Source organism: Argentina silus, assembly GCF_951799395.1.
Source record: "Argentina silus genome assembly, chromosome: 14".
Taxonomy (NCBI): Eukaryota; Metazoa; Chordata; class Actinopteri; order Argentiniformes; family Argentinidae; genus Argentina; species Argentina silus.
Window position 1 is genome coordinate 2,053,164 of NC_139668.1, and position 72,089 is coordinate 2,125,252.

The 72,089-nt window shown below is 40.7% G+C and overlaps 1 protein-coding gene across 1 annotated transcript; it reads right to left on the reverse strand.

Annotated features, from left to right (window-relative positions):
• Positions 1-831: 831 nt before the first annotated feature.
• prkx (protein kinase X-linked) lies at positions 832-24,276 on the reverse strand. Its single transcript, XM_083685326.1, has 8 exons — positions 23,558-24,276; positions 12,773-12,941; positions 12,157-12,420; positions 9,825-9,944; positions 6,070-6,165; positions 4,432-4,489; positions 3,138-3,215; positions 832-3,059 (listed from the first exon to the last, which is right to left on the reverse strand). The coding sequence occupies exons 1-8, from the start codon at positions 23,724-23,726 to the stop codon at positions 2,934-2,936; spliced, it is 1,080 nt and encodes a 359-aa protein (XP_083541452.1). The 5' UTR covers positions 23,727-24,276; the 3' UTR covers positions 832-2,933.
• Between the last annotated feature and the right edge of the window lie 47,813 nt (positions 24,277-72,089).

A 72,089-nucleotide genomic window follows, 5' to 3' on the forward strand; every position in this document is an offset into this window, starting at 1 on the left:
TGATCTGGTGATATATGTGACACAATCCCCCGGTGTCCTTTATATTACTGTGATAGACCGGGTACCCCTCCTCACTTCCCACTTCTTACACACATCTGCTGTGGGACACAGAAACACACGTGTACAAACCATTTCACACATACAATCTAGGACGAGGGCGCAGGGGGTGGATGTGATATTCCCTGAGGAGGGGCTGTGTTCTGTACACCAACACATGAGCGCGGTCTCTCCTTCCCTGCGATGCCAGGGAAGCAGCCTCAGTCTCACAGGAGTACATCAGGTCATACGGGATTCATTAGCTCCACTATTAGCCCTGCACTGCTGTGGCCCAGTGGTCCTGGATGTTATCACCCAGCACGCACACAGGAAGGAGGCGCAGACACAGCGTGAGTCACTTTCCACTGTAAACATAACAGCGCTCTCCATTAACGCTGCCTTCATATGAAATTATACCTTCACATTTATTTTGAAGAGCGAGAATCTGAGAGGAAATTAAGCTCTGAAAAGCAGTGACTGCTGTTCCGTGGAAGCACTCAGCCTCAACCATGGACTCAGAAAACTCTGTATAATATAATGTTGGGCGGATCCAGAGGTTGCTGAAGAGAAATGACCAACAGCTGAAAACGCTCTGAAAGTTAATAAGTCTGATTACATAGAATTTGGTTAGCAGATACTTCTGAAGCATGGTAGGATTTATTGAATTAGATATCAGCCTCTTGTAGCAATTAGTATGCAGGCAAACTTCAATCATATCACCACCAGCATGGTGCCTACCAATGAGGCACAGAAAATCATAGCATAGCGCTCACATTGTTACTTTATATTCTTTGTAAAATACCAATAATTTCCGCTAACTATGCCACCAGCACTGTTGCCCACTATCGTCCCACTACAGGCCTACAGTGTGGTGGGGTGGACATACAGTCCTGATAATAAAGACAACTCTGAGGGGGAAGATATGAGGTGTTTTTAATCCTGCTTGTGTGCATTTTCCAAACAGTACCTCAAATAGTTAATATAGTGGTGCGCCTTTGATTATTTTAAACACAATTCCAGTAGGTTAGGCAATTAAATAAAAAATCAATTAAATTTAACAATAGAAGGCATTGGTATAATGGGTAAGAAATATCATACGCTTGTATCTGTAATGACTTTTGCTAATACATAAACAGAAATACATTATCTTAAAAAAAGGCCAAGTCTGAGGATTGTAAAACAAATTCCCTGGAGAATATCACACTTCACACTGAAAAAGGTAAAGATAAAAAAATTCAAAAAAAATAAAAATTCAAAAAAAGTAACAAACAATACATGCATTGTGCAAAGACATTATACTAATGGACATAATGAACACATACAGAGTTTTGACATAATGACAGAGCAGTTTTCTTTTAAGTCTATTCTACGTAAGCCATCAAAATGTAATGTTGATATAATTCAAGTTGACAAAAGAGACAAAAAATAATGTTAGTACATAGGTTGTCAAGTGAAGGTTTATGATTGTATTACATTATGTTTGATTATGTCAATAACAGCACGTGGTGGATTATCTCAATTTAATTGCTCTGTTTACCAGATTTGTTTTCCTCATTGAAAAAATCCTACAAATTCCACTCTGCCTTTGAACAACCTAATTCAAAACACTTAAGTGAATGAAGTCCTGTGTCATCAGCTATCTGCACACTCACCCTACTCCTGAGACATATTCATGTAAATGTGTCATGGTCTACATCAACCTATGATGGAGGAACCTGTGAGACATGCTACGGTAGTAGGTGGAGGGAGGAGTTCAGGGCCAGGCCTAGCTCTGACACTACTTCCTCCATCTTATCTATACATGAACCTACCTAGAGGTCTGTACTGTACTGTTCTATATGTGGCAGAGACCTGGAGATCATATCCATCTGTAGACATGGAACACTAGGCACTGTGACCAGTGAACTATGACAATGAGCAAGGGAGAAAAACACACAGTAGCTACACGTCTTCCAGACCACAATTTCACATATATTAACAGCCAATGTTTAAACAGCACAGCTCTAAAACTGTGTTCTTTGTATAAATTAGTGAAAAAGTACCATTTCAAGTCAAATTGGTTGTAAGGAGAAAAAGATTACACTATTGTCAACCTCCTGATGTAAGGCACCTCTTACAAGTGCTTCTGGTCTTGTTTTGTCACATACATGCACAAATGGCTGACTGATGAGTACTCACAGCTCGTGACAAGACAGCCCATCTGACTGGTGGCAAGTCAATAATTACAAAGCTTAACATGACAGTTCTACGTTCCAAGAACGTTCATAGACAAACATCCTGTACAATCCAGTACAAACTACCTACTAGTGGGATATGATCACATAGCTTAATGCCATCTATGTTGTATGTAGCTACAATTAAATATTCAATAACATAACTTTTGGATCATAAGCATTGCTCAGTTGAAGTTCCACTGAGGAAAATAAGAACCTTTTAAACCCCGCAAAATATAAAAAACATGATATAAAAACCTGATTATTGCATTTTAAACATATTTTCAGTAACGGTGTCCTTTGGTTTGAAGAGGACCATAATTTTTTGCATAATACGAGAAGGCTCAGAGAAACAAAGAAAACAAACAAACTCAGAATCGAGGTTTCAGTTCAGGAGAGAGAAATAAAAGAAACATTTAAAACTTGTCACGCGGAAGGAAATCAAGGAAGTCATTGGTGCCTGTGATGATATGGTATCAGAAATCACTGCATCAAATGTTTTGATTTATGTTTAAGTAAACGTTCTTGCTGTGCCCAACGTGAAACCTTTCCATCTCCATTGACCATTTTCTTCATGCAAGATAAGGTTCAGAGGCAACCGCTTCAAAATCCTCTTATCCTCTCTAATAGGTTACCGACATGTCAGCCTATTCTCTTTAGGTGTCTCTCTCTATTTCTGACAAATCAGAAGTTCTTAAAGATTTCTAAATCCTTCGGAGGTACAGGTGTGCCTTTCTTCCATTCGTCCTCAGGGTAGGCATCGAAGTTGGAGGTGTCGCCGTCGTGGGAAACCTTGGGAACGATGGGTGGCTGAGGGAGACAAAACTATGAGTTAGCAATCAACAACTTTAATTTAATAAATGAGTAGAAGTGAAAAGAAAGACTAACCTTCAGTTTCCTCAAAGGCACAGCCTCCCAGTCTATAGACTTGAACCATCTGTGCTTCTTCACATCATCTGCGCCGTTCTGAAAAAGGATGAACATGACAATAAGACGGAACAGAAAAACATTTCAGTCTCCTTCTGCTGATTGCGTTGACAAAGGAGTCATACTGTTCAGTGTATAGCTAGCTAGACCTTTGAATACTCTGAATGAGCTAACTAGACTGTTTTCCTCAGAAAATGTTTCACAGACAAAATCAATCAGCACATGGTGGATTGTGTAAGTTTAATCACTCTGCTTAACAACTTTTTCTCGTTGAAAAAGGCCTCCAAATTCCACTCTGCCTTTGAACAATCTAACTCAAAACACTCAAGACGTTCCTCAGATGAGGATCAGTGCCAAATGCAGATACTAATTCCCATTGATGAATAATACCATGCCAGACTATATGGCTAAAACAGATAAATACCATTTATTTCACTCTGTCCTTCCATCTTTAGTGGATCATGAGCATGCAACGTTCTTAGGGCATACCGCACACACTGGATGGAAATGTGTGAGCCATAGCATTTCAGATGTTGTGCCTCCTTTCGACCACTCATGCTAACATTAAGCCTGTTTCGTATAGGCGCCTGAACATGTGGAGCATGTACACGGGAGAACTTTTTTAAATCAACAGTTTTTAAATCCTCCTGTCACACTATGACAGCAAACTCTCCATGGGAGTGTGAAGGAAATTAATTTACTCAGGAGAAATAACAGATCATTCTACAGAGTGACCGCTGCCAACGAGGCCATGGACATTGTGTAGGAAGCCTTCAAGTGCTCATTGTGTGAACATAGCTGCATTGTCCTATTCACACACTGTCTCTACATGTGGCTTGTGAATATGGGTTTCACTCCTTCAGTAAAAACCTCAATGCCAAAGGAGACATCCTTTCATCTAGGTATTCATATTAGAAGAGTTAACAATCAAAAGTTGAAATTACAGAAACGTCCTAGAGAGTACGCTGATTCTGCTACATGATAAACTACTAGAATTAGCTCACTAAAGGGATATATATATATATATAAAGATTTTTACCCTGCACACCATACCCCCTTACCCAAAGGGCACAAACTACCTCTACAACAACATTCCTTATGTTTCCTGCTAATTGGAAACAAATGCAGACAGTCAGTCACTCCCGAGGCCCTTTCCTGTCTTAATTTCAGACTGTGACGTCAAACTGTAATGACCACTACACAACTGCTGTGTTCATAAAACATTTGATCCAATGACTTCTGTTCATCAACTCACCTTCATATTACCTAACCTCCTGGCCCTGTCGATGACCAGGAACTTCTTGACGAGGTCCCTGGAAAAAGGCACAAAGGGAAAGAGACGATGAGCAAATAAACACTGTATCTCTGGCTTATGTGGTCTCGACAGCCAAGAGGCCTGTCCAAAATGGCCAAGCAGACGGATGTGCCTGGCCATTGGAATCACAGCTAACCTGATGTGAGGAGGAGATGAGAGGTGCATCCTGACAAACTCCTCTCTCATTTTTAATTGATGAAAGCAGGAGGTCAAAAGTGGACAAGGTATTGACATAGCTATTAAGGTGTCAGCGTGGGAGCGTAGGGAGAACTGGGATGATTCACAATGTTTTCAGATAATATGCAACACCTTGAGCAACAAGACCTCATGTTTAATTCATATGAATTCATACATTCAAAGCAGAACACGTTCATCGGAAATCTGAAGAGCCAGTTCATATGAAAGCTATGAATGCGGCAGAGATACGTGAATTACTTTGAGTGGTTAAGGATAGGTTCATTTGTAAGGGGAAGGCATTAGCAAACATTAGCATAAGCAACAAAAATCAGCACCACCCAAAAAAAAAAGTGGCAATTTGAACCAGCGATGTTGAGGTTGCAAGTCGGGGTGCTAAAGCGGTCGTGTCATATCTGCAAGATTTTCTTATCTGTGAGTATCCTCAAGAGTTACTGCTGGACACAGAGCAGCAGTCTGCCTCAGGTTGTGGCTTTCATGCCTGATGGATGGGAAGATGTGACAGTGATGTCGGTGCTGGAAATATTTAAAAAGCTTCTGTCAAGTGGCCAAAAGATAGATGACTTAAGTGTTTGGGGCTGTATTTTCAGTGAGTTAGGCCTGTCTGGCCTCCCATGGGCCACTGTGTGGAGCTGATTGAGTGCACACAGGCACTCCAGTAAGTCTGTAATCTGCCACATTCCTCCAGCCTCCAGCTGTTCTAACGACCGGTGTGATGGTAGGAGAATGAGTACAAATCAGATGGGTGTGTCATTAGTGACCACACGTCCACCTCACCTGCCCTTTATCTCCAGGGAGCTAATAGACCCCACAGTATGACAGGACGCTGCATGACACACTGTACGCTAGCGCGCGCACACACGCACATGTACACAGAAGTGGGACACGCAGACAGACACACAAACATGCAGACAGACAGACACACACACAGACAGACACACACACAGACAGACAGACACACAGACAGACAGACACAGACAGACAGACAAACACAGATACACGCAGCTCTTCTGGGCTACATCTGATAAACATGGGAACTGATGGAATGACTGCATATTCCCAGATATCCACACACAACCAAAAGTATTCACACTGCAGCCAAGCCTAATTCTGACTGTCAGGTCGTAATCATGAGTATTAGTAATGGATTTATAAAACACACTGTGTTGGTTATGGGCAAAAGAGAGTAAGCTGGGAGAAAAGGAAGTGTGTGTTTCAAACTAACAATTGTGTTGAGAATCCAACAAATGAAGGGTACTTTGTTTCCTAAATGTCAAGACCCTATATGTTGACCTAAAAATAGACAAACCTACTTCCATTGTTTGTATGATATGAATGATGACATTGTCTATCTGCGTTTCACCCGGTTTCCCGTGAGCTTACTTCACATAGAAATCCAGATGCCGTGGGAATTCTAGCTTTCCGGCGAGGATCTTCTGATAGATGCCGAACGGATTGTCATCAAAAAAAGGTGGGTACCTAGAGGAAAAAATAAAGACGGGTCACTCACAAACTTCAAAATGTCTATTCCTTTCAGCAAAAACTAAGATAACAGAATCAAATCAAAGCCTAGAATCAATGGTATAAGAGAGTAGAGACAGAGGGGGGGAATTGAGAGTGCTTGGGTAAACAGTTTGTAAAGACCACACAGGTCTTTAGACACGCATGATAGATATAGGCCTGCTGTTTTGCTTGAACCTCTACAGCTGGACCCCTGTATTGTGTATGTCCTCTCACGAGTAACCGGTGTGTGGCTGTAGGGTGTACGGTGCTGCAGCGCGGGGCCCAGGGCTGCCGTCTAGTGACTCTCTGGGTTTCGCTGAGTGGTTTCCCAGCGTTGCTCGCTTAGGCCTGGACAAGCCATTAACCGCATGTTACATAATGGGCCAGCCTAAATGCATTACACATGGAGCAGACAGCCGGATAATCGCACCAGTTTGTCACAGCCTGCCTGGCCAGTCAAAATGGAGTCAGAACCTGGTTTTGTGGGATGGGGGGGGGGGGGGGGGGGATTAGGGGATTTTTCATAGGGAGATATGTCGTAGTTGGTTTCATTTGCGTAGCTGGGTGTTTTTTTAAGAACGTGCCAGATAGTCAGTGGTTGGTAGCACAAGTCAAAACAGTCAATAAGAGACTAACACGGAGAGGAAGGGGAGGGGAGAAATACACGGTAAATGTCAGAGAAAAGAAAGAGTTTGGGCGTTGGCAGAATAAGAGGGGAGCCAAATGATGAATCAGCTCCTGGTGGATGAGGAGAGTGAGGGAGGTGTTGGTGGGGCTGTGACCAGGGTCCTCCCCTCAGTGCTGCCGGTACAGTAGGCCTCCGGTGATGGACAGTGCAAGAGGCCCTCCTCAGGTTACGTAACAGCAACCTAAGGTTTATGCAATACCTGAGAGGTCGCCAAGATTCCACTAGGAGAAAGGAAGAAGGAAATGGGGTGTATGCATGTGTGTGTGTGTGTGGGAGGGGGGATACCCATTAGCCACCCATCTAGTTGAACTTAAAGGTTTAAAAAGGTAGACACAAAGACCTATGACTGTCAGGTTTGCATGTCGTAGAATGGGCTACATAGGCCAGAGCAGATGTTCTGAGTGGGAGTGGGAGTGTACCGTGGACCCTGGGACCAGGTCTCACACACACGCACACAAGTTTTCCATTACGGAGAGAGATCTCCCCCCAGGCAGGATCATCTACAGGCAAACCAAGTGTGGTGTGCTCCATGCACAGGTGGCCCTTGCCGTTATGACCCAGGGGTCAGGAACTTGGGCGGATGTTTTTCCACCTCTTACTTTACGGAGGGGGTGGCACCACTAACTTTCAGACGCCCCTGCTACATTCTTCCAGCACGGAAGCACGGGACCTTTGACAAAAACAGGCATGCGACAGTAAACCTTTTAGAGTGTGTTGTTCTGAAGAGAGCATTTGTCTGCAGCTTAAGGGCACCCCCTTCAGGAGTCCGCACTTCAAAGGCTGCCTGATGAATGCTTGAGAAGGTCACATTTTTCCCCACTTGAAGGCCACTAAACTATCTACTGGAGCATAAAGAAGACTGGGGTGAGGACGCAATGCAAGGCACATGTGCAGGAAGCCCTCTGATGACTAGAACTTTAGCAGAAGTTCAATATGATCAAAAACAAAGTTCTAAAACACTTAAAAAACTTAGGATCTTTTCCAAATACTGTTCAAATAGTAAAGTTTACCAACAACACACAACAAAAACTATTAATGAGCAAACAATATGTTTTAAGTAAGAATTTATGGCTCGTCAAAAGCTGCAAAAGACAGTAAAATGCTAAATAAGTTCCATAACTTCACCTTGGCACTAACAAGGTTTTCAAGCATACAGCTTTGATACTTCAAACAGCCTAATTCATACTCTAACGAGTATGTTTTCTCCCAAGACAGTGATTTACATTTAGCATAACAACATACATACAAAATATAGTTCCTTTTATTGCCACACGACCTAGGTTGGTGGAATTTGTTTTCAGTATAGCATGGTGGGAAACTCTACATTCACTGACATGCACTGCAAGGATGCAGAAGACAAACAGCTTTAATTGAATTTCGTTCATTGATTTCACCGTTTAGAAGTTACAACCCTTTTTATACATAGTCCCCCCCATTTTCAGAGCATCAAAAGTATTGGGAAAATTGGCTTGACAGGTGGTTCTGGTTAGTTAGGTGTGTTCTCTCACATAATTTGTGCAGGTACATGAGAGCTGTCCATGTTTAGTATTGATTCTAGGCTTTGGTTTGCTTATGGAGTTTGCTATTGGTGTCTGTCAACATGAAGACCAAAGAGTTGTCACTGCAAGTCAAGGAAGCCATTATTAGGCTGAGAAATCAGAAAAAAAAACTATCATGGACATATCCGAAACCTTAGGCGTGCCTAAAATCAGTTTGGAAGATCATCCAAAAGAAGAAAAAAAAAACACTGGTGAGCTCAGCAATCACAAAGGTAGGTCAACAAAGACTTCTACAATGGATGAGTGAAGAATGCTCACCATAATGAAGAAAAACCCCAAAACAACTGTCCCACAGATCAGGAACACTATCCACGAGGTAGGCGTCAGAGACTACCATCTGCAGAATACGTCACCAGCCAAACTACAGAGACTTCACTACAAGGTGCAAATCTCTAATTATCATGTTACAGTCTGCTTAAATGTAACTACAAAGTCTGCAGAGGTCTGGAAAAAGGTCTTGTGACAGAAAAGACAAATATTATTAGGAACCAGAGTGATTGCAAGAGGAAAGTTTGGAGAAAAAAGCATCTGCCCGAGATTTACAGCATACCACCTGTGGTATGATTTACAGCATCCCAGCTTCATCTGTGAAACATGCTGGAGGGGGGATGTTATGGTTTGGGCATGTATAGCTGCCACAAGAACTGGCAACTTAATTGATGATACAACTACTGACAACAGCAGCAGAATGTATTCTTAAGTGTACAGAAACATCTTGTCTCCTTGAGTACAAGCAAATGCCTCCAAAGCCATTGGATGGCGCTTCATCATACAGTAAGAGAATGACCCAAAACACACTGTCATAGCAACTTTTTCAGAGCCAAAAAGTATTAGACTGGCCAAGTCAATCTCCAGATTAAAATCCAATTGAACATGCAATTTGCTGAAGAGGGGATTTAAGGATTTAAAAATACCTCAAAACAAACAACAAAGAAAATACATTTTCTACCAAATACTAAATATTTATATGACTAATTTGGACATTATATGTTTTTTTCGGGGAAATATGTTTACAAAATTAGCCCTTTGGGATTCTGAGTCAAGAATATAACTTCAGAGTCACAGAGTTTATGATGAAACAGTCTCCACAGAAGAAACACAACCAGGATGCTTCAGAAGTTATCTGTAACCTTTCTTTCATCTTTCAGACTATCCTCATACTGTAGCAACACAAGCTTTGGGATTGAGCCCACTGCAGAGTGATGCAACCCATTAGATCAAATCAAACTGAATAGCAGCACTTTCTCCATAGACACTTCAAACAGTGACGCTGGTCATTCTCCTAGATACTACCCATCGTTTATGTACAATGTAACCAGTCACTCCTTTGGACTGGATGATAGGAGGATAGTGCCTCCTGGTGTTCGCCCCTGGTGATGGATACCTACCCGGCCAGCATCTCAAAGATGAGGATCCCCAGCGCCCACCAGTCCACTGCACGACCGTGACCTTTGCTCTGGATGACCTCTGGGGCAAGGTACTCTGGGGTGCCACACAGAGTCCAGGTCCTGTACAGAGGGAGAGAGAGGGGGGGGGGTGAGAGACAGAGAGAGAGAGAGAGAGAGAGAGAGACAGAGAGAGAGACGGAAAGAGAGAGAGACAAAGAGAGAGAGAGAGAGAGAGAGAGAGAGAGAGAGAGGGGTGGAATATCAGAATGCCTACATAGCTGATTGAGGTAGATCAAATCTGATGAATTATACAGCAGCAAGACACTGCTCAAAGCTCTAACAGCTTTCATAGAATATGGATTAAAGTATGCCAGTCCAGTATATAACATTCAAGCTTTCTAAAAGCTTCCTAATGGTTGTAATGACTACGTCTGATCGGTTGCAATCAGAGAATGAGATCCTTTGAAAGAAATATTTCATTTATCATTTATGAACACTGTTTTGGATTGGAAAAAGCGTTTTCTAGATGTGTCCTACCCGATACTCGGTTTGCATATAAACATGTTGTTACTGCCAGGGGTGTTCTAGGGGAGTGGACTGATTTCCGCCTGTCTCTGGTGGCTGCCTATTTGAATTGTGCAAGCATGCAGAAACACAACAGCTAATGTCCGACACTGCAAGTCCATTTCGGGGGGTTATATTATTTTTAGAGAATAATATAAAATTCAAACTGAATTTCGCCACGCTGGCCAGAGGTGGCAGATCTCCAACAGACTTACGCCCTGCTCTTTTAACAATAAATGTTTACATTCTCAATGTTTAAATGTGTTAACAACTGTCACAAGAGAGCACAGAAGTGACAGCAAAAATTGGAAGAAAAGAAAGTGACAGTTATACAGTGTCACCCTGTAAGAGATGGAACACCCCCCCCCCCCCCAACACACACACACACACACACACACACACACACACACACACACACACACACACACACATTTATTCTGTGGCCATTACTGTCTGACTGATGATCATTCCAAGCCTTGGCTTCAAAGCAACATATTAGGCTATCCACAATACATACAAATAAAAATATAAGTAAAGTTAAAGTTCGAATAAATATGAATAGCATTTAATGCAATGTATTCTCTGACATTCCTTTTTACTAGGATATATTCACTATCAGCTCTTTATGTACAAATTCCACACAGTTTACTCAAGAAGTAGGAAGTGGTTACAGGAGGAAAGACAACACCACTCAGTCCTCCTGACGCCCCTGCTGTCCCTGGACTGGTCAATGTGTAGTAGTACTGTAGTAATAATCTGTAGTAATAATACTGGCAGGTCTGTGGATAATAACACGCTTTTCTGTTGCCGTGGTGATGGCGATGTGTGTGCAAATGACTGGTTGTTGAAAGCGGAGGCTCGAGATCCCTGGGATTTACCTTCAGATTGTTATATTTGTTATCGTTAACAAGGATGGGGCAATGTGTCACAATGATGAAATGCCACCTGCATTGTAATTATATTGTGTCGCATGATGTGTATCTGATGGGCAGGTTTACCTCAAAGCCCGTTCTGGATCAAGTGGATCAGGATCTGTTCTGTCACTAGGTGGCACTGTGGAAGCATGGACAGGCTGTGGAGGTGTTTTACCATACGTCAACTGCACATGAGCGCTAGGGAATGGCAGTTGTCTCTCGACTGCATGCGAGGCTGCATTCTATTGCCTTCCATAAATATAAGTGGGTCACTTCACTTGTACATCAGAGAGATATCTACTCCAAATCTATTTTACTCCCCCAGCCCAGGGAAAATGTAATCTTAGTCCATTATGTTTACATGTCAAAAGGGTCAGCTTGTGTTCAGCGAGCTCCCTGAAAAAACACTGCACTGCAGATAGAAACCATCCTAACTTGAGTGCAGCTTTCCAATTCTACGAAGGTCATTGAAGATTTGCTTCATGTCATTCTAATTCAAGCTAAATAAAGGCAATGTGGTTTTCGCATTTTTGCCCATGAGACCTGTTCTTTTTTAAAGGAATCCCTCAATACGCCCTTGAGTAGAATATGACATTCTCAAGGACAGCTAGGCCTAAACCCCAATCAGTCAGATGTGTCAAAGGGGTCACAAGTGCCACACCATTTCACAGATTGGTAAATGAGAAAGAAGAACAGCCTTCACTCCCACATTGATAATGAAAAAAAAAAAAAAACTGTGATAATATTCTGGTAATCACTTGTCAGGGGAGGCATCCTGTGCAACTCAATCATCTCACAATCATCAAACCGCTGAACCAGGGTGAAGCGACGCAGACGGAAAAGGGAGTCCATACCTGTCTGAAAGTTTCTTTGCAAAACCAAAGTCGGTGAGTCGGATGTGACCCTCGCTGTCCAGCAGGATGTTCTCTGGCTTCAGGTCCCGGTACACAATCTCTTTGGAGTGAAGGTACTCAATGGCACACACGATCTCCGTGGAGTAGAAAAGCCCTGTGGTGTTACTGAAACGGCCCCGGCTCCGCAGGTAGCTGAACAGTTCGCCGCCTGGCACGTAGTCCATCAACATGTACAGCAGGCGCTCGTCATGGTGGGTCCAAAACCTGGGAGGCAGAAATAGGGCAGCACACCACTCAAAGCCCAATTTGAACAAGGTGACTCTACTCAATTCCCGTAACAACCCTGCAATGTCTAGATGCGGCAATGTGCACAATGTTTGCTCAGCTTACTGGATATAGCAGTGCATGTCAATACTGTTATAGAGGTAGGCGTAGACAGTAGTTGAATGATATTTGCTGTGGTGCTTAATTTGTTCATGTTTATGAATATGTCAAAGCAATTTCAAAAAATGGTTCTATTCATCCCCATCTAACGTTTATTCTACCAGGTTCATCCTACAAATTAAAATGTCTCCTGTGTGAGAGTGGATGGTTGCTGATGTAAGGGGACACTCACAGTCTGATGAGGAAAGGGTGGTTGACCTCCGTCAGGACCTCTTTCTCGTTGTGGACGTGCTGCTCCTGTTTCAGCCTGATCACATCAGGGATCTTCATGGCCTTGAGCGCATAGAACGCCCTGGTCTTCTTGTCTTTCACCAGGAACACTCGTCCAAAGGTACCAGTGCCTGAGGCAGGGAGGGAGAGGAGCAGCAGTCATTACATGATGGATATCAGACAGACCACTAACAATGCAAGACACAGATAACAGGATATATTGTATTCATTTGTATGATATTTCTGCAACATATTAGGCTACCCACAATAAATAAAAAGAAAGATATAAATAAAGTTAAATAAATAAATAAAAATAATACAACATAAATACATATGAATACCATTTCTGTTTTCTCTTTGACATTCCTTTTCACTAGGATATATTCGCTATCATCTCAAGATGAGTACTATCAGCCTACAATAACAAATAATCATTTCTATCATATTTTGGTAATTGTGGAGAGGGTGGTGTTCACAAACAGGGAGAATAGAACAGAGTAATGTAACGTTGGCTTTTAGCACATTTAAGCTTCCAACGACTGTTTGTCTTAGCCTGTCTCCATAGTAATGTACTGCCAGTAAACAAAGCCAATCCTGTTTGTCTTAGTCATTTTCATGACAAAAGAGTTGGACTGTCAGGTACTGTATGAGCACAACTCTACACCTGAACCATTGCTGGTGTAATATTTCAGTATCATTTCGTACTAGAATTTACAAACAAGCATAAGGCTATACACTTTTAAGTTGACATCATTATAAATAACATTATAATAATGTAATGCAATAATAATGTATAATGCAATTTTTAAATTGACAGCTCAAGAATCTGGGTTTATTAGTGGGTTTGCTTCAGCAAAATCTGCAACACCACTCCTCCTACAACTTTTAAGCTATTCACTTTAAAACATGCAGACAGGTTTGTACTATGACCTTTGTTTTTGTCACTAACATTGTAGAATGTTGATTTAGGCCAACATTCAGAGAGCTCCATTGTTACTGCAACTGCTATGGAAATTTTGGATGACTGAACGAACATTTCTTTACTCCAAGAGTTTGGATTTTATCAAACTATTACTATGAGGTTAAAGTAGAGATTATCAGCTTTAATGCAATGTTTTTTTTTTCAGATTGGTTTCACCATTTAGAAATTCCAATCCCTTTTATACATAGTCCCCTTATTTTTAGAAAAATTGGCTTAACAGGTGTTTCTGGTTAGTCAGGTGTGTTCCATCACATAATTTGTGCAGGCATAAGAGATCTGTCAATGTCTTACATTAATTCTACCCTTTTCTTTTTCCTTTAGAGTCTGCTGTTGGTGTCTGTCAACATGAAGACCAAATAGTTGTCACTGCAAGTCAAGCAAGCCATTATGGGTTGAGAAATCAAAGAAAGAAACTATCATAAACATATTTAAAACCTTAGGCTTGCCAACAACAACAGAACATCATCCAAAAAAATAAAAACACTGGCGAAATCAGCAATGTCAAACTCTTATGCAAGGAGGACTTCTACAGTGGATGACCAAAGAATACTCACTATAATTAAGAGAAACCCCAAAACATACAGCATTTAAATGCTATGAGCATTTAGAGAACATCTTTATCATTACTGTCATTGAGCTTTTCATTCCCGAAAGAAGCAACTAAATTGCACAGTAATGAGAGATGTGCGTTACGGTAATGAGAACCCCTTTGCTTAGTTAGCTAAAAATTATGGAAGCCATGCTGACTCAGCTAAACAATTGTCATTGTCTGTCACTGAATGGCCTTTCATGCCTTCAATACTAAAAACCATCTAAATCAATAACTTTGAAATTATATAAACGAATGCGCAATTATAGTAATGGTAACCTATAGGGGGGTAAGGGGGTTCTTGTTCAAAGACTAGAATAAACGTTTAAAGTAAAGTAAGGCTAGTGTGCCCTGTTTCCATAATGTACAGTGCCTTCGGAAAGTATTCAGACCCCTTCACTTTTTCCACATTTTGTTGCGTTATAGGCTTAATTGAAAGTGGATGAAATTAAAAGAATTTGCCATCAATCCACACACAATACCGCAGAATGACAAAGCGAAAAACACGTTTTTCTGAAATGTCAGTAAATGTATTAAAATTGAAATACAGAAATACCTCATGTACATAAGTATTCAGACCCTTTGCTATGACACTCTGTACAACAGGCCAATATTTTGTCATTCTGGTGTATTGTGTGTGGACTGATGACAAATTATTTTAATTTAATCCTTTAAATTTAATCTATAACAACAAAATGTGGAAAAAAGTGAAGGGGTCTGAATACTTTCCGAAGGCACTGTATGTCATCTTCTCCTCTTAATGATGCATCATGGGTCAATAAAACCTCATTTTAAAAATCACAGCGATTTTTACAGGAACAAACGTTAATGACATACATGCGACCGGACACAGTGTTTTTGCCTTAAATATGTTTTGTCTGTGTTGTAAAACATATATTACATATGTTAAATACTAAAACAAATATAAATCTATCAGTTTTAAAATGACATACATTTAAAGTAGTAAATGTATTTTGGGTGAAAAGTTTGTTTAAAAAAAACAAAAAACAAGATCTGAGCCCAAAACAATTGAATGGTCCAGAAACTAGACAAAGTGTGCTTAATAATGACATTTGGTTTTTGTAATTTTTGTGACTTTGCAGCTTAATTAATCAAGGAAATGGTTTCAGTTGGTTTCATGAGAATCATGAATAGATGAGAGGATAAGTATATATTGATAAATAACATTTGAAGCTTCAAATATTATTTATCTATCTATCTATACTTACCCTCTCTCACCTACCCATCCTCTCTAACTATCCTCTATCTATCCTACAGTATACCCCTCTCTCTTTTTCATACTTTTTTGCATAAAAAAACACATCTTAACTGTGTAGACTGACTCAACTTAAAGAACTTCCATTCAGATTATTGATCTTTACACTTTTTTTTACTTTACTCAAATTTGCATGGCATCCTGTTCATGCCTATACCGCCACCCGCACAGCCTAAACCGAATAACCTACAGTAGATGAGAGTTTACAGTTGGTTTGTAGTTGAGTGACTGCACAGCCACAGCAGTAGCAAGTCAACATGACTTTTTCCCCCATGTTTATTTGAGGTATTTCACATCGGCAAAACAACCACCAGGAGGCAACATTTTGTTATTTTAATTATTGTATTTTTTTCTACAATGGCATTGTCACAGTAAGCTACTGCCTTTCATTCTTTGTTGTGTTATTTGACAGTATTATTTGAAAGCAGTCTCTAGTATTGAGGGTTAGCTTGGGAACTACAGTGCATTCGGAAAGTATTCAGCCTTATTCTAAAATTGATTCAAAAAAAATTTTCCTCATCAATCTACACACAATACCCCATAATGACAAAGCGAAAACAGGTTTAGAAATGTTTGCTAATTTAATAAAAGTAAAAAACTGAAATATCACATTTACATAAGTATTCAGACCCTTTGCTATGACACTCGAAATTGAGCTCAGGTGCATCCTGTTTCCAGTGATCATCTTTGAGATTTCTACGACTTGATTGGAGTCCACCTGTGGTAAATTCAATTGATTGGACATGATTTGGAACTGCCCACACCTGTCTATATAAGGTCCCACAGTTGAGAGTGCATGTCAGAGCAAAAACCAGGCCATGAGGTTGAAGGAATTGTCCGTAGACCTCCGAGACAGGATTGTGTCGAGGGACAGATCTGGGGAAGGGTACAAAAACATTTCTGCAGTATTGAAGGTCCCCAAGAACACAGTCGACTCCATCATTCTTAAATGGAAGAAGTTTGGAACCACCAAGACTCTTCCTAGAGCTGGCCAAACTGAGCAATAGAAGGAGAAGGGCCATCGTCAGGGAGGTGACCAAGACCCCAATGGTCACTCTAACAGAGCTCAAGAGTTCCTCTGTGGAGATGGGAGAACCTTCCAGAAGGACAACCATCTCTGTAGCACTCCACAAATCAGGCCTTTATGGAGTGACTAGACGGAACCCACTCCTCAGTAAAAAGCACATGACAGCCCATTTGGAGTTCGCCAAAAGGCACCTAAAGGACTCTCAGACCATGAGAAACAAGATTCTCTGGTCTGGTGAAACCAAGATTGAACTCTTTGACCTGAATGCCAAGCGTCACGTTTGGAGGAAACCAGGCACCGCTCATCACCTGGCCAATACCATCCCTACGGTGAAGCATGGTGGTGGCAGCATCATGTTGTGGGGATGTTTTTCAGCAGCAAGGACTGGGAGACTAGTCAGGATAGAGGGAAAGATGAACGGAACAAAGTACAGAGAGATCCTTGATGAAAGCCTGCTCCAGAGCGCTCAGGACCTCAGACTGGGGCGAAGGTTCACCTTCCAACAGGAGAACGACCCTAAGCACTCAGCCAAGAAAATGCACGAGTGGCTTTGGGACAAGTCTCTGAATGTCCTTGAGTGGCCCAGCCAGAGCCCGGTCTTGAACCATCTCTGGAGCTACCTGAAAATAGCTGTGCAGCGACGCTCCCCTTCCAACCTGACAGAGCTTGAGAGGATCTGCAGAGAAGAATGGGAGAAACTCCCCAAATACAAGTGTGCCAAGCTTGTAGTGTCATACCCAAGAAGACTTGAGCCTGTAATCGCTGCCAAAGGTGCTTCAACAAAGTACTGAATAAAGGGTCTGAAGTTATGTAAATGTGATATCAGTTTTTTTATTTTGAATAAATTATCAAATGTTTTTGCCTAATCACAATTAAGAGCATAGTTATGCCATTGTTTACTTATGTAAAACTGTGCTAAAAAGGAATTCAGAAAGAAAAATATATCGGCAGATATATTGGTTATCAGGAATGTTGCCCCCCCATAAATCGGTATCGGACCCACAAATCTAGTATGGGCTCTACTCATCTAGAGACTAGGAGTAACCAACTAGTGTGATATCTACCAGAGCGCAAGTTTCTATCACTTTAGTAAGGAGTGAGCTAAGACAGAGGGACTTGTAAATAAATTGCTACTTACATTCATGGCCAAAAATATTGGCACCCCTGCACTTCTTTCAGGTGCACCACTTCTCCCAGAAAATTGTTGCAATTACAAATGTTTTGATATTCACATGTTTATTTAGTTTGCATAAGAACAACACAAAAAAAGCTGAGAAAAAAAGCCAAATCTGATATCATTCCACATAGAACTCCAAAAATGGACTGGACAAAATTATTGACACCCTCAACTTAATATTTAGTAGCACACCCTTTGGAAAAAAAGAACTGAAATCAATCGCTTCCTGTAACCATGAATGAGTTTCTTACACCTCTCTACTGGAATTTTGGACCACTCTTCTTTTGCCAACTGCTCCAGGTCACTCAGTTTTGAAGGGCGTGTTCTCCCAACTGCTGTTTTGAGATCTCTCCACAGGTTTTCAATGGGATTTAGATCTGGACTCATTGCTGGCCACTTCAGAACTCTCCAGCGCTTTATCCTAAACCATTTCTGGGTGCTTTTTGAAGTATGCTTTGGGTCATTGTCCTGCTGGAAGACCCATGACCTCTGATGGAGCCCCAGCTTTCTGACACTGGACCCTACATTGCGCTCCAAAATTCTTTGGTAGTCTTCAGATTTCATGATGCCATGTACACAGTCAAAGGATCTGCTGCCAGAAGCAGCAAAGCAACCCCAAAGCATCTGTGAACCTCCACCATGTTTGACGTAGGGACCGTGTTCTTTTCTTTGAAGGCCTCATTTCATTTTCTGTAAATGGTACAATGATGTGCTTTACAAAAAAGCTCTATTTTGGTCTCATCTGTCCACAGGACATTCTCCCAGAAGGATTTTGGGAGGTAAGTTTCCTCAGGTAAGTTTTTAGCAAACTCCAGTCTGGCTTTTTTATGTCTCTGTGTCAGCAGTGGGGTCCTCCTGGGTCTCCTACCATAGCGTCCCATTACATTCAGATGGCGATGGATAGTGTGAGCTGACACTGTTGTACCCTGTGTCTGCAGGTCAGCTTGAATTTGTTTGGAAGTTGATCGAGGTTCTTTATCCACCATTCGAACAATCCTTCGTTGCAATCTTTCTTACATTTTTCACACACAGACACACAACACAAAGGTTGAGTCAACTTTTCTACACAGGTGAGTTTAACAAAGTAAAGGAGCTTGAAATCCAATTATTTCTTACAATTTTGTGTTGTTCTAATGCAAACAAAATAAATAAACATGTGAATACCAAAGCATTTGTAATTGCAACAATTTTCTAGAAGTGGTGCATTATCTGAAAGAAGTGCAGCGGTGCCAATATTTTTGGCCATGACTATGTTCTCTAAGACAACTGTTGCATAACATGGCAACATACGTAACATAGCATAGTGAGGCTTTATTAACAAGTTCAGTTTAATAAACCCCCTAGCCTCATTAAACCGCTCACAGAACCGTGACGAAGATCTCTGCTGCGATAAGTGAGGCGATCAGGATGATGAGGAGAAATGGCAAGACAACAATGCAAAGTCATTGCCGTCAGAGCCAGGTATTGAACTCCCAGACCGTTGTTATTATGATTCTAAATGTTAGGGCTAATGACTCAGATTTAGCTGAAACGTCACCACTGAGTGTATAGGGGGCATGCTCTTATAGTAACGATAAAATAATAATTTTGGGGGAGCACACTGGCACTAAAAAAAATATTTATTATTTTCAGCGAGGCTCTGCAATCACAAACCATTCTCTCTCCATTTTCATTGTTCTGCACGTCCCTTAATTCGCACCCTTGCCATTGTTAAATCAATGGGCAATTCTCCTTGCTGTCCATATCAGAGTGCTTAAGTAGAGAGAATACGTGTTGACTACAACAAATGGTATGAGAGTAGATAATGATGTTTGAAACACACCAGTTGGTCCCTGTTAAGATAACTTAATATTTAAAGAATGTCCTTCCTGTAATTCATGAGCTGATCTGCTATCTAATCAGCTTGATTTTGCCAAATATAGTAGATATCTTAACATCATTCACAGCTTGTCACCACCTTGTGGCGGCTTTCGGCAGCACTTAACATGTGTTCAGAACTCATGTCTTGAGGCATTGAGGTAGCCCACCGTTGCGATGGTAGTCTGAACCTTTTAAACGCTGACATACTGTATTTACTTCAAATACACTTTTAGGTTGGGTTTCTATGATACATTTTGAAATGCATCTACTCTTTCATCTTTTAAGCTTGACTTCAAATCAACTTCAACTGTATCCACTGCCATATTAAGACTTTGCAAGTTCACAAGGTTTCTTCAGGAACTTCCTTTTCTAGTTTTTATTTTTACATTGATAATGCACTGTTGAGAGGTAGCTTGTAAGTAAGCATTTCATTGAACCTTTAACACCCCACTGCATCATGCACATATGATGAATAAACTTTGATTTGATTTGAAACAGATTACCACCAGAAATGGCCAACTGATTTCATTTGGACATGTGACACAGGTTCACTCAGTATATGGGTCATTCCATGTTTGTTCACTGCTCTACATGAATGCACACCATCTAACCTATACACAATATTACACTGCAATTGGAATGCATGCTATTTTGTTCCTGTTCTGGGATTGCCGGATTTCTTTGAATAGGCTTCAATCAAAATCTTTCTAATTCTCTCCAAATTGAAGGTAAAACGTAAGGCTGAGGTAACATTTTTTATTTAGTTTTTGGACTTACACTAAAAATTTGATCGAAGGCCAGGAGTGATGTGACAGGAGCATAACTTCTTGATGCTACTCAATGCACTTTGGCATAGCCTTGAATGTAGCATATTTTTTTTACCTATACCAAAACACAATTGAAAGAGAGACAGATGTATGTCAGATTAAAAAGAGTTGCCTCATTAAATAAATTACTCTTAAACAAAGATAATGGCTAAAAGACAGGAGCTTTAACTGATGTCACCCCCTAGTAAATCCCTCTCATCAGAAAAAAGATGACTTATATATATATTGTACACTAGTTTTATATTATTCTCCCCTCCCAATATTACCATGGATTGAAGAAGTGGAATTTGCCAACTTTCAGGACGATTCTAACAACCATCTTTTTAGTTTGTGCGTAAAGGCTATCCAAACATATTTTTCTATAATCTACAATGTAATGACATTCTCCTATTTGATTTTATAGTCTATGCATGCTTGCATGGTTTAATTATTCAGAGGTAGTAATTGGCACAGTGAGCGGAGGCGATCGATGCAACATTGGTCATTCAATGTTTTAGGGAATATAGCTAATTAGGCAAATGCAAGAATAAACAACTGTACAGTAAACATGTTGTCTCCCATGAATGCTGTAGCACTCCTCTACAAAAGTGTGATGGAATGAAGCAAGATGTTTATTCATAAACTTTTTACTAAGACACTCTGGTTGTCTCTGTTTTACAGTGCTCTGTCTCCGTTGCGCACAGGGAGGGCTTTTCTCTTGGTGTGATCACATTCTGTGACCAAAGAGAAACAAATATTTCCCTAACCCTATTGATATAAGACGCTTTCACTTCAAACACAAATTTCACCAATAGGCAAAGACTAATTATTTGCACAGCCAAATTATTTGGTTACAAATGTGACTGGCTATAACCTAGGTTACACAACTCTGGTTTTCGTATAGATATAGGCCAAGCATCGGTATTAAATTATGCTGCATAGCAGACTTCACTCAAATATACAATATTATTCCCAAATTCATTAGGCTATACGCCTACTGCGTTAGGGTACACTCCTCCAGCTGCATTCGTAGCCAGAAAAGTCACCGGAACCCATAGTGCTTATTTGATCAGTTTGTCAGGTCATGCTTCTTACAGCTTTGCGTTGATTTCTCTAAATATAATTCCAAAATTCTTAAGGCTATATGCCTACTCCATTAGGCTACACTCCTAGCTCTCCACTTTGCACCCTATTATGACGTGTTTAATGACACCACTTTGAAACACCTAAACAATCTCTATGGCAAGATGCATCTTTCACTGTAGTTTCGACAAAATTGGCCAATCAGTGCAATTTCGTACATATCATATGTACGGCAAGACCCATCATTCACCCAAGTTAAAAATTGTCCCAGTGGTGTTGGAGAAAAAGCTTGTGACATAGAAATGGACAGAGACTGAATCATAGTCCCCTCTCCGATGTCATCGGTAGGGGACAACTAGGCCTACTTCCACATATTATCTGACCACTGCTCTGCCCATTATGATGAAGTGTCTATTTTCACCAATGGTTAATTATTAAACATGGAATGGCAAATTTGTCCACTCCCCTTGACACGTCCTCCAAACACTCTCATTTACTGCTCTATATTAGTGCAAAGTTTGTGTTGGCCACGATTTAGCGGAAGCAAAACTTTTTATGGGTGAAAGGGGGTCTTTGTGATCAGTCAAAACCAGCTTGACTTTCCAAACATATGATCAAAGGCATATATTAGGCCTAACCAAAGTGTTCGAAAATTCGGATGTTCGTAGTGACCGCATTCTGGCTAGCCCAACACAATGTCTGTGGTACTACTGTGTCATGTACGTGGTTAGCCTATGCTAATTTATTTTAAAGTTGTTTTGACATTCTTTTGTAAACACACTAAGTCACTCACCACAGAGTGGACTCCACCCTTGATGTCACATCCACCCTCCCTGAGACTTAAATCTGTTATACATGCCCATACAAGTGTGGGCACAACTACATATAAATACATTCCTTTGAATGTACTCATTCATTACAGAACACTGGTCACAGCACTTCACTGTAGCGCATGGTAACTGACAATTCAGGACCAGTAGCTTAGCCTATTATGGGTCTAAAATAGCCTACTGATTTGTATAAGTAGTAATGAACCTAACGATATACTAATGGTCTAGGCTGTTCTTTCTTTCTCCCTTCTCCAATCATGTGTACCTGTCATCTCCATTCCATACTATAGGCATGTCCTTTCAGCATGTAAGACAAAGTGTCAACACACCATTGGGGGAGTCAGACTCAAATGTAAAGATATAGACAGATGTAAACACAGCCTTACCATTTGGATGAGGACATCTGTGTACATGCATGCATTCAAAAAATGGTAGCTACAGTGCCTTTGTAAGGGATACATGTGCATAAAGAGTAAGCCTGCCTACATTTAACACAGGTAAATTGGCCAGTCCCCTCTTAACAACACTGGTACAAAAAGAGAACCTATAGGTCTCACATTGCCAGTATTGTAATGCATCATAGTTCATTCTACCTAGTTTACAGAGACTGGGAAGGAGACGCCATCAATGAGTCAAAAGTCTGATATAAGCAAGTTGAATATACCATCAGATGTTCCTGGATGGAATGGACAACAGATTTTCTTCTAAATTATTTCTAGTTTTGACAACACCACACATGCGGATGTGGACTGTTATTATTATTTTTTTTTTCATGAACACTCCCCAGACTAACGACCATCCCAGCAAATGTGCTTAAGATAATTGGATACTGAAATGTCAATGCTAGGGTGGGCCAATATGGGGAGGTCCCCACCGCCACTTTTGGCAGATGAAGATCATGAGATCTTCTGACCAGCTAACTACATTATGTTTTAGTTCTAGCATACCAAGGCAGGCATCATACAACAGTAGTTCTATAAAGCCATCACCACGACCTATGATACACAATTCTATGTGCATTATTCCTGATGTGACAGTAATTGTGTTGTTTGAATTGAAATACGAGTTGACAGTGTGTGGAGTATCCTAACCTGACCTTGCTAGCTACCAATCTTACCGACTGTGGCAATGGTGTCCAGGTCATCCAGCGAGTATGCCCTGTTGTTCAGTGATAGCGATGCTGCTCCGGCTAACAACATTGGACTGCTAGCGCTGGTCTTGGCACTTTCTCGAATGGAGTTGTTGCTTTCATTGTTTAGTCCAACCTTTGCCTTTGTCGATGCCATTTTCCGTATGCATTAAAATGTATCTAGCAATAGCAATCACTTGTCAAAACAGCTTTTTCCTGGGAAATAGCTAGCCAGCGATGGCTAACGGTAGATAGCCAGCTGTTTCAGGAACAGTGTCCCCCTAACACCGATCACAGATATGGGTTTATTAAAGCAAATAAATTTCCCTGGATAAGCAGCTGGTATCATCTTCTTTGTTCGGATGAATCCGAGTCATAAGAAACGCTGCTGCCCGGCATACTGGCTCGGTCACCGTGTGCTAGTTAGATAGTTAGCTGGCAAGTGGATGAATGGATATAGACGTTATAGCTACTTCACTTGCTTCAATGCGGAGTAACAAAAGAACCCGTCTGGACAGTCGGAAATTAATGAATGAATTTACTAACGTACTCAAAGACTACATTAACTATCTAAGCCCTTTTCCACGTCCCAGTAGAGTCATTGGAGGTCGAATGTGAGCTATATTAGCTTCCGCCGTGGTAACAAGCAAGTTGGCTTGTGGATATTTGAGACATTTGAATTATTTACTTCTCCCCTTTACCCCAAGCCGAACCTCACCCAGTCCTCATCACTAGCTAAACAAGGAAGAGAGAAATGTGTTGACAAAAAACTCGCCAATCATAAAGCCATTTTAGAAAGCCAACCAATGGTATGATTAAAGGGGCGGAGAAGTGTTTAACAGGCAGCTCCTCCCCCCTCCCATGTTCTCCAGACACAACCGAGGCCTACTAGGGAGCAGGAACCCAAGCCTCGCCCCCTCACTGGCAAGCAAAATGAGATGTCCGTATCTATGCCATGTTTGTTTCTGCTTTTCACTTACTGACAGGCCTATAGCAAACTGATTAAAACACAATAACAGCCATGTTTTAGAACTATGTTTGTCCCCTTGGGGTGCTTTCTATTAGGGCTACAGCAGTACTTCAGACACATAAAACAGACAGGCATAGAGACAATAAATACAACAACATGAGAGACATGATTTAAAATAGCAGTGCAATAATGACACAGAGTGACCTATTCAGAGGGCAAATGTAAAATTGTAACTAATGGACGGGGGCGTTGGCTGGGCTGAAGATGGTGAGCCCTCTCAGCTGTAGTGCAAATCCAAGACACGACACAGTTACTAATACACTCAAAACTCCCACATTGGGTGACACACTAGGGGCCTGATTCATGCACTCTCCAGGGAGAATCAAAGGGATCCACCCACTGTATACTCACCAGAGATGAGTGGCACACTCCATGTGACCATGGATTGGAGGTGTATAATCCTGTGCACCTTTTGAGATTGGAATGTGCATACATCGTGAAATGATCCAATACCAGCTCTTTCTGTACAATTGTATAGGAAGTTTTTGACGTTCTAACATGCATTAACATCTGTCTGATGTTTTCTGAATCACCACAGAACTGTCATCATCTAATAACAATGTGGCAAAAAGTTGTTGTGCCTAAAGTGTGAATTAACCCTACCATATGCTGGATATGCTCTGGTGATGCTCTGCCAGGCCTGTACGGCAGCCATCTTCAGTTGTTTGTTTTGAGGTGTTTTTGACTAGAATCTTATCATCAGGAAAGGAAATGCATGTTCAATTGGATTTAAATCTGAAGAATTATTTGGTCAGTCAAGAACTTTATACTTTTTGCCCCTGAAAAACAGTTGCTATGGCAGTATGTTTTGGGTCATTTGGAATATGGAGGCATTTGCTTGTACTCAAGCAGACAAGATGTTTCTGTACACTTCAGAATACATTCTGCTGCTGCCGTCAGCAGTTACATCATCAACTAAGACAAGTTAGGAAGTTCTAGTGGCAGCTTTACATGCACAAACCTAACACCCCTTACACCATGTTTCACGGATGAGGTGGTTTGGTTTTGGGCAGAACCTTTTTTCTCAAAACTTTCCTCTTGCAATCACTCTGGTCCATGACAATATTAATCTTATCTGTCAACAATGCTTTTTTCCAGGCTTTTTAGATACTTTTTTAGGAAACTGTAACCTGACCATCCTTTTTGAGGATAACTAGTGGTTTGCACCTTGCAGTCTGTAGTTTGTGTTACGTGATAACGTCTGAAGAATGACGGCACACAGAGAGGGTAGTAGAGTTTAGCCCGAAGGCGTATTTAATAATAAAGAATAGGGAGAGGGGTAGGGGAGAGAAGGATAATCCAAGGGGGTTGTCGGGGTCCGGTCCAGGGGTCTTTAGCGGGAGGTCCAGTGGCTGAGAGGGGTTGGGGGGCCGAAGTACAGGTAGGGGCTAGGTCCGTGGAATGGGTAGACGAGGAAGACGAGAGTTCTGGAGGGGCACAGGAGAACAAGGTAAGTCACAAGGGGAAAACAAGACACAAGGAATTCGCAAGGATACTCTGGAGGGCTGAAGCGTCTGCGGGTCACGTGGAAAGAGTTACCATAAGACACAGTACATTCTGGCCCTGGAGTGGAGTTCAGGCAGGGTTTATGTAGGCAGGTGCGCTGATTCACCATAGGGAACAGGTGCACTGCCGACTGGGGACTGGACGCTCCAGCGATGATCGCTGGGCCTCAAGGTGGTGTCAGAGGGTTGGTTAGGAGGAGGGACCGTAACAGTTTGGTTGGTGACGTATTCATGCGTACCTCCTGAAGAGTGTTCCTGATCTATGGAACAGTTGATTTGGGGTTTTCCTTAATTGTGGTGAGCAATCTTTGGAAGTCTTCCTTGGCCTACCAGCCCATTTGCGATTGCTGAGCTCACCAATGCTTTTGTTTCTTTTGAATAATGTTCCAAACTGTTGATTTTGGCACGCTTAAGGTTTTGGCTATGTTTCTGATAGTTCAGCCTAATAATGGCTTCCTTGACATTCATTGACACCTCTTTGATCCTTATGTTGACAGACACCAATAGCAAACTCCAAAGGCAAATCCAAAGCCTAGAATCAATACTACACATTGACAGCTCTCTTATGCCTGCACAAATGATGAAACACACCTGACTTAAAAATGTGACGAAACACACCTGACTTAACAGAAACACCTGTCAAGCCAATTGTCCCATTACTTTTGGGTTCCCTAAAATAGGGGGACTATGTATAAAAAGTACACAAATAACATCAAATAAAAGCTGAGAATCTCTAGTTTGGTTTGGAGTCTAGAAAAATGCTTCACTGTCCCATTACTTACACTGTAAATGCTCAAAGACTACCTGGTTTGTAGAAGGCAATGTTTTCAGAGATTTCATTCTCTGGGAACATATCTTAATTTGATAGTGATTTAACATTTTCTCATCAGAATTTGTGAACCCTCATTTTGTAGTTATATTGTTTGATATGACTTTAGCTTTGCAACATTAAAGCGGCAATATTGGTATTCAGGGCCCCTACGTGTCTTCTGAGATGGATAATGTCACACATTGATATGCTCTTAGACTAACATTTGCACTCAGGCCTCCACACTGTGAAACTATTTGGCACTGTACTGTTACGTTGAAGCATTTATAGGACCATGCGTTATGAACTCAATAATGAAAATAATCAAGGCAATACATGGATGGAGGCACAAAGGGTAAACATTTTTGTTTCGATGTTCTCTATAAAACATCTAAGGAAAGTGGGATATTCAATTTGTGATGTTCAACATTGATATTTGAACTTTTGCACTTTTCACACATACACTCACTGAGCACTTTATTAGAAACACTATACTAATACTGGATAGGGCCTCCCTTTGCTCTCAAAACAGCCTCAATTCTTCATGGCATTGATTCCACAAGATGTTGGAAACATTCCTTTGAGATTCTAGTCCATGATGACATGATTGCATCACACAATTCCTGCACATTTTTCAGCACTTTCAAGCTGTGAATCTCCCGTTGTACAACATCCCAAAGGTGTTCTATTGGATTCAGATCCGGTGACTGGAAAGGCCACTGAAGAACACTGAACTCATTGTCATGTTCATGAAATCAGTTTGAGACGACTTTTGCTTTGTGACATGGTGCATTATCATGCTGGAAGTATGCCATTAGAAGATGGGTAAATTGTGGCCATGAAGGGATGGTCAGCAACAATACTCAAATAGGCTGTGGCATTCAAGTGATGATTGATTGGTATTAACGGGCACAAAGTGTGCCAAGAAAACATTCCCCACACCATACATATATATACAGATATTTTTACTGTAGTAGCTTTATGAAAGAGAATAAGTAGAGAACTTGTGGAAAAGAAAAAGTAAAAGGAGTGACCTATAGATTCTGGAGATGTGGCCAAAAGAGAGAATGATCTACTTTGCACAGGCCATGTTTATAAGAAGATTTCAGCAATGGGAAGCACAGGATTTGAAGAGTAGGCTTTACATACATTGACAACAGTCAACAGTCTGGTGCATCTGGAAAAAGCTGTTCTGGAGGGCTTGTCCTGCACGACACAGGCAGCATAAGAGCAGTTTAGCAATATGAATATTTGAGTTGTTTTCTATCAACGCTGTATTTTGTATCAATCAAAAAAAAGGACACCAAAGACCTGACCAGCAAAAGACCTGACCTGACCAGTATTGACAGTGGATGCCCTAAATAATACCCACAAGATTTCACACATGATGTTATGATGTTACTATACTCCTCAGGGGATTTCAGGAGAATCCTTTTAAAGTACAACAATTATCTCCAACTCTAAAATCCCTTTCCTATCTGATGAAACCACTCATAATATAGCCAATCCACTGTGTAATTTGTCATCTTAAACTGGCTGAGTGTGCCTGGATTCCCCTTGCTGGTGTCTCTTGAAGAAGACATTTGACATTGTTACTGCTGCCCCCTAGCAGGTATTGTAGAAACTGCAGTAATATCTTTTCATTATATTTTGTCAATCGTTGTTCTAAAGGTCACATTTTGAAATGATGCACCTAGTCTGACCATAGATAAGACACCATTAGTATTTCCCTGTAGGTCTAGATTAACAGCGGATGGCTGGCTGCTGGAACCAGTGGCTGGAACTGATAACATTTAACATATAAAAACGTGTGCATTATGCTCTAGTCTATTCAAAAGGAAAGTGTCCCATATGGTGTATTGCATGCTTCACAAGGCATCAAAGTCATGTGTAGTATATTGTACCATCATGCTAACTCAGTTGATGCATGTTACAGTATGAATGCTTTGCTATCATAATCCATGCTACATCAGCCCATTGATCGCATCACCCTGCAACATTTACCCCCTACACAAATCAAGTTATCAATGACACTTCCACCTCATTAAGTGTACATAGACTAATATTACTATTCAATCCCAAAGGTCAGTTAACAAGGTTCATGAGGAAAAACATTTACCAAAGGACTGGCGTAATGTGTTTGAATAAAGATACAGATGTTGACTTACAATAACAACCTGGCTGATATAGAGTTCAACATTTGCCAATAAGCATTCAGGCTGATTATAAGTATTGAAGATTGAAGTCTAGCCCATCACAGTTTAGCTTCCAGAAGCACTGGATTCATTGGTTTCTAAACAATGTGATATCATCTGCAGAAAAGCATGTTTTTATTTCTGCTACACCTCCTCCTCATTCTTCTCAGCCTGCTGCACCTGTGTGTGGGAAGTTACTTCTACTGCCTGCAGATAAACACAGTGACATATAGACATACCTGGACTGTGACAGCCTCTCGACTCCCACTCCCAGGAACTGAAATTACAGTGTGTTACACAATGGCGCCCTGTGGCTCTGCCAATCTCACATTTCACCATGAAGACACAACATGACTGCATTGTCAGAGCTGCAAAGAAAGTACTCTATATCTGTTGGTGTTTGTGTTTGTAAGACAAATTGATAGTGTCAGACGCTGCAGCACATACAGTATTGTAACAAGTGCAATTCTTTATACCACAATGAGAATGGTAGCTATGATGGGCAAATGCACAGGCACACACACAAAGACACTTAATTCAAAAATATATATTTAGTTTGAAGCAGTGGTCATGGTGCTCTATGTTCAAACAAAAGTGAGTTATTAATGATTCAGAGAGCCTTGCTCTTCATAGACGACACAGTGCTTATAAAAAAAAAAATCCAATCCAATGTGGGTCAATAAACAGAGTGGAAAATCTGGTATGGCTCCAAACACAGACATGCTCTTTAGAGCATACCAGCGCAGATGACCTACCTCTTGAGACTGCCATTACAGATAAGACAGAGTGTTTGATGGGAAAAACAGACTCCATGCCTTAATCAATCTCAAACAGAGAGCGTTTTTGCACCATTATTTTCCTGGTCTATCTGATGAGATGTACAGCCCAGGATGGCGTGAAAGACATTTCCCACCGTCTACTGAGACACAATGGGACTGCAAAGGTTAGAGGGAACATGGTTGGTGTGTCCTGTGTATAACTTCCTAATCACAAAGTACTGCATACAACTCATCCTCAGATGTCTGAAGTAGGGACCTGAGGAAGTCTTGACTCGTGTTTTCTCTTGCTCCATCCCCCAGTACCAAGAGGACGAATTTCTCAGGTCCTTAGAAAGTGGCAGGAAGCTCCCATGAGTCAGGCAATATGGTCTGGATGTTCTTCTTCAACCTATGGAAGAGACTAATATTCCTACTGGAAAAGTTTGTTACCTGGTTATGGGCCTGTATGAACGGAAAGATTAATTCATTGCATTCATGCAATTCAATTACACATGGCCAAGTCCCTGTCATGCCTACAAAGGAATGGTAATTACGGGCTTGCTTCAGCAATGTTACGGCAACGGCTCAGCGGCTCAACATATGCCATGTCAACACAAACAAAGAACAAAGACAAATACAAAAAATTGGAAAATGATGGTGAATAGAAACGATCATCAAATGAGGAATGAAACCGGTCGGTAGAGGAGGGTGGGGCCGTGGGGGCGTGTGGGCGGCGACAGCACACGTGGAAAAGATGGTCGAAAGGAAAACCTGTTGGACAGCAGGGCTGGCACCCTCCACACTCCTATGGGCCACCTGTCTCACTCGGAGGGGTACTGAATCTTCCGGTGTTATGAGATATCTAGTTTTCGGAACAACAAGTGGACTTGGGATGGAGACCGAACAAGTGCGCTCATAGAAACACATGCCTCACCGATAGCATACAGCAGTATGTTCGCAAACAGTGTATGCAAGGAAGATAGGACTACTTCAAATAAAAAATATGTTGTTTGTATTACAGAATTATTCATAAAACAACAAACAGAGACTGTTCAACTTCAGAGCTCATGAAGCTATTAAAAAATATACAGTGCCCTGCATTAGTAAGTGCGACAGTGAAGCATTGCTTCTTCTTTTGGCTCTACACTCCAAAGGTTTGGATTTGAAATCAAACAGACAAACAAACAAACAATAGTTTCAGTGATTATTTAAACTTATTCTAATTTATAGTGTACATGCCCCATAACCATTTCACAGCCTCTAGCCTCATTGCCACTTAGCCTCACACAGCCTACAAGATGTATTGTTCTGCTGCTCTTTTTTGTAAATTTGTTATTGCTATTTTGTTAATATTTTGCTATTTTGTAAATTTCTTGTCAATATTTGCTATTTGTTTTTTATGACCATGCACCAACCTCACCAAGTCAATTTCCTGTAAGTGCAAATATACTTGGCCAAATAAAATAATTCTGATTCTGATTCTGATTCTGATTCTGATTCTGATTCTGATTCTGATTCTGAGGTAGAACTGGTAGCCAAGAGAGTGTTGTTTATGATTCTAAGAATGTGTTCTGCAGGTCTTTTTATCCAAGAGTTCTGAAAGTTCCATGGCAGTTACAGTAACAATGAGGCTCTCAGAATGTTGGCCTCAATCAACATCCCACCGTGTTAAAAGATAGTAGTTTTTCAGTTACAAAAACCTTAATAGTTTAAAATGTTTCAAAGTCGTAGCAACGCCAGTTAGACCTCACTGCACGTTGTAAAGTTGGATTGATGTGAATAGCTTAAAGTTGTAAGAGGAGTAGCAGTGGGAAAATTCAGAAGAAAAAGAATAATAAGTATGTCTGTATTTCTGAAGCAAGCCTACTAATAAGCATGAGAAAACAAATGTTGGACTTGCTGAAGCAAGCCCACTAATAATAAGTATGACGAATTTCAAGACTTGGACTTGCTTGAAGCAAGCCCACCTAATAACTATGAGCAAGAACAACAGTTGGACTAGCTGAAGCAAGCCCACTAATAATAAATATGTTGAAGAACAATAATTGGACTTGCTGAAGCAAGCCCACTAATAATTCAATATAATTGGCTGTGTACATACATCGTCCTCCATACGTTTTGGAAAGAAGAAGCATTTCTTCCTTTAGCTCTATACTCCAACAGTTTGGATTTGAAATCAATCAATTACTATGGAGTTAAGTAGAGATTCTCAGCTTCACCATTTAGAAAGTACAACATTTTTTAAACATACTCTTCATATTTCAGGGCTCCAATAGTATTGGAAAAAATCATATAATATCCAAATAAAGTACTCATGTTTAGTATTCGGACAGTTCTTTGCATGCAATTACTGCCTGAAGTATGTGACCCATTGACCCCACCAGACGCTGGGTATATTCTCTGATGATGTTCTGCCAGGTGTGTACTGCATCCATCTTCAGTTGTTTTGAGGTCCTTTTGCCTTATCATCAGGAAATTAAATGCATGTTTAATTGGATTTAAATCTGAAGATTGACTTGGCCAGTCAAGAACTTTCTGCTTTTTGGCCCTGAAAAACTCCCTAGTTACTATGAATGATGAAGCGCCATCCAATGAATTTGGATGCATTTACTTGCACTTGAGCAGACAAGATGTTTCTGTACACTTCAGAATACATTCTGCTGCTGCTGTCAAGCAGTAACATAATCAATTGAGACAAGTCAGCCAGTTCTCACTTGTAGTTCTGCCCAAAAAGACAATTCCCAATGTAATTCCAATGGTAGAGTTGGTATTGTTCCTGGCCAAATGAGGTTGATTACAGTGGGACTTTCATGTTTTACAATTACTTTCAAATATGCAAATTCATGCCTTGGCTATCATATTTCTGGCATACACAGGGAATCAGGTGCAAGCAGGTGGAAAACTTCAACTAGTAGGCTACAGTACTGTACATAGAGTGCCCTGCTTAAGTAATGGGATGGTGAAGCATTTGTTCTTCTTTTGGCTCTATACTCCAAAAGTTTGGATTTGAAATCAAACAATTACTATTAGGTTAAAGTATAGTTTTTTAGCTTTTATTTTACGGTACTAATGTACATATTGGTTTCACCATTTTGAAATCACAACACTTTATATACAGTCCTCCTATTTCAAGGCACCAAAAGTAATGGGACAGATTCATATACAGTGCCCTGCGGAAGAAATGGGACAGTGTAGCATTTTTTCATCTTTTGGCTCTACACTCCAAAAGTTTAGATTTGAAATCAAGCTAAATCAAATCCAAGTACAAAACAACTATAAGATGTAAATAGAGTGGATCATACCTTGAAGAGGCAGGTTTGCTGTATCCAAACAAGCTCCCTCTTTATATTTCCTAAGTGAGTAACGATCTTCATGGTTTCTGTTGTTACTAAGAATCCTACAGACTAAAGTTGTCCCAATCTAATTTATCGTGTTTTTTTTTCAAGCGTAAAATGACACAATCTCTTGGCCTTCAGGGGATCCTTTTTCAAGTAATGAGGTGATTATGTTGTTCACACTGTTCCCATTTCAGTCCTTTGTCTCCACATGAGAAAAGAGCAGCTGAGAACTCAGCTCGTTAGATGAGAGTAAGGCGATAAAGATATCCAAGTGTTTTTGAAAAAAACTAGGTAATCCGCCAGAATGTAGCTCAATACATAGGAAGCTGTCAGCATCCGTTGAAGATGAGTAAGATATGAAGCAGCTCTGGGGTATGTTTTTGTCCTCTACTCAGTCACAGAAAGACAATAACAACTTGATGAATGTCTGGCTCTCCATGTAGGTATTGTGGTATCATTGCACTCAATGGTCACAATGTCAGTTATAAACACATTTGGCATCTTTCATTGTAAGAAAAGGTCTCAAAGTAAGGTTAATTAGGATGATGTTAAGAAAAGCAGAGAAAGAGAATCTCTCCAGAAAATGTTCTTAAAAGGGTTGATTCTTCACAGCTTGCTAGTCTAGGCTCTTCCTGTGCTAGTCTAGAATGACACCAGCACAAGTCTGCAGGAGTAATATGTCTATCTACCATGACCAAGGCCAAGCAGACAACCCTTTTCTCCCTCTTTCTCTCTAGTTCTCCCTTGTTCCCCCCCCCCCCCAATCATTCAGTGTCTGTCTCAGCTCACCCTTGCAGTATGTTTTTTCCTGCTAGCTGTCAATCAAGGGGGAAAATGAGGGGTTACATGCGTAAGCATATCCACACAAAACTTTAAGGTGTTGCATCCTACTTTTGCATCTGATCATCATATTTCTAATGTTCAAATTAGTCAAATTGGGCTTTCAGCAGCAGAGGTTAATGCATCCTTACATAATAGCTTTTGTATTCTAGCTAAACACAGCAAAATTCCTTTAGCTAGTGAACTCTATGCCTGCTTTATAACACTCCTTTGGAAATGGAGTGCTCTGCTCTGGTGTCCAGCAACAAGACACCTCCCCTATGATCCAGGTGGGGGCACTGTGGAACCTTCACTGCTACAAAGAGAGCTCCCCTGTTGATTTTACTCTGCAGTGATGGTTTAAATTAAACATTAAAAGAGCAGGGAGTAAGTCTGTTGGAAATGTGCCACCTCTGGCCACCGCGGCGAAATTCAGTTCGAAGTCCCAAACAACAACATCCTCCCTAATAATAATATATTATTCCCAAAATGGACCTGCAGTCAGACATTAGCTGTTGTGTTTCTGCATGTGTGCCAGAGACAGAAAGGCGAAAATAGGTGACTCCACTCCCGTAGAACAACCCTGGCCAATAACAACATGTTTTGTGTACAAACCGAGTGTCTCCCTTTGCCACTCCTTTTGAGAAAGCACTTTTCGGGACCAAAACAGCGTTCGTAAATGAAATATTCATTTTAAGGGATCTCATTCCCTTATTGCTACTGATTAAATATAGTCATTACAACCATTAGAAAGCTTTTAGGAAACTTGGAGGTTACATATTGCACCTTTAAACATGGAGAGAGGAGGGGGAGTGAAAGAGCAAGACATGGATGGAAAGAGAAAGACGAGAGAGAGGGAGGGAGAGAGAGGGATAGATCTACTCCAACATTGTATTAAAACAATGTTTTTGGTTGTATCATTGTATGTTAGTCATGATGGAAAATGGTATGTTGCAGCAATGTCTAAATCCAAACATTGTATAAACATATGTAAAAGGATGTTGATTCACTGTCTTATGCCAACCATAGGGAGATGTCATGTTATGGTTGTCATTTGATGGTCATCATCCAATGTTATTATGTTGTTTATCATGGGTTGAAAATACAGGTTTTCTGAAAATCACCATATGACGGTGACCAATGGTTAGTGTAGATTAACTGAAACACTAGATAACAGAGCTCAGGCCAATTCATAGCAAAGTGCAGATGTGTGTGGTCTTCCCAAAATGTAGTCACAAGGGTGTCATTTAAAGACTGCACTGACCTGGTGGCGCACAAAGTAATGCAATGCTTGTCTAACAAAAGGTTATAAGTTTGAGTCCCAAGTGAGGACAAAAAGTGAAAAGGTAAATTAATTAATAAAAAAAATTTATACACCATATATGCCACATTAACTGCATTATGAAATGTCAAATAAGTCACCACATTGAAACAAAGATATAGTAAAACCTCCTTTACATCCAAATAACTTTCAGGGAATTTGCTGTACATGAACATGTGTTGTGTGTCCATGACTACTACTGTAAGTCAAGATTCAATTTTGTCGTCTACTGTACAGTACATAAGGGCACATGTCACTGATACTATTGCAAAAGTCATTGGTAAAATATGGGTGAATGGCAGATGTGATGTAATGGAGCGTCACAGGGAAACGTCAGGAATAGTGGAGGCACAGGATTAATGCTGTACTGGGAACATGCAACCCTTTTGCTATCATGACCTTGTCGACTGACTGCCACTCTACCTGGCCCTCGAAGGGGTTATGGCTCCTTAGGTAGGTCCCTAGCTGTGTCTGTCAGGCCCAAACTCTGCTTCCTGTTAGACTCTGGAGAAGACATTGTAGAGCTCCATAAAGGGAAACCATTTTGACTGGAAACCTGGCAAGGATGACTTTGAGGAGTTCATGTCACCCTGGATGGAGAGATTAGGGACCCTATTCAATCAACCTGGTAAAAGATCTATCATAATGGATGAAATATGCAGCTCTTTAAAGGTTTAGAGGACAAGTCAATAAGGTCCTTTTCTTCTACATTGGATAACTGTTTCTGTTTCAGAAATGGTGCTGTACCATATTTTGGCATAACATTGAGATTATGTTTATACACTTGACATGAGCACCCAATTAAGATTTTACAGAGCACATAATATGGCTTTTACAACTACTATGTGACAAAAGTAGTATGCTCTAGTCTATGATAACCTTGTTCTAATTATGCAATTACATGGCCGTCTTACAACCCCTCTCTCTTTGGTACGTTTAAAGTAGCATCCACAGTCAAGGCCATTTGTTCAGCATAACGACAGCTTTGAACTTGCGGCAAATGTTATGCAAAAATCTCTTCTTTGAAGCAGAGCAAAGTGCGTTTATTAAACAATTAGCATAGTTATTCGGGTCGTAATCACCGAGACACCAGATTTGGCAAGAGGGTTTAAAATAGTCTTATGCTAAATTTCTGTACTGCATCTTTAATACCTGATTGCATGCCCTGGGGCAAAACAATGATTACTGTGTTCCAAAATGTCCCCTGGGCCCAGTATCTGGATCAGGACTCTGGATCTGCATTCTTTTTTGCTAGTCAGGATCAGATCTTCATTTTGAGTAGTATAGGGGAAATCAACCAGATTGATCTGGTTCTGGATAGGAAAAAAATGATCTGGATCATTCTGATCAAGATTAAAAGTTTTGAAATACTGGGCACTGAAGGTGGATTGATTGACTATTTTAGAGAGTCCTGTAGATATGCAGAGCAGGATAAAGCCTTGCACATGACTTTTCTATTACATGATCTCCCTTTTTCTGTATCTATACACACCGAGGCACATGAAAAACATCTGCTAAATGACTAAAATGTAAATGCAATGAGCATATTCCTGACCAGTAGCGTGGAGGAGCTGTGGAGGAAAAGGCGTGTTAAACATGCCCCTCCAAACTACTACCTTTCAATGACTGTTTTATTTCATAAAGTAACACCTATCCTATCTATGGAAGAGTAGTTGCTATGCCAATACTTTAGCAGGTACAGAACGGGGAGAAGACTTTCTTGATGTAGATTAATTCCAGTTGGTGATTATTAGTTTAGTATCAGAATGAAGCCAGATGGTTACAGTGTAAAATCATTTGAATACTTGGATTTGTACTTTAAAAGGAAATATATAGAATGGGTTTCAGTATTTATGGCTGTGGCTGACTGCCTTAGATGTTGTGGAGAGATAGAAAGAGAAGAGATACTGTAGGAGAGTCAGGACGTAGTCCTCTCATTTCAGTTTATTCATGCCGCTCATATAAATGAGTCCTTTTTTCCTTGCTCCTGAGAGTGACTCATAAACCCATTGGTCATTTAAAAAACATCACAACCCATTAGTGTCATGAAACACAACGCCCACCTGTCACAGTGGGGAAAAGCATGGACATGCAGAAGGTCTTTCAAAAGAGTGATCTTCAGATGCATATTGACTTCCAAATCCTGTCAATGGATGAGTCAGATTAATATAACAAAATACTCATCACACTCATTATCAGAGCCCTGTGAAATGGTGCTTCTTGGCGTGTTCAGTTTATGAGTGCTGAGCCGTGGCAGGGATGACCTTGATGGGTCTGTGGAGTGTCCTGGGGTTTTACAGCTCCTCTTCTATTTACACGACAGTGCAACATCTGTGAGACTATAGCCAAGCAATGCAGAAATGGTGGAGATAGTAATCAATGGAGATAGTAAACTGACCTATTTTTTTTTTATTATTATTTTGTGTTACAGAACAATTACATTTCAGTTCTGCCATTCTATTGTAGATACAAGGACGAAATAAAAAGATTTTTTTATTGTTCACTCAAGAGTGCCCAGGGATGAAGTCTACGCTGGATTATCCTCCCAGATCAGTAACACTGAGAACTGCTATTTTCTATTTATGATGTAGTTGCAGTGCTTTAGAGGATTGCACATGTTTCAGATGATTAAACAGAATTCACAGATAGCATACATTTGAGAGCTTCTGTACCTCATCATTTACTGTTTCAAAGATGTTATTGGATCAGCTATTTCAAGGAGGTGTTGTATTATACAGTATGTATACATGCATGACATTAACAATTAAACAGTTGGCATCAATTCTGTTATTGTTAACAGACAGAATACATATCATAAGTAACACATGTAGTATCTATTTATGCCGCTGGTTGATTTGGTTGAATCATGAATTACTAATAATATACGAATAATGAATGAACAAACTGGAAATAAGTAATGATAACCAGCGGTCAAAAGTGAATGTATGTTTCTCCAATAGTAATTAAATGTGTTAACCGTCCATTGCATTTCCCTCAATCTTTTATCAATTGAAGAATCAATGACAAAACCAATGGCCTTATCAGGATTTAATTTTTGGTTTCTTTGTCAGAGCAATCTGTTCCTGTTCCAGATTTAGCCAGGTCATGTCATGTAAATAAGCACTAGTTAAGAAGATGCAGACAATTTAATTGTACAGTTGAAAAGTCTGTTTACATGTTGTTTTTTGACATCTCATTATAGAGACATACTGTTGTTAAATTGCACTTAATATCTCTCTCTCTCTGGTCCAGTGACCTGTGATAGCTTCTTTTCATCTTCACTTCATAAGGTCTGATGTTTGTTAATGGTTAACTCATCCTTTCTTATCAGAGCGTGTCTTCTGTAACTGAGATTAATTGCAGGAGCCCCTCTCATCAAACCACAGTGCTTAAATGATAGTGATGCATCAGCTAGGACAAACATGGCACTGCCATTTGTGGGCATTCATCTCTCATGTTGTCTTGTATCACTTGTGCAGCAGAGAGAAACAAGTCAGAAAGGCAATAATACTATTGTGGATCTGTGTGCTGGGACTCGAAGAGGGAGATGTACCTTCAATTATTGATTGCAGCTATTACCAAGCCTCTGCTGGGTTATTTTTGAACCAACATGGGATGCACAGATTCCAGAAGGACCCACAATACTGCTTTGTTGTTCTTGAATACATTAGCATTGTAGATTTGACCCCTGGGAACAGCCTAACACCCATCTAGTGAGGCATTAGCACCTTTAAACAACATATTTCCTCCAAGATAACAAAATTGTAATGGCTTTCACTTGAGGCATGCAGCTACATGCCAAGAGTCAGACTCATCATTCCATTTCAACTAATTTGTTAATTTTGATGCAGTAATTATGCATGCACCCTGGCAAACAAACACTTTGTGAAAGGTGTGACTTTTGTCTATTTCCTAACATAAGCAAACACTCCTTTTTACACTCCCTTTCATTTCAGTAAAAATTGTGGACAGACATTCTGAGAGTAACCCTTTGACTATTCGTGTGGCCTGGATGAATAGTCCATGTTCCTGAATAATGATATCTGTAACCCAAGGTAGATTCACAAAAACAGTATTGGGCTCTTTTACAAAGTCTGAGACTGGGCCAGTCCATTTTTCACCTGTTTTCCCTGCCATTTGCCAGTGCGAAATTGTCACAGGGGATTTTATCTATGCTAATGCACAGCACAGAGGAGTTATCCCATTCTCCACAGGACAGAGAATGATTGTAATACGCTACTGGTCAATTGGAGTTAAGTGGTTTAATGAAAGGCAAACTGCATGCTACAAGAGAGAGGGAGAGAGGGAGAGAGAGAGAAAGAGAAAGAGAAAGAGAAAGAGAAAGAGAAAGAGAAAGAGAGAGAGAGAGAGAGAGAGAGAGAGACTAGTATTACCTAAACAACTCATTTTACAGTATGTCACTATCAGGCTGCATGCTACAAGAGAGAGAGAGAGAGAGAGAGACTAGTATTACCTAAACAACTCATTTTTACAGTATGTCACTATCAGGCTGCATGCTACGAGAGAGAGAGAGAGAGAGAGAGAGAGAGAGAGAGAGAAAGAGAGAGAGACCACTCACTGTACAGTATGTAATTGTCATGCTTCATCTAGTAATAGTAGAGGTAGTAGAGAATAGTAGAGACAATGATGCTTCTTTAAATAATTGTTCTATATTGTATCATGTTCTTGTGTTCTAGTTACAATTTTGAACTTCAAATTCACCATTAAATACGGCTAATTTGGGCTGGTTTCATGAGAATGAGAAAAAAGAGGAGGGAGGAACATGAGGGTTGATTGGCCATTTTTTATCATACGTGTCAGCTTCCATCCAGCAGGGTGAGGATATTCAAATGAGGAAGCTATAAATATTCTGCCTCCATTCCTCTGCAGTGTCCTCATCTTTGGTAACTGGAAATGGTATACTGCAACATTTAAACTAAACTAAACTAAAATTAAACGTTCTTCTCTACAGTACTTTTACTCATCTTACCGGGAGATTTGTTTTAGGACAAATCTGGATCAAATAGAATGGAAAGTGTTAATGGAAAGTGTTAATGTTCATTTGAATGTTTAATATTCTTGTGGGAATGGTTGTTGGAATTGCATCGGATTAATATTGAACCAAGAATAGGTTTTTGATCTTAATCTATCCCAATGCACAACTACCAACAATGAATATGACAAGAATGAATTGGTGGAACTTAAATGTTAAAACATTAACATGAAAATGAATAAGAGTCAAGTTTTTTTAGGCAAAAGTTTATCTTTGACTGAGAAAACATATCTTTCAACCAAGTGTTTCTATATCATTGTCAGAACACCCAATAAAGACAAATACCAAAGCTACAGCATAGATTGAGTATGTAGCGCTGTTCTTGGCCCAAGACCTGGAACTGAACTTTCCCTGGCCAGATCCATGTCTATAGAAACCTGGAAGGCTAGGTCACTATGTGCTGGCTGTTGGTGATATTTAGGAGGTATTGTTGGCCTTTTGCCAATGCATCCCCCCTCCCTAAGCTTTGCCCTATTTCTCTTTCCTTTGCCAGAGCTCCCAGAGTGCTCTCTGCTGTCTGTCTGGCCGAAGCAGCCCACAGCACACCATTAGAGCTCTGCAGTCAGGGTTCAATGTCCCAAAGAAGAAAAGGTCAAGTCCTTCGAGTGTCTCTGCCTCAGGCATCCCTCATGCTTTTTTCACATCTGTAAATGATTGATAACATCTTGATGATGAAAGGAACAGAAGCAGTGGTGTTATTAAGGAGAGGTTATGTGCTAAAAGTCTGACGGATATGACCTAGGATGAATCATGATCTGATTCATTTCCATGACTTACGGTAAATTCATCAGGCAGCAATTTCTGGAACGTTGCTGTTCGTCAACCTTTGAAGCAACACATCAAATTTTAAAATGTTTAGAAAACTCAAAATTATAAACCCTGCAAAGGGCTTTCTGATACCTACAGTATTATAGTTTTTAAACTATTCAACTTTTTGTAACGCCAAAAAGTCCTGTTGGTTTTAAATGGAGTTAAAAAATACAACTTTACTGAGATTAATTGAGTAATTTATAGGGAGTTCATGGTGGCCATTACATCGCTTAGCAATGAGTTGTAAATGAACAAGAAATGTGTTTTAGAAACAGAATTACACAAATGTTGTCAAATTAACACTTATTAATCCAATACCTCATGTTGCCTACTGTAGTCCCACAAATGCCTTTTCACTCATAAAAACAGCAATTTGGAAGATAGCTAACACATGCTATCTTGCTGGCTAGCAAGTGTATCTATCTATCTATCTATCTATCTATCTATCTATCTATCTATATATCAAATAAATTGGATATTTAGTCATTGTTAATGAGTGCATTTATAAATGTTAGTATATGCACTTACCATTTACTAATTATTACTAAGCTATTTTGCATTACCTGATCGAAAGTGATCTATCTATAGTGCATGTTATACATTTTTATAAATAACCTTACTCTCAAAAAGCTGGCCACATTGGTAGACATTCTAGCAGTTTTCTGACCACAATCCGAGCAGTTGGTCATAATTGTGACCTCTATATTATGTGCTAGTCATAGTTAAGACCTCATCATAACCTGATAATGACCACCTGACCACAGCTTATTACCTACTGTAAAAAGTATTGTATAGGATAAAGCTGTTTTTTGAAAACATTATTCATTACATTTCTATTTGTTTTCATAGGCACCAATAAAAGTTTCAATCTGAACCATATTATTTTAAAACAGATCAAACAATGGGAAAAGCAAATCCACATCACAATCTTTTGCACATCTGCAGTAATTGTTTCATAAACCACCCAGAGACATTACATGCATAGCAAGACTGGGACACATAGTATATTAAGGCCCATTGGGGTCTTTATAATTGAATAATTAAGCAAAGAAAGTGAGTAACCTTGTGGCCCACTTCCAGAGTGGTGTGATTGGTCATATCTGCAGTGAAGAGAATCAACATATTAGCTACAACCCTGTAAAAAATCTCAAATCCAAAATGTAATTCTCATTTCAAGCAACTTGAGATCTACTGTACCTGTTGGAGCTGTCTCTGAACTTGGGTGCCTTCATTACTATTTTCAAAACTGAAAATATTGAAATTAGCATGTTCTAGCCCAACTCATATACAGTGCCCTGTGTAAGCATTTTTTCTTCATTTGGCTCTACACTCGAAACGTTTGGATTTGAAGATGATATTTGTGTACATATTGGTTTCACCAATTAGAATCGACAACACTTTTTTTGCATTGTCCCCCTGTTTCAGGGCACCAAAAGTAAAGGGACAGATTCATATAATGTCCAAATTAAGCACTCATGTTTTGGTCGACCAATCCTTTGCATGCAATAATTGCCTGAAGTATGCGACCCATTCACCCCACCAGATGCTGGGTATCTTCTCTGATAATCCTGTACTGCAGTCATCTTCAGTTGTTGTTTTGAGGTCTTTTTGAAGTCTTATCATCAGGGAATTAAATGCATGTTTAATTGAATTTAAGTCTGAAGATTCACTTGGCCAGTCAATAACTTTCGACTTTTTGGCCCTGAAAAACTCCCTAGTTGCTATGGCAGTATGTTTTGGGTGATTGCTTTACTGTATGATGAAGCACCATGGAATGAATTTGAAGGCATTTGCTTGTACTCGAGCAGACAAGATGTTTCTGTACACTTCAGAATGCATTCTTCTGCTGCCGTCAGCAGTTACAATCATCAATTAAGACAAGTTAGTTCAGACTAACTGATGACGTCACAGATATGGTCACGGTGTTGTTCTGAGCTCCACAACATGCCCTATGGATATTGTTTGAAAATGGTAAACTAGCCATCAAATTAAAAAACAACAAACTGGATGAGAGTCAACAAACCAAATGCACAAGACAAGTACTGTCCTCCAGAGAAACCGAAGAATGTGGCCAACCAAACACACCAACAGAGAAATAATGGAAGAGGATTTCCCTAACAAATTCTCTAAAGTTGACAGCGCACTGTTGGCTGGTTTGCAACTAAAACAACTTGATCTACTCCCCAGAGTGATGGCTGATATAGAGTCGCTTAAGGTTGAGGTAGAATACAATACCAAACTCATAGAGGAGATAAAGACAGAAAAAGGCCCTCCGAGCCACGGCGATCACACTCCCAACTACATCAGAGAAACGAAAACGAAAACACAAAATGCATTACTGTATCTGACATGCAGAAGTATGTAATTGATTCCTATGCAAATCAGAGACCCTAGAAAAACAAAGATATTAATTCCAAAATTACATGAACTATTATCCTTGCATTAAGATGGACTCAGTTCAACTTATTGAGTAATTTGCTGATGACATTTTTGCATTTTAGCTAATTTTAAGAATGTCATAGCAAAGGGTCAGAATACCTATGTACATGAGGTATTTCTGTAACCCATGTCCACCTACAACGAGGGAAACAATAAGAGTGTTCATCAGTTTCGGATCAAAGGGCAGGGGTGACATACAGCAGAATCTACTGCTCTCAAGCGAACTGGGCACCCTCCAGACCAGTGGTGCAGTAGTGAACCCTAAATGCCAGCAATGAACAGCATCAGAAACACAAATGAGACAAAATTCAAATTTAAACTGCATTACTTTATTGTTCTTTAGCCAAAAGGAATCCCCTAAATTATCTAATTTGTCAAAATATCCTCACAACTAAGACCATGGTTACTCAGTCAGTGGTAATATGTAACGTAGATTACTTACAGTAGTATCGGTATGCATGCATCCACTGAATGTAACACAGTAATAAGCTACCCAATGTGTTTGATACATGATGTCCCTTCACTAGGAGGTCGCTTCCTGTCAGGGGTTCATGTGCAATTGTTTCTTTCAATAAAAGAAGAGCTGACTCACTGAACAACCAAAACACCTAATTAAAGTATTGTTTAATGGTCATCAAGGACTATTTTCAAAGTTAAAAGTTACAGAGTATTGCTATGTTAAGTACAGATACTGTAGCTATGTAACGCTTTTATTAGTGAAATATCTGTATATCTAACGTTTGTTAGCAATAATATTAGCAAACATCAGTTGAAAGTAGCTAGCTCTAACGTTAGCTGTGAAACTGGAACTATAGTTAATAATAATTAATACATTAATAAATAATAATAATAATAATAATAATACTAATACTACTACTACTAATAATAATAATAATAATTGACCATATCTTAAAAGCAGAAAAGTCTAGGAGGAAGGGTAGGCTCGCTGATGTTTCTTAAGGCCTGCTTTAAACAGTCTGAACAGCCCTCAGATTGTCAGGAAGAGAGTTCCAAAGACATGGTGCGTGCAGGAAAAGGCATGGTCCCCCATTGTGCAGAGCCGGGTTCTGGGTGCATGAAGCAGTTTGGCGTGGCTAGACTGTAGGGTGCATGGAGGTTCAAAGGGGGAGAGTACATCTGGCAGGTAAGTAGGTCCGATGCCATTTACGGCTTTGTAGACCAGGAGGAGAATTTTAAAGTAAATTCGTTGAGGGACATTTAGCCAATGGAGGTCAGCAAGGACGGGGATGGGCAGACTTTTTGGTTTGTGTCCGAATCCTTGCAGCACTGTTTTGAATGAGCTGCAGTTTATGAATTGAATGTCCAGCCAGGCCCCCCAAGTACCATTCCCATAATCAATTCTGGAGAAAACAAAAGAATGGATAAGATCCGATAAGTTCCGCATCACAATTGTTAAGAGAGGGTCTTAGACGAGAGATGTTTTTTAGGTGAATTTCACACCCAGGTTGGTGATGACTGAGGAGACGGGAATGATGTGAGGTGCTGGGAGGTGCCTATCAGCATGGCCTCTGTCTTGCTGCTGTTGAGTTAGGGGAGGTTGTTTTGCATCCAATATTGTATCTCTTCCAGATAGTTGAACAAGGTTGACAGAGCAGGTGTTGTATCAGGCTTGGTTTTTATGTACACCTGTGTCTCATCTGCGTAGCAGTGGAATTGGACACTGCTGTCTGAAGATCAAGTGGGAGCATGAAGAGAGGGAAAAAGATAGGTCCTAAAACCCTTATGGGACACCGCAGGTAATGGTGGACTCTGCTACCTCTCCTCCCAAATCCCCTGCACTACACTCGGTCTCTGTTTTATCAGCTCTTTCCCCACTCTCCCCTGCTGATGATATTCTAAAACTGGTCACATCCAAGCGGGCAACCACCTGCCCCCACGATCCTATCCCCTCCCCTTTTCTCTAATCCAAAGACCATCTCCAAAGACCTCCTTCTGTTCCTTACCACCATAATCAATTCCTCTCTATCCACAGGATCAAGAGGAGAGTCAAGCCTCTTCTCAAGAAACCAACTCTTGACCCATCTGCTATCCATAACTACAGACCGGTATCCTTTCTCTCCTTATTTAAAACCCTTGAACATGCTGTCTCGAACCAACTGTCTCACTATCTCCTTCAGAACAACCTCCTTGACCTTCACCAATCCGGCTTTAAGGCTGAGCACTCTACTGAGACTGCTCTCCTTGCTGTCATGGAGGCCCTCCACTCTGCTCGAGCTTCCTCTCTCTCTCTGTTCTCATTCTTCTGGACCTGTCTGCTGCATTCAACACAGTAAACCACCCAATCCTTCTCTCCACCCTCTCAGAACTGGGCATCTCTGGCTCTACCAGGAGCCCTAACTACTGGAGTACCCCAGGGCTATGTCCTAGGGCCCTTACTGTTCTCCCTCTATACCAAATCTCTTGGCTCGGTAATTTCCTCACATGGTTTCTCCTCCCACTGCTACACAGATGACACTCAACTCTTTCTCTCTATCCCCTCTGAATCACAGGTGGCAACATGTGTCTCTGTGTGTCTTACAGACATTCCACTTGGATGTCAGCTCACCACCTCAAGCTCAACCTTAACAAGACTGAGCTGCTCTTCCTCCCGGGGAAAGCCTGCCCTCTCCAAGTGTTCTCCATCACAGTAGAGTTCTCTACCTCCTCCCAGACAGCCAAGAACCTTGGGGTGATCCTTGACAACCACTTATCCTGTGCTGCAAACAGCACGCTCCTGTAGATTCTTCCTCTACAACATCAGAAGGATATGTCCATTCCTCACCAGAGAACTCTTGGTCCAGACACTTGTGATCTCTCGTCTTGACTACTGCAATGCACTCTTGGCCGGGCTCCACACCTCCGCCATCAGACCTCTGCAGCTCATCCAGAATGCTGCCGCCCATCTGGCGTTCAATCTCCCCAAGTTCTCCCATGTCACTCCCCTCCTCCGCACCCTTCACTGGCTCCCGGTAGCAGCTCGCATCAGATTCAAGACCCTGGTGCTCGCCTACCGGGCGGCAAAGGGAACAGCCCCTCCCTACTTGCAAGCAATGGTCAGCCTCCAAACCCCTGCCCGATCACTCTGCTCTTCCACCTCGGCTGGCCGCCTGGCACCACCACCTCTACGTGGATGCAGCAGTCGCGCTACTCAGTCATGGCTTTTCAATGTCCTGGCGCCCCGCTGGTGGAACAAGCTTCCCACTGCTGTCAGGACTGCAGAGTCACTACCTACCTTCCATCGTAGATTGAAGACCCATCTTTTCAGGCTACATCTTAACGGTCCCTCCTAAAGACCTCTTCATCCCCACTACCCCCCTGTACAGTTTCTCTAATGTAAAGAAAGAAAAATAGAAAAAAAGAAAAAAAAAAGGAATTCTTCCTTCTTCTAGCATTGTGACTCCATAGCCCCTGGTCCTAGCATAGATTACTTTTTCTTATGTTGACTGATGGATAGATGATTCACTTACTTCAGCAAATGTATTTGTTGTAAGTCACTTTGGATAAAAGCGTCTGCTAAATGCCTTAAATGTAAATGTAATGGCAAACATGGTCTTACTTGTCAGGTTAAGATGGGATACAAGGGTAGAACAAAATGCAAACAGATAATATAGCATTTTCCAGCTCTGATATCACTTCATTTCATAGTAACTAACTTCACTTTTTTTTGGTAACAAATCATGGTCTTAGTTGTGAGGTTAAGACGGGATACAAGGCTCGAACAAAATGGAAATTGGTAATATAGGTTTTTCCAGTTCTTATACTATTGAAATAGTAACTCCCTTCATTGTTTCTTGGTCAAATTAAATGTGTGCTTTTCAATTTCAATGATTCAGGCACAACATGGAAACAATGTATCAATAACAAACAAGCGTCTTTCATGCAGAATAATTAAGCAAACACCCAAATGCCAAATGCCAGTTTCATAATTCTTTGATAATCCTATTAAATAATCCTGCCAAATTACATATGCTGTCACTAATCCTTCATAATATACAAAACAGTCAAAGAGAGACCTCTGTGCTTCCACAAACAAAATAACTAAGAGGGATACAAAACAAGTTGAGATGTACAGCATATGTAGTGACTTCACTGAATGTCACATGTGATTAGGCTACATGTTGTAATGTACCACGTTATCACATGTAGTCACATATTTTCACATGTGTATTATGTTATGACATGCTGTGATATTAACCATATATGTTGGCACATTTATTCCACAGGTGCTGGAATAAATGTTGTTGTTTTTTCTGTATGGAGCGCTTCTCCAATTCTTTGGAATATGTACACCTTTCTATGCTCATGCATGTCCCCAATGGCAAGACTTGAAATGTTGCATTGTTACTGAACAGATTGATAGCCTAAATGTACTTGGACCTAGTGAGTTTTTCGTCTCTGCCACATTGAAAAGGTAATTGTTTATTAATATCAAAGAAGTATTGGTTTTGATTAAGCAAAATGATTTGGCTTATTTGAGTTACTTAGCACTGGCTGAGCTAAATACATTCATGGTAAATACATTATGCCATGACCCTCTTTTGTTTGCCAACTGTGCTGAATCATGCAAACCCTGCTGAAAAAGAACATTACTCCAACTTTGATAATGTTAATAGTTTAAGTGTTTTATATCAAAAGGGTGCAAAACACTATTTTCATGTTTCTATAGATCAGTGTCTATTAATTGAGTAGAATTTAGATGGTCAGTGGTTCAATCGGTTTTCAACCAAAAAACTGATTTCAACCAGAAAAAGATGTCTTAAATGCCCACTGGGCACTGTTCAATTTCATTTCTTGAGATTGGCCTTTCCTCCTGTGTGAACCACCATGATGATATAGCTTCCCGCTAATGAAGGAATGGACAGTTAAAGGCTCTTTGAGATGGTTTGTGGTTGATTGTCTCTTTCCTCCTCCACCAACCGAAAGTAATTTCTCTGAGCCATTACCTCCTCTCCCTTGTGTCTGTGTGGACTTGATGTCTGGCAGTGTGCGCTTAATCTGCTGGATGTGAGACATTAACTCACGCAACGTCCCCAGGGACTTCCAGATCTCCTCTCCCCTGACCAAGTAAACAAAGCACTGCTGCCCACCAACCCTCCATCAGCCCAGGGCAATGTGTTTCTGTGTGGGTACTGTACTGTATGTGTGTGTGTGTGTGTGTGTGTGTGTGTGTGTGCGTGCGTGCGTGCGTGTGTGCATGTGTGTGTGTGTGGGAGGGAGATACTCTCATGTGTGTGTGTGTGTGTGTGTGTGTGTGTGTGTGTGTGTCTGTGTATGTTTGGGTGGGAGGGATTCCTCTGTTAAACGATGGTCCTCCACTTCTCGTCACAGAGGCGGATTGCAGTTGACAGCTGCCTCCAGCTCGATGTGTTAACTGAACAGAGGAAAGGAGCGAGAAAAATAGACTTCTAGCCTTCAACCTTGTCTAACGACTGTGATCGCCATGGGTTGAGAACTCAAAGTCAGACCAGCATGAAAACACTATTACAATAGATGAACCTCTCTCCACCATATATTCTATGTCTGTTGGCAGCATCAGCAGGGGTTTTTCAGTCTGAAGGGAAGAGACAGAATCGCAATGTGCTGAAAATCTGCGTTTTGATATAATGTGTCTCTCTAACTCTTGGTTAAATATTTGATTACTCAGTCCTAGTTTCAGAGGATATTTGCTGTGCTTATGCGGCCCTGTTTCTATACCTGAGCTGTCAGATACTGATGGCTTCAGGTGAAGGGGAATCTGCTTCCCCATTCATCCAGAGACAGGTGAAGGGCATGTGGGTGCCCAGCCTGCCAGTGGACTGATTGTTTTTGTTCTCCTGATGGTTGTATTGGGTATTTTGCATTCATGACAATGACACCAATTTCTCTTAGTTCATTTCTGTATTTGCCAAGGGTTACGGACCCACACTCATGCCGCATGTGCATAGACTGCGAAAAAATGAATGCAGCAGAAATACCGGATTGATTTCCCCCTGCTAGCATGATGTGGTGAGTGGGAGCTCAAGCTGGGTGGTTTGGGGTGCATTGTACTTTATCATTCCAACAATTGACTGGCTGCGTCTCTGGTTTGAATAAAAGCTTATAACAATGTAAGGCTAACCAGAGCTGTTGTGGTGTTGACAGTTAGCTTAGAATATCACAGTCGTTTTTAAACTGACTTCAGCCGGAGCGCTGCATTTCAACATACAAGTTTTTCTTACACGTGCAGCATTCGGAACGCCACGTCTGGGCTCCAATTTGCTTCTGCTAAAGAGTGTAGTGCACCACTAAAACCATGTGCAAAGACTGTTTTGGTAATTTGTTGCCACTGTAAAGTGCGTCTGCCCCGACCAACACAAATTTAGCACCAATATAGGCAGGGCAGTAAATGGGAGTGTAGGTGGACTTGTCAAGGGGAGTTGGCATATTCAAACACCTATGACGTTCCATGTTCAGTAGTTACCAATAAGTGAAAAATAAACACTTACTTGATCATAACAGGCAGCAGTTGTCTCCCTCATACCACCAGTATATCCTCTATAAATATGTGGAAGTAGGTCAAGTGTGTTGTATCGCATTACTACGTTCTGTAAGCTATATTCCCTAAAACACCCCTCTCCCTGTGCCATTTGCTGATTAAATCATGGAAACGTGCATATTGCTTTCATAGTTTATACAATCTAAACATTTGATTTTAAACATTGTATACTGTAGATTATAGCACAATATGCATACCTACTTCATAGAAAATCGCTTGGAGAGCCTTTACACACAACTAAAAAGATGGTTGTTAAAATTATCCTGAAAGTTTTCAAATTCCACTTGTTCAATGCATTTTGATATTGGGAGGGGACAAGAATTTAACTAGCATACAATAGGTCTAGGTCAATGTTAGTCTCCCCCCCCCCACATGATCGCCCACCCAAAGTAGCCTACAACAGGCTACTGTAATAATAACCACACAGTCCTGACGGCGTTTACTGAGAGGAAACAAAAAGGACAAACAATAATATAAATAAATGCATATAGGCTGTAAGACTACACTAAAGTGATAAATAATTATGGTTATGACTGGTGGTTGTGAGAGAATAACGAGAATTGCCTATTTATTTAGCTGCAAATGATAAAAAGCATGAGAAAACAAGTTCATTAAATGGTTACAGCATTTGGAGTCATGCAGCAGGTTGAATTTGGCACCCCACTGTAGGCTTGCTGAGTGCTTATATTGTGATCATAGACACTTCAGCTTGTGGTTACATTTTCCTAAAACTGATAGTATGATATTTTATTTGTCAAAAATATATTATCCATTCCAACATTCACAGTGATTGGCGAGGACAATGGACATTTTCATGTCATATTCAATTATCCCCACCCACTCATTGCCGTAGACCTGCCCTCCGCCTCTATGCTTTCTGAAACTTTGCTGGTCGAAATTACCATCTTTGCGGCCATGTCCACTAAAACTTTAGTGGAAGCAAATTAGAGCCCTCTATGTGGACACTGTGTTACTCTCAGAGTGGATATTAAGAGACATGGAACTGTCCAAGGTTCTGTAATCACATTTGTTCTGAACACAGCTCTCTTATGTCTCTCCCACTGAGTGATCAATGTTAAATGTCCACTGAAGGCATACCAGGGTAGATGTTTGGTGGCTTGAAATGGCCCTCCTGCAGTGCTCTGGGATTTCACCAAAGCCCGAATAGAAATCTATATCGCTGTATATGTTTACTATCAGGATTTCTTGACATACCATGTCTTCATACTCTGCTAGCTTTCAGAGGGATATTTTGACACCGGCAAAGAAAACGTGAGGTAATGTTGAGTTATCAGTTTCACTTGGCAGCAAAGAAATCAAAATGTTATTAGAGGCTTTGGAGGCTGTGGCAACCCCAGCTGTCTTCAATCCCCGCTGCTTATGTCTCTACCGCCTCACATGATGACAGAATGATGAGGCAATAACATCCAATGGTTCTTGTAGCATCTGTGATGCCAAGTTCTTATACTGATAACTCCTGAGACTGTACTACATAAAGCCATAACACATTTATCATTTGTCTATTCAAATAATCACGCTTCACCAAGTACACTGCCCTGCGTAAGTAATGGAACAGTGGAGCATTTTTTCCTTTTTTTGGCTCTATACTCCAAAAGTTTGGATTTTAAATCAAATGATTACTATGAGGATAAGTAGAGATTCTCAACTTTAATTGAATGTTCTTTTTTTCAGATTGGTGTCAAATTACAACACTTTTTATACATAGTCCCCCTATTTCAGGGCACCAAAAGTATTGGAAAATTGGCTTGACGTGTATTTCTGGTTAGTCATTGATAATCATTTGTGCAGGCATAAGAGATCTGTCAATGTCTAGTTATTGATTCTAGGCTTTACATTTACATTTACATTTATGGTATTCAGAAGATGCCTTTATCCAAAACAACATACAACAAATACAGTTGTTTAAGTAAGTGAATCATCTATCCATCAGTCATCATTAGAAAAAGTAATCAATGCTCGGACCAGGGGCCATTGGCAGTCACAATGCTAGAAGAAGGAAAAATTATTATTATTTTTTTTTTAACAGGAGAGAAACTTGTACAGGGGGGTAGTGGGAATGAAGAGGTCTTTTGGAAGTCTTTTGGTTAAGATATGGTAGCCTTTAATCTACGTGTAAACTGCAGGAGGCACTAGTGCCCCTGTTGTATGCTGTGACAATGCCACTCCCAAATACAGGGTGGGAGACTCGAAAGGTAACTTATGTTAACTTCCCCAGAGGTAAGTGTTCAGTTTAAGTGAACAGACAGAGATTTCAAAGTACAAAAGTTTTATTTTTGACAGGTTGGCTCGGAGAATAGTACGCAGTATTTAAAATCCTTAATTCATATAATAAACAATAAATGGAAACAAAAAAAGAAACAACTTTTACAGGCTATCAGACCTTGGGCAGGACCAAACCAGGACCACTAGAGGAAGACATACATGGAGTACTCAGCTGGACGTAAGATTGCAGCAACTAGCTGTGACAAAAATGGCCATAAACCTTACACCCTGTGTTAAAGATCACTACAAACAGGTGAACTCAAGGTATAAGAGCCATACAAGGCCTTAAAGATCACTGCAAACAGACAAAAGTCGTAGATCACTGCAAATAAGTCAACTCAGGGCTAAGTTGTATACACACGCACACAAAGCACAGCAATAAGTGTGAATTTAGTAACCAATAAGTGCAAATCTAGAGTTCCAGTGTAGTGTCCGAATCAATGGGCCTAGTTTTGCCAAGTTATAGGGATGGCCTGGTGCACATGTACATAAGAAGAATAAACAACGCCCCCCCCCCCCCTCCAAAAAAAAAAGAAAAGAAAAAAAAGAAGAGAAATACTAGGCTAACCAGCTCCACAGGAACCTGAATCAACAGGAACCAGAATCGACATTAACCGGTTCTATGACTGACCACCGCTGGTTAGCCACGTATGACAATATAATAATGGCAATTTACAAGATATTAAAAAACAAATAGCAGCATAACAATAAAGTCATCAAAGAACAGCGGCTGACAACAATGTGCAAAGATGCAAATATCCTTTTTAAAAGGAGGTCGGGAAATACCCGGGTTGTTGGAAACGCTCAGTCGTAGCCTTGCCTTTGTTTACCCGGCACGTGCATACACTCACACTCAGTCACCGGCACGGCTATGAATCCACCAGAGATCCCAAACACGCTTCTTGAAGCTACGATGAAACAAACATACCGCCACCAGCTAGCGTAACCAGGAAGTGGTGGGAGGCCCAGGCTATAGTTGTCTCCTGCTATGCCTACACTGATAGCTTACATGTAGAGTGGAGGGAGGAGTGTCAGTGCAATTAGCTTACGATTGGTCCCACTGGTTACATATGGGTCTTCAATCTACGGTGGAAGATTGGTAGTGACTCTGCAGTCATGAAGCTCGTTCCACCAGCGGGGCGCCAGGACAGTGAAAAGCCGTGACCGAGTGGTGCGGCTGCTGCATCCACGTAGAGGCGGTGGTGATCGGGCAGGGGTTTGGGGGCTGACCATTGCTTGTAAATAAGCAATAACCTTTGCCGCCCGGTAGGCGAGCACCAGGGTCTTGAATCTGATGCGAGCTGCTACCGGGAGCCAGTGAAGGGTGCTGAGGAGGGGAGTGACATGGGAGAATTTGGGGAGATTGAACACCAGATGGGCGGCAGCATTCTGGATGATCTGCAGAGGCCTGATGGTGGAGGCGGGGAGACCAGCCAATAGTGCGTTGCAGTAGTCAAGGCGAGAGATCACAAGTGTCTGAAATCAAAAGTTGTGCTGCTTCTCTGGTGAGGAATGGACATATCCTTCTGATGTTGGCATTTGCCATTGGAGTCTGCTATTAGTGTCTGTTAACATGAGGAAAGAAGAGATGTCAATGAAAGACAAGGAAACCATTATGAAGCTGAAAGATCAGAAAAATCTATCAGAAACATAGCCAAAACCTACAGTAGGACTTACCAAAATCAACAGTTTGTAATTGTTGGCTGGTAGGGCAAGGAAGACCTCTACAGTGGATGACTGAAGAATGCTCACCATAATTAAGACATCCAGAGGTGCCCAAGTACATTTTCTAAGAAAAACATACATTTTTGGCATACAGTCACTTGAAATGCAAATTTTGTCAGGCATTAAGTACTGTAATCAAGGCAGTGGGGAGGGGGAGTTGCTAAGGGCAACCATATGCAGCTCTAAAAAAGTGGGTCTTGAGGTTAGTCTTAAAAGTAGTAAATGTTGCTGACCCCCTAACAAGGGCAGGCAGGCTATGCGCAAAGGACAAAAACTAAAATTGTCCGTCAATATGTTCATGATGTTGTTGCGACTTTTGGTGTCATGCTAACCATCTAGTCTATATGTTTCATATGATTCCTACCAGTGTTTTGTAATGCCACCTAGCCATACAGTAAATCAAGGCATACACATTGTGAGAGTACACTGTAGGTTGCTGCTTTTCATCTCTAAACTTTTGTTATTTCTTTCTACTTGGGTGATCCTTATTAGGATTGAATTGACCATTTATAAGATGTTTGCCGAATAGTAATTGTAATACTATTGCCTTTTTGCCTACTGAGAGCTGTGATTATTAGAGTGTATCGCCCACCATCTGCTCATCATAGTGCTCTTGATAACTTTGCTGCACTTCTATCCTATGTACATTCTGAAGTAGTAATAATAGGTGTTTTTAACCTAGGTTTACAACTATCACAGTTAATCTCAAAACCAACAAAGCCTAACTTCAAGAATCCAGAGAAATCCACATCATCCTAACAAATAGGCCTTATATATCTGCTCCACGCTTCCTTACAAAAATAAATTTTAAACATTTTAACGAGCAAGGTTTTTTACATGATCTTTATTGGTCAAATATTTCCCTTATCAGCTGCATACTTGACGTGATTTGACTCTAGAACTTCTCTCATCTATATTTACACTTAGGTCCATATATATTTGGACTGACACAATTTTTGTTATTTTAGCTGTTTACCGAAACAAATTCAAGTTACAATTATATATGAATATGGGCTTAAATGCAGACTCTCAGCTTTAATTTGAGGGTTTAGGAATTACAGCTCTTTAATATGTAGCCCCCTCTTTTTCAAGGGACCAAAAGTAATTGGACAATTGACTCAAAAGCAGTTTCATGGACAGGTGTGGGCTATTCATTTGTTATTTATTTTTCTATTAAGCAGGTAAAAGGTCTGGGTTGATTCCAAGTGTGGCATTTGCATTTGGAAGCTGTTACTGTGAACGCACAACATGCGATCAAAGGAGCTCTCAATGCAAGTGAAACAGGCCATCCTTACGCTGCAAAAACAAAAAAATCCATCAGAGAGATAGCGGCAACATTAGGAGTGGCCAAATCAACAGTTTGGTACATTCTGAGAGAAAAAGAACGCACTGGTGAGCGCGGCAACACAAAAAGGCCTGAATATCCACAGAAGACAACAGTGGTGGATTATCACAGGATCCTTCATATGGTAAAGAAAAACCCCTTCACAACATCTAGCCAAGTGAAGATCACTCTCCAGGAGGTAGGCATACCATTATCCAAGTCTACCATGAAGAGAAGACTTTGTCAAAAAACATCTAAAAAAGCTAGCCCAGTTCTGGAACAGCATTCTTTGGACAGATTAAACCTAGTTAGTAAAGGCCTGGCAAAGCATCACAGCATCAAAGAGGAAACCCAGCATTTGGTGATGTCCATGGGTTCCAGACTTCAGGCAGTCATTGCCTGCAAAGGATTCTCAACAAAGTATAAAAAATGAACATTTTATTTATGATTATGTTAATTTGTCCAATTACATTTGAGCCCCTGAAAATAGGGGACTGTGTATAAAAATGGTTGCAATTCCTAAACGTTTCATATAATATTTTTGTTCAACCCCTTGAATTAAAGCTGAAAGTCTGCACTTCAATTGCATCTCGATTGTTTTATTTCAAATCCATTGTGGTGGTGTACAGAGCCAAAATTATGAAAATTGTGTCACTGTCCAAATATTTCCGGACCTAACTGTATATCTCTGGCAGACAAACATGCCCCCTTTAAACGCTTTAGAATTAATAATATAACTAATCCTTGGTATTCCACAGAACTTTCAGATCTCCTTTTGTTGAGAAACAAAAGCCAAAGCTAGAAAAAAGGACTCAGTAGCTGATTGGCAGGTTTTCAGACAACTGAGAAATAGATGCACCTAATCAATTAAGAAAGGTAAATCAGGCTACTTCCAAAGTGCTATCTCAGATTCTGCTGGTGATCCTATAACATTTTGTAAAACAGTTAATGCTCTGAAGCGTGGAAATTCCTCTTCCTCCCTACCTAGGAAGTTTTGCCAGACTGTCCTCATTACAGAGATAATGCCTTTAATCAGCATGTTATCTTGGCAGGCTTTTTATTTGGGAGAAATGGTAGTTTGGCTGACCCTGGTCAGACGTCGACTGCGCTTCCATCTCCCAGCCCCCAGTTGGCTCAATGACAGATCAGTCAACTACTAGCGAATCTTCGTTTTCATTTCAACAATTTTCTACATGTGATGTACTAGATGCCCTGCTTAAAATTGACCAGGCCTATTGCAGCTTTCGGTCCCCCTGATTGTGGAGTCATTGACACATATTTTTAATCTGATTGTTATCTCAGGTGCTATCCCCAAGGTTTGGAAGGCAGCCCATGTGCTCCCTCTCCATAAAGGTGGTGACCCCTCTGACTCAGATAACTACCGCCCAATATCCAAGCTATTGTGCCTTATATTGAGTCCCTGGTGAACTCCAAGCTAATAACCTTTTTATCTTCTCATTCTATTCTAAATGTGCACGAATCTGGCTTTAGACTTGGTCATAGCATAGTCTCAGCTGCTACACTTGTCTTAGAAGATGTGTTAAATTCCCTCGATCAGAAAAAACCCCATTGTGCTGCCTTATTTATCGATCTCTCCAAGGCATACAGTCGACCATTACCTACTCATTCAGACGTTGTCTGAAATTGAGCTGGATCATTCTTGGCCGATGACACTTGTATATGCCATTGCCCCCACTATTGACCAGACTCTTTCTGAGCTACAGTCTGCATTCACTGTCCTACAGAAAGCATTTGTTGGGCTGAAATTGATAATTAATGCTAAAACCAAGTATATGTTATTTACCAAATCACAGTAATTTCAGTAAAATCTGATTTATGCATATGTACATTGGGTGGTGCCCCCATTGAGCATGTCCCTGTTTGTAAATACTTGGGCATTTGATTTGACAAACATTTGATATTCAGAAAACATACAGAGGAGCTTGTTAAAAAGCTAAGATTTAAGGTGGGTTTTTTTTATAGGAAGAGATCTTACCTTTCCCTGAACAGCAGTAAACAGACCTTGTTAAAGTCTCTTAGATCTCTTCATTACACCCTTTTTGTGTCTTCATTACTCCCCTTTTGTAAAGCCCTACTGCATGAACTCCCGGCTTACTTAACCTCATTATTGAAATTCAAGAACATCAATTACCTAACTTGTTCTCAGAGTTGGTTAACTCTTAAGGTTCCTCAGGTAGCCACCGAATAGGGTAAATCCATTTTAGTTATGGTGCACCTCACTGCTGGATCAATCTACAAAAAATATTACAGTTGGATGTTCTGGTGCTGCTCGAGTAATTTAGGGTGTTGACTGAGGACGTCTTTCTTGAAGGATGTGATTGTTTCTCTTGATATACTGTGGTTTTATATGATATATTGATTTCTGTGTTGTATTTTTTTTTAAATTGTATAGATATTGTGGACAGGGTGCACCTGCAAAAAAGGCCTTAGTCTCAGTGTGTTTTCCCCTGTATAAATAAAGGTTAAATACAATTTAAATAAAAACAAATACATCACTAAAAGGAGTCTTTGTTGATGGCATCCTGTAAAAATGAAGGACCTTACTTTGGCATTTTCTGTTTTGTCACTCAACCGCACAGGACATTTGTGTTAAGGTTAAGTGAGCCGCCAGCCCTTGCCTACGATAATGTGTTTCTATGTGATATTGACTGACGATGGATGTCTTTCTGCAACCTATGTGCGTGCTCATCCATGCTTATCCACTTAACTACTCTACCTGTATCATTTTTCTGCACAGCTCTTTACAGAGACAATGAGTGGTCAAATCTGAATACTTTGTGGATTATGCATCACACTCATCAAAATTCTAAAGCATCTGTGAAGTTTAATTCCCTGACAATGTGCATTCTACATTTGACCTACTAATGCACCCGAAGTTTGCCAAGGTTGCTTGATTCTCCACAAGATTGAGCTTGTTTCTATGGATATTTACTGACTGTCTGCCAATGTTATTGTTCAACTTGAAAGTGAAGGTTTTGCATTACATTATTTAGAGGGTATTCTATGTGTTTGTTTATGTTGAAAGGTAGTCACACAGGTAGTAGTCACACAGGCTGTGATATTGACACAATGTAGCCAAAGCTGCAGTCTCTCTCTCTCTCTCTCTCTCTCTCTTCATCTTCATTCGAACAGGACACCTTGACAACAGGAGGCCTAACAGGGTCTCCATCGTGGAGGCTGCATGTAAAGTGATATACTGTATATGCCTAAGGCCTATGTGTAGTATTTGTGTGTGTGTGTGTTTGTGTGTGTGTGTGTGTGTATGTGTGCGTGTATGTGTGTGTGCGTGTGTGTGTGTATGAGAGAGAGAGAGAGAGAGAGAGAGAGAGAGAGATGTTTTGTGGTAATTTAGCATGGAGGCCGACATCAACATCATTCTGTAATACACAGGAGGACTGTACGAGATAAACACTATCCTTTGATCTATCTTTGGGGACACTCGACATGGAAATACAAAACATAAGAAGGTATCTATTAAATTGTATTCGATGATATTTTTTAATTAATTCCATTAGATTTGTTGGATTAACATTTTGTCACAACACTATCTTTAAACAAATGCTGTATGAAAAGGTATGGCACAGACATGTACATCTTTAGGAAATCTGGGTTTTTGATGAAAGTATAGCATGAAAGTTTAGCATTTCATATTTTCTTGGATCAGGGACACTGATCTCTGCTACAAATCAGGATTTTTGCAGAGGGCATGTGTATTCTTAGCAGCTGAAACCAAACCTAGAAAAAAGGCAGCACTGGGACAGAATGTTGGGTTCTGCAGAAACAATATTTTAGGGTTTAGAAACACATGCATATTTCATATATATCAGCAGGATATCAATCTCAGCAGCATGGCATACACAGTGGGAATATTGATTGCTGATGCAGTATTTCTCATCTCATACTACCATGGGTCTTTGTTTGTTTTGTAACCATATGAGTCCACACATTGTTGTATTTCTAGAGACAAAAAATAACCATGAATATTTGTTTACATTTATTATTACTGTCTCCCTACCTCCCCTTTCCTCCTTTTAGGCCATGCTGTTAAATGCTGTTTGCCTTCCTTGCTGTATAGCATGACTAATGTTGAAGAGCAAGCTCTCAGAGTGACTCCTGTTCTCATATGAAAGTATTTCAGAGCTGCACATCACTGGCAGCAGCAGCAAGCAATCCATGTTCAGCAATGTTTAACACAATGCTCACTCAGCTGTATGTCAAGTGGGAGACATGTACAGAAAACTATAACAAAGTTCCATAAAGAAACCTACTGTTCATTTCAAAACCAAAGATATGGTTGACATGCTTTCCAGAGTACCCGAACAGGTCTCAAGCTCGGCTAACCCTTGACATTCCACGTTTCGTCTGAGCTCAATTAAAAAATCATTAGAAAATCCAAAAATGATTTTTAATCAATGATAATATGGAATTTCTGTGGAATGTTTGGTGTATGGTGCCTGAAGCTACAGTCTGACACTTCGTTCCAGGGCGAGCGTGTCATCACATTTCCTCAGCTGTCAATCAAAGCTGAAGGGCAGATGTCACCATGCATTTAGAAGAACCATTGATTTTATACATAGTACCAACAATTTACCATCATTTTAATTTTCAATTTGCCTAATTCTCACCCTATTTTTTTTAAACAAAATAATAATAATAATAATAATTATTATTATTATTATTAGGGTTAGGTCATAATTATTATTAATAATAATAAACCTTTATTTATTCAGGGGTGTCCAACTGAGACCAAGGTCTCTTTTTCAGGGGAAGCCTGCTTACATTAAAATAACATTACAATACATTAGCCTACATTACAAACAATTACACACAATTTACAGTACACATTATAAGCAATTAAGACACGTACACTCCACAGATGACAGATCCTTTATCAAGGCCTTAAACCGATAGTCACAAGATAATCTAGCTTGAGTACTAAAGACCGATTTACAGAGCTCACACGAAACGTGGAACTTTAAAGGTTAGCCGAGCTTGGGACCTGCTCCAGTACTCTCCACCAACACTGACTCAACACTATCCTGGATTGACACCAACACAAGATTGACACCCCAGACACACTGTTTCAGAACTGTAGATATCTGATGACCAAAGTCCCGAGCACGAGCTCCAGGGAAGCAGATGGTTTCCGTTGGGCCAAAGCCCGAGGGTGGCTGAGACGCATTGGAGCATGATAGACCATCAGCGATCATTGAAGCCGTTGCTGGAGCTGGCACCAGGGGGATGGATTCAGCAGGGGGGAGAGATTCACCAGGGGGAGGGATTCACCAGCGGGAGGGATTCACCCAGCAGGAGGGAGACTTGTGGCCCTTCCGGGGCTGGAACGTCCGATTGCAGGGGGCAAAGCTGTTCGACAACTGGACCAGATCCTCTGGAACTGAGCGGGCACCTGGGAACATTGACCACTTCCCTGTCTAGATCCACACCGGGCAATGTGTGACCACTCGGCTGTCGAGCAAGCAGAGTTTCCCAGTGCATGGGAAGCACCCACAGCCATGGAGGTCAGTTCAGGGTTGGTAGCTGTCTGTTGTTCTCCCTTATCAGGCCATCCAGCAATATATCAGCAATATATCAGCAATCAGGCCATCCCTCTCTGTTATTTCATCATGAAGGTGTAAAATGTCGGCTTGAAGCTGTGAGATCTGTTCAAATTTACCGCAGACAAGCGTTTGCCCATCAGGGGTTTTGTCTTCCTCCAATTCCACTACCGTGAATATTTCACATATCCCAATTTTTTTAATTGCTACATTTCCAATGTCCATGCCCTGGTCCATTTCAGAGGACGAGTTTGCGGAAGCTTCTGGGCGAGATAGCGTGGACACTTAGCATTTATGGTAAAAACACTGAAATCAAAATCCAAAAACAACAACAACCGTTTGTGCATCACAACAAAATGAATGCGCAAACACCAAGATAAGAATCTGCCCTGATAACAAGCAATAACACGTCATGCATAATCAAGCTATTTCACCTTATTACAAGCAGATCGCATCCCAGCCCAGGCTTTACTTTATGATACAGGAATAATCAGTGCGAGATAAGGCCAGAGTAATCTATCATCAGACTCCTGGGCACTGGGATTTCCAGCAATGGGAAATGTAAGTTCTGCTCAGGGAAGACTATCCATCATTTAACATGCTAACTAGGCTGGGGTTTTTAACATGGAGATAATACAGGTGCAACTTTATCAGGTGGCCTCAGAGACCTCAGTAGAGTGCTGGAGGGGCTCCTCCTTTATCTGCGGCCTGGAGTAAACTGACCTTTGTGACTCAGAGAGAAAGTAGCTACCTGTTTGTCCCCCCAAGAAATTGTTTAACACCTCAGAGTCAGACAAATGTTAATCAACAAGATTACATGCAAAGGTGAATTTAAATGTTTAGTCATTAGTTTACTGTCTGGATAGGGCTGTCACCATCTGCATTTTACCTGATTTTGGCGTTTTGGTTATTTATTCTGTTTGATTATTTTTGCATCACTCAGCAACCAGGCATCAGTATTTGGTACAGATAGAACCATGACAGAACAAGACGTGTGTCTGTCTCTATTGGCAAACTGTGATAGTGAAGCATAGACAATCAACTGGTGACATTCAGCAATACCAATAGGGATAGAGATTACGCTCTGATTGATAAGAAAGATTTCAAGGACATTAATAATATTTCCAGCGCTGTATTATGAATATCTACTCACTTAGTGCTACTCAGTTTCATTGTCAACGGGCAGCAATATGAGCAGTACTCATAGATACTATTAGTTCTGTATGGACTAAGTATCCTAAAAGTCTGCCTCTATGGAAAAGATACCCCATGTCTGTCTCTTCTGCTCTCCCAAGGACACCGTACTGCAACCTGATCTATATTCTGGACAGGCTCTGTACTATATAAAGAAAGTGACGGGCCTTTGTAAGTCTACCTGCCCCACTTTCCTCAAGAACTTCCTGCAACTTCCTCCTACAATCATGGCTGAGATAAGAGGTGGAAAAGGTGAGCAAAGTCTATCCACAAATGCACTCCTTGTGAAAGATCCTCTTATGCATTCAAATAATGTTTTGGTTGTGCTATCCATCCATTCCTTCAGAATTTCATTTGAGAACATATTCAAAATGCAGATCTGTTATACAACCAACTGGGATAATAACAAGATAACAATGTCCTTTGCAAGCTAAAATACCTTGTTATGACCCCTAAATGAGGTAGGCTCTTAAATCATTCACAATAGATTATGAATCACTACAGTACATAAAATACAAATGTTATTATGTATTCCAAGATCAACAAAATCAACTGCTTTGATGTAAAATGGCTTCTTGATCTTTGGATCTGTGGTTCAAACAGAGAATGTTCATCATAAACACGCCGACACATTTGATCTTCAGAACGGGAACGTTCCTCACTGCAATAACTAGTTCATGAAGTGTCCTCCCCTGTTTTCCACTAGAATTCACTGAGGTGTCATCAAACATACCTGCACATACTTAATACTAGTTTTTGTTGTTACCCACCAAGCAAGCACAACTTGCAGGCCAGTTATAACTGTCGAGCTGTAATGTGTAGGTGCAGTCCATCAATGTTTTCCCTCTGCACTGGATCCAAAAGTCTTAACAGAATCCGATTGCCTGTCCACAGTGAAGCACAGAGCTATTGCCCCCTAATGAGGACAGTTGAGAAGCAATCTTGCCAGAGAGTGGAGAGCATTGTTCTGCGCATTCTCCGTTACATTCAATTTGCACCAGTTTCATCTTAATGCAACACCCTAGCTCCACCAGATTAGTAATAAACTGCTATACCAGGAGCTTAGGTCACAGACAACATTGATTGATTGAACCCAGTCAGGTACACAGCGAAAGATCTAGTTAATTTGCTATTTGCCTCTTTTCTAAGTTGCTGCTTGACATTTTCAACACAGCCATGCATCAGAGTATTGCTGCATCTGTCTATGTCTCATGAAAAGGAGAAAACGATAGCTAATGTCCAAGCCTGTCCCCTTAAGGCATGTCGGACTAAATGATCAAATGGTCCTTCTCTGATAGAGTGACCTCAGGTGTGTCACTGCAAGCCAAGGTCGTTACATTGAATGAACTGCACAATGCCACCTTCTCCCTGTCTGTGAAATGGTGAGGTCTTGGCACAGAGGGAAGTCAATGATGAGATAATGATGGAAAACAATATGACCTTCTTTCATCTTCAAAGGGTGAGCCCTTCTTGATGGGGACAGTTTGACTGGACTACAGTGTTGATATAGATTAGTCCTTATCTTTTGTTGTGTCAGTGTATATTTGCTATGAAGGAAGACATAACATAATTGGGTGACTGGTGATTGATATTGTATCTCCTTCTCTTTGTGTATCTTCTTGCGAAAAGGAACATTCACTGAAAGATGAAGAATTGTTGAGAGTACATCACAGGTCAATGGATCTTATCAAGCCATACTGTGGAGCTAGTTCCTTGCACCAAATTATAATTGACAAAATACTCCACTTTATAAAGTGAAAGCTCTTTAGGTCAGAAAGTTAGGGCACCATGTGATTTAGAACTCACATCAGGTAAGGCAGTTCCACTGATTCATATTCCAAGAATGCACGATGACTCATCCTTTTAAATGAGAATCCCTCCAGAAGGATTGTTTTGTACCCCAGTCAAACTTCCCTGACAGTGCTTTCATTTGAATCTGATTTGCATTGGGGGTTCTATTTGTACCTGGAAACTTTCCAAGCCAATCAGGATCAAACATTTTTCAACAATTTGGTTAGCAAATTAAGCTCTCACTATCTATCTAATTAAAAGGCAAGAGTACTGTATGTACACAAAGCTTAAACCCAATCCTAAGGGAGATGGCACTTTGCAGTTGACCAGATGTGTGGGCTGCTTTCATCCTTTTCAACACTCCACAGTGAGAGATGCCATATCTCGCCTCAGCGCATAAATATCCAATCTATGGCTTTGCCCCCATCGACAGGCAATAGAGAAAAAGGAAGAACAAATGCTTTGCTGAAATTAGTGCACAAACAAGTATAAAAGCCATAACTTTGCTTCATTTTAATTGCATCCTTTTCGTCTTCAGCTTCAAAAGACCACTGATTGGCGGTGGTCCTTTGATCTAGTCCCTCTCCCTGATTTCAGTTCACCTCGGTGGAGCAGGCTTCAACTTGGCGCCAATGTCTGTTTAGAGATATAAAAACATATTTTGTTATTAGCATTATTGTGCATGCAGGCTACAAGTTTGCTGTAATATGTCCGTGATTCTTTGAAATCAAATCAAATCCCATTGCCATCTGTGTTCTCCCACCTGACCTTGACTTTTGATAGTAAACATTATGTTGTAAATTAATCTACTGTAGAGGTAATCTAGTAGATTACAACAATGAACATGAAGAGGCTTGTGGGAAGGCACCTGACAATATGTAACCATGTGAGCTGAGAGACCGTCCAACAGTAACTCCTGTATGCTTTACTCATTTGGCTTTGTTGTTTGCCAATTTTGATCAGAGTTTTTCCTTTGGGTTAATTTTTCTCCCTCAAACTTCTCCCATCCCCACAGAGAATTGTCAAACATGGGTGGTAAGCTTACATGAGGCAGAAACACAGATGTTTTGCTGTGATGGTCCAAGAAGTTCATCAACACTTAATGACTCTACAAATAATTAAAACCAGCTCTGTGAAGCAAGTAATATGCCTATAGATAGAGCCACCTGAGCAGTTCCAGTGCTTTCATTTAATGCCACTTAAGATACAATTAAGGAGTAGAATCGTTGGTAAGGCAGCAGAGCTCAACATTTACGCTGAGTTTGACATCAAGCACCATCAGGGGAAAAATAAAGCACACCGAAGCAGAGGAGCATGCTGGGAAGACAGCCATTGGAAAGCATTACCTGACAGAAAAGCAATACTTAAAGCCTTGTTTTGTACAGCTCTGTCATGGCTTACTCTTAATACTGATCCTAGAACAGCATATAATATACCTTATCAGCCTCAACCAATTTGGTGTAAAAATGAATATTCTGGTTCAAGATCAGTTGTAATGGTGGAATGAACATATATGCAAAAGGGAATTTTAACCAGATCTAAAACACAACCAATGTGTAGCACCTATAGGTGGTAGCCATTTTGTCAATTTTGTGCCAGAATACCCACCACACACTGTTTAAAATGACTGTGTTATAAACATCTATGGTGCATGATATGTTTCCCCTTATTACTTTGAGGCATTGGAATATAGAATAGTACATCAGTTTATTCAAGCTGACTCTTATTAAGATATTGATGATAGTCTTGAAAAGTTAATCAATATCAAAAAGTAAAGATCTAGTTTTTACTGAGACAAACTTCCTTCCTTCAACGGTGTTGCTTCCTTTCCCTCATCTATTTCAATTAATGAGTATATCTCCATTTAATTGAATGCTAGTCAGGGCTGCCTTCAATACATTTTGAAAAGAGAAAGCCTGCCAAAACCCAAAGTAATTAAAACAAAAATAAAACATGATGGTCTTCTAAAAGCGATGCCTTTAATGAACAAAAAGACTAATTAATTGCACTGTGTCAAGGAGTGAACTCTCAGTGAATTATGGATGAGAGGGCTGGCTGGCATAGGGAATAATGGGAGATATAATAGGTGAAGACAAATATACATTGCAAAATGATCCCAATTAGTGGTGGGGCTGGTCATGTTTGTTTAAACCCACTATAGAGTCAGATTTGTGATGTTAACCCCTCTGATCACAGATTAGCACAATGCTACTTTGTAGCATGACTTTCATTGTAGCCTGATGAGGGTGTCGCTGGTGCTGGTAAGTTTCTCAAAACCAAGCAAATTCACAAACACGTGTCTCTACTCTTCTACAACATGCCATTTACATCCAAAATAGAGATTTGGTTAAAAAAACTCTCAGCGGGCAATCATGTGAACACAGGCTAAAAACCCCAGCAGAAATACATCCTTTTGATATTATAAAGCAGCCAGTATAGTGATATTTATGTGTGCACATAGGATGTTGTGATTATCCAACCTTTTTCCGCAATGTTATCTTCCATTTTGTGTGGCTCGAGTGGTACTTCACCACTTCACCTCCTCACTTCTCTCCCTATTGCTCTAGTCTAACAAAATGGAATGTAACATTGCGGGAAAAGTTCGGATCGCCAGTATTTTTTATGTACGTCCAAAGACCTGCATCACTATACTGCAAGCGTTGCAGTTTAAAAAAGTATTTCTGTGTTTTTGGAGCCTTTGTTCACAGTTGCACGGCCGCCTACATTGCGTCCAACAAACCCTGAAGAGGGTATTGATACCATTTACACCAGAAAATGTGAACTAACCCTTTAACTGCATAATCGTCACAGGGCAAGTAGCCACCGTGTCTCTATGTGGGACAGAATGCAGTGACGCATAAGAATATATTCCACTGCCACTTTTGTTCACTTGCAATGAAACACTGGAGCAACTGGATATTGAGCCTGGTGGCAGTATTATGTTTGGAGGAAAAGTCACTGGAGCGAGTCTACAGAGATCTTTACAGAAATGTTGAGCAGAAAACCTGTAGGTTAAGAAGAGCCCAGAGATGGAGCAGCCTGCTGCACCAGGGAAGCTTGTTTGCAGATGGTACCTCATTGCCAAGGCCGCCACGTATTCCACTGCTATGCCTCAGCACTTGAATGAGCGCTTGATTTCCTCACTCTTTGCCTTCAGAATGTCAAAACTGTCAGTTCAGTTTTTTCATCTACACGAAACAGAACCAGAGGAAAATAAAACATGGAAATGAAATAGTTTTTACTGATGATGGGTTGCATTTGGAAGCTGACTGATGGGTTTTATTTTGTGAATGTTGTCTGTATGAGTGGTTCATGTTCATTCATGGCATTGGTGTGTTTATGACAAGTAAACGTACCTCTTCTTACTGATTCCATTCATATTTATTTAGGTTTTAACTAGTTCATACTTCCTAACCTTCCATTATGCATACCTACAGTACGTTGTATGTGCCTGTATGTTCATGAATTTCACATTTAGGCTACCCTTTCTCACACACACTGACAGTATATTTGTGATGTATAAATACAAATATGTACCAAAAATAAAAACTGTGCCCATGCTTTTGACCACATGAAAGGTTCAATGCACCCAGTGCACCAATGGTTCCCCCCACTGCCATCACCGTCCTCCTGGATGTGACGTGGCAGTGGATCTTACTGTGCCCATGACAGCTGTGTGATGGCATCACACCAGGGTGCCCAGGCTCGATCCACTTCAAGAGACAGAGCTCACATACTCCCCTCAAAGGGAGAGACAGGGGCCTGACACTACATACCTTTGAGAGGCTGCTTCACTCCCTCCCCAAACTCCATCTGGGACATGATTGAGGACGCCTCTGGACGCAAAGAGAAATCATGATTGAACTATATATGGTCAAATGACAACACTGTGTAATGGCCCAACATACCAGGGGAGAGAGGCAACATATGTTAGATTAATCACTTTGCCTTATCAGCGCTACATTATGCATGCACTTTCAGATTGTCTCAGACAAAGGCCTTTTGGTCATGTGTAATTAGAATTGGTCAAATTTGTGACGATTGTTAAGATGTTGCAATTAAGCACCAAGCAAAACTATATTTGAACACAAACTAAAATTGAAAATCAATAAATATTTATTGAATTATTAATTTAGAAAAATTAATTTAGAAAAAAAACAGCTACTCTTTGCATACAACAAATGTATTCTTTCCACACGTCTCCCTGCTGTATTGTCTGTAACACACCCGTTATTCCACGTTAGATGCCATGAGGCGTATACTGGTGTGCTGAGTGGTGGCAAAAGCGTCACAGAACATTACAACCCCATCACATGCTCACCATGCCTCATTAGGGTCTACACTTCAGACCCAACACACACACACACACACACACACACACACACACACACACACACACACATCACAGCTAGGCTATATATGGATACTTTTCACCTCTCAGATCAAATAGCTCATGTGTGATTTTCCTGCTTCTATGTACTTGATCATACTGAGGACCGCTAAAAGGAACTCATGTCATCATTCATTTTTGCTTATGACACATCTCTTCCCACTGTATAAATGGCAATATGGCGCAACTTGGTTAAACTGCAGCATTGATACAGCCTATGATAAACGCATTATATACGCTGAATGTGTGAGTTTTCTCATTCTTCGCAGTTTAGATGGTGCTCTTGGTCTGATGTGTTTTAGGTCAAACAAGTTTTTTCCATGTTCTATGAATACTGAGATAATTCATAACATATGCCTTTCAACATTGCAACCATTGTGATTTGTTCAGACACCAATAAATGTAATGTTCTAGCTGATAACTAGACAAGGAGAGTGTGCCTTCAACTTAAATTTTTCAAACATAGCACTGTCAGCACTATTGAACACCACTCTGGGGGTACCCAAGTGATATAAAAAAATAGTTAAGCATACTTAATTTGAGTATTTTTAGTTTATACTAAAAATACATCCCTCGTCCTGTATGCGGGTGGGTTCTCCTGTCGTGCTGTGTTTTGTGTTCCCGTCTACGTCTTCTCCTCTCACTCTCACTGTCATACAGGTGTCTGTCCACGATTGGCGTGTCAGTGCCATCCGTCATCACTCACGCACCTGTTCCGGACCAATCAACCGTCCGTCCGTCTATTTAAAGCCCCTCCTATCCTCTGTTTGGGAGTCGTTGTCTGTCGTGTTTTGTTTGGTGTCTATTGATGAAAGCCAAGCCACGTGCATATTTAGCTGTTTCTTGTTATGTTTCAAAACTATACACAATATAGTGTTTTGTTTAGCTGCTTCTTGTTATGGTTTAAAACTATACACGATATAGTGTTTTGTCTTGGTAAAGCTATACATCGTATAGTGTTTTGTTTCAGTTTTTTTTACACGCAGGGACAAGGGGATAGGTAAGCTGCCCATGGGTTTACTTTGCATCATGTAGCCATATCTCTGTTATAAACACTAGGCTAGGAACGGGTGCACCCATGTGTTTTCTTTAGTAGATCTTGTGTGGTTAGGTAGCCAGGACTTTCTTTTAATAAGTTATTTTCTTTGGCACCGTTCACAGTCCCCATGGTTCCCTTGTGGCGATCATTTGTTTGGACAATAAATATTCTTTAATTTTAGTCCTGGTTCATAGCATTTGTTTTGCAACGCACCAACATTCAGCAGTCTCGCTGTATTGTGTTAGGCCCTTAGTTTATCCTAGAGGGTCTCCATTTTCATTGCTTCTTTTTAATATGCAGATAGCAAGTTTCCAGTTGTTCATACAGGCCTGACTAATCCCTGGAGTGGAAACGTGCCATGTCAACATTAGATAACGATGAGTTGATAACATCACAATTTCACTTGTTACATGGTTATCTAGCTATTTGCTTCTTTTCAAAGCTGCTTGTTTAGTTGTGAATGTAGTGTTCTGCATAAGTAAAGGGACAGTGAAGCATTCTTTGTTTGGCTCTATACTCCCAAACTTTTGAAATCAAACAATTACTATGAGGCTAAAGTATAGTATATATATATTGTGGGGGGACATGCAGCGTTCGGCCTGTAGAGGAAGCTACAGGACCGTGGCCAGGGTTGTGTCGGCGAGGCTTCGTTGCACACCTGTTGCAAATAAAGCCTCGTTGACTAGTGCTTAAGATGTGTGTGCCTCTGCTTTTTCAGGAGGTCGGCTGGGAACAGCGGAAAAGGAGCGAGAGGAGATACGACGGCTGAAAAGTCGTGGGTCCACTACTAAGAGCTGAAAAGCCAGAGACTGTGTCATAATAAAGGGGACTAAAAATCCCTCACTAAAGATACTGCGTCTGCCACTGTGCCCCACGTTGGGCGCCAATGTAACAAAGTCCGTTGTACACAGAGGCAGACGCAGACCCACGACTTTTCAGCCGTCGTATCTCCTCTCGCTCCTTTTCCGCTGTTCCCAGCCGACCTCCAAATATAGCCGAGTCCAAATATACACTCACCGGCCACTTTATTAGGTACATCTGTTCAACTGCTCGTTAACACAAATATCTAATCAGCCAATCAAATGGCAGCAACTCAATGCATTTAGGCATGTAGACATGGTCAAGACGACCTGCTGAAGTTCAAACTGAGCATCAGAATAGGGAAGAAAGGTGATTTAAGTGACTTTGAACGTGGCATGGTTGTTGGTGCCAGACGGGCTGGTCTGAGTATTTCAGAAACTGCTGATCTACTGTGATTTTCATGCACAACCATCTCTAGGGTTTACAGAGAATGGTCCGAAAAAGAGAAAATATCCAGTGAGCGGCAGTTCTCTGGGCGAAAATGCCTTGTTGATGCCAGAGGTCAGAGGAGAATGGCCAGACTGGTTCGAGATGATAGAAAGGCAACAGTAACTGAAATAACCACTCGTTACAACCAAGGTATGCAGAAGACCATCTCTGAATGCACAACACGTCAAACCTTGAAGCAGATGGGCTACAGCAGCAGAAGACCACACCGGGTGCCACTCCTGTCAGCTAAGAACAGGAAACCGAGGCTATAATTAGCACAGGCTCACCAAAATTGGACAATAGAAGATTGGAAAAACGTTGCCTGGTCTGATGAGTCTCGATTTCTGCTGCGACATTCAGATGGTAGGGTCAGAATTTGGCGTAAACAACATGAAAGCATGGATCCATCCTGCCTTGTATGAACGGTTCAGGCTGGTGGTGGTGGTGTAATGGTGTGGGGGATATTTTCTTGGCACACTTTGGGCCCCTTAGTACCAATTGAGCATTGTTTAAACGCCACAGCCTAGTATAAACGCCACAGCCGAGTATTGTTGCTGACCATGTCCATCCCTTTATGACCACAGTGTACCCATCTTCTGATGGCTACTTCCAGCAGGATAATGCGCCATGTCACAAAGCTCACATCATCTCAAACTGGTTTCTTGAACATGACAATGAGTTCACTGTACTCCAATGGCCTCCACAATCACCAGATCTCAATCCAATAGAGCACCTTTGGGATGTGGTGGAACGGGAGATTCACATCATGGATGTGCAGCCGAAAATCTGCAGCAACTGCGTGATGCTATCATGTCAATATGGACCAAAATCTCGGAGGAATGTTTCCAGCACCTTTTTGAATCTATGCCACAAAGAATTAAGGCAGTTCTGAAGGCAAAAGGGGGTCCAACCCGGTACTAGCAAGGTGTACCTAATAAAGTGGCCGGTGAGTGTATATAGACCATGAACTGTACTTTGATTTGATTTGGAGGACATGGCAATTACCATGCAACTCAGTAACTCATTGAGCAGGTCAACTGCCAAGCAAGGTGGCCCGTTGGGCTTCTGACTTTTATATGAGGCTGAATAACATACCCTATCATATCCTATCTTGGCCTTAACCCTGAGGATTCCAATTGGCCACAGCTGTAGATTCGCAATCCTATGGGCTAAAGATACTATGTTTTTTTCTAGATGTTTGACAATCCTACTGGTTGTACTCGTTTTTTTTTGCTTGGACATATAAAACTTTAGGTACAGCGATCTAAAGACAACAAATGTTGTCTTAAAAATGAATGCATTCATACAAATTAATGCT

What these genes read in the sequence shown, in the direction of transcription:
- prkx (XM_083685326.1), bottom strand. Translation starts at nt 23,726, where the DNA reads ATGGCATCGACAAAGGCAAAGGTTGGACTAAACAATGAAAGCAACAAC. An exon ending in ATCTTTGAGATGCTGGCCGG is followed by an intron (nt 6,166 to 9,824) that starts GTAGGTATCCAT and finishes TTTTTCCTCTAG; the next exon opens with GTACCCACCTTTTTTTGATG. An exon ending in TGCCTTTGAGGAAACTGAAG is followed by an intron (nt 3,060 to 3,137) that starts GTTAGTCTTTCT and finishes TGTCTCCCTCAG; the next exon opens with CCACCCATCGTTCCCAAGGT.